The following is a 71,117-nucleotide window of genomic DNA, read 5'->3' on the forward strand; positions in this document are numbered from 1 at the left end:
TTGCTGACAATGGCTGACTGTCATCAAGGCTTCCCTCCACCTCTTCCTCCTCCCCTGCTGCAGATGCCTGATCTTTAATGTGCATCAAAGTTTGCATGAGCAGGTGCATAAGTGGTATGCTCATACTTATGATGGCGTCGTCTGCGCCAGCCGTGTGCATTCCTCAAAACACTGAAGGGCTTTACAGAGGTCTTTCAGCTTTGACCACTGCCCCCCCACAGCTTCATGTCTGCCTTCAAACTGCCTGCCCATGTATCCTACCACAAATGCATTACAGCCTGCCTCTGTTTGCACAGCCTCTCAACCATGAGCATGGTGGAGTTCCACCTTGTTGCAGCGTCTATGATTAGGCGGTGGTTGGGGAGGTGGAGCGATCGCTGCAGCTTCTGCATACAACTGGAGTGTACGGGCACAGTCTTCGCACCTTATTGAGCAGGGCTGTTAACTCCGGATAATTATTTAGGAAGCACTGCACCACCATGTTCAAGGTGTGAGCCGGGCAAGGTATGTGTCTGAGTTTTGCAAGGGCTATGGCTGCCACAAAATTCCATTTGTTATCACTGACTACCTTGCCTGGCTCAAGATGTAGACTGCCCAGCCATGACTCAGATTGTCGCTGCAAGTAGTCAGCCAGTACCTCCGCGGTGTGTCTTTTGTTGCCCAAAGACATCATCTTAAAACAGCCTGCTGCCGCTTACCACTAGCTGTTCGATAGTGGGACACCTTGTGTGCAACACTGGCAGCTGCGGATGGAGTGCTCGTGCGACTGTGCTCTGTGGATGAGCTTTCGCTTCTGAAGGAGGAGAAGGAGGAGGGTCGAACGCCTACAGCCAACTGTTTCCTGTACCGTGGGCTAGGCAGCACTGTTCCACTGCTGCTGTCACCTGTGGAGCCTGCCTCCACCACATTAACCCAGTGCGCAGTGATGGACACATAATGGCCCTGGCCATGCCTACTGGACCATGCATCTGTTGTGAGGTGCACCTTTCCACTAACTGATTGTTTGAGTGCACGGACAATGCGGTCTTTCACATGCAGGTGGAGGGGAGGGATGGCTTTTCGAGAAAAGAAGTGCTGACTGGGTAGGTCATAGCATGGGACAGCGTACGCCATGAGCTCTCAGAACGCTTTGCTTTCAACCAAATGGAAGGTCATCATCTCTAATGATCAGTTTGGCAATGTAGCTGTTCAAAGCCAGTGTATGCGGATAAGAGGATGACTACTTTCTTGTCCTACTCAGAGTGTCTGGTAGGGTGAGCTGGACTTGAGAGCTGCATATGGGGGAACTAGCGGTGGACCTGAAGGTGAGAGGGGGTTGATGATGGTGATGGTGGTGGTGGTTATGGCCTAGATTCAGTCTTTTGTTGCAAAAACATTGTGATTCCCTGACTGCTTTGGCCTTGCGACGACACCTCAACATTTCTTGCTGGTGGTGTGCTTATCGGTGGGTTTTCAGTGGGGGAAGCGATGGATTGTTGCTGGCTACCTTCAGTTGGAGCAGGTGCACATGTGCTACCTGAGGTTTTGCAATCCGTCCACGCTTGCAAGTGCATGGTGGTTAAATGTCTAAGCATGCAACCGGTGTTAAAATTTCAGAGATTTTCACCTCAGCTGAAGGTCCTTCCGCACTTCTTACAGATAACCTTTGCCTCATCAATAGGATTTTGGTCAAAAAAGTGCCACACTGCACTCTTCCTACCATGGTACAAATTTTCAGGGCTTGCACGCTGTGCAAATTTGACCGTCTGGCCAAGCTGTCCTGCAACTCTTTTGTCTTTTTTAACAAGTTTTGGTACAGCTACGGGCCTGCCAGATAACCACTGCTGCAAAGTCGATGCCTGCTGCGGATCTTTCTCCTTTTCTAAGCTATTACCAGCAGCACCCTCTTCCCCAATGGATGCCAATCCGGGTCAACAACTGAGTCATCCATCACTTCCTCTTCAATTTCATCTGCACCTTCCTCTGTGTCACTGTGTAAGGTGGTATAGTTTGCGGGAAGGGGCACCTGAGTTTCATCAGGGTCTGATTCTGGCTCACTAGACTGCAAGGCAAAAGTAATGCTCTGGATCAATGTACCAGCGGAATCATCTAGCAGTGGCTGTGCATCAGTGCACTCCATGTCAGATTCATCTTGGACTGGGGAATTCAGGATTTGACTTGATAACCCTGGCATGGTATGTGAAAAGAGCTCCATGGAGTAATCTGAAGTGTGGGCTGTCGCATCCTTCACTTTTGGTGTGGGTGAAGGACACAAGGAAAGGTGTTGTTCCTGACCAGAAGCCTGCAGTGACGACTCAGTGCTTGCAGTTTTTGAAACTTCAGAAGGGTAGGCAATAGAGTTGGAGGCTGCTTCGGCAATGTAAGCCAAAACCTGTTCCTGATGCTCTGGCTTTAAAAGCGGTTTACCTACTCCCAGAAAAGGGAACCGTAAAGGCCTTCTTGTGCCAGACAATGACGCAGGCTTAACATCTTCTACCTTAGCTGCTATTGTGCTTTTGCCATGACCAGCAGATGCACCACCACCACCATCAGTACCCCCACCCACGTACGCGGCCTCTTCCACCATACTTCCTCATGTTTGGGAAAATGTACCAAAAATACCAGCAGAGATATGGTACTGTATGAGGAGCGTACAGCTGTCTAAAGTGTATGTAAAAATGTAAATCTCCGTATATATTTCCTTAGTCACAGACGCTCACCCAGTATGTATTTGACCGTAATCCAACCAGCAGATATACGGTACTGTATCAGAAGTGTACAGCTGTATACGTTTTGGGGGAAAATGTCAATCTCCATATATTTGTTTCCAGAGTCACACACAGACACTCTGCCAGTATGTATTTGACCGTAATACAACCAGCAGATATACGGTACTGTATGAGAAGTGGACAGCTCTATATGGTGTATGGAAAAATGGAAATGTCCGCATGTCTTTCTGGAGTCTCACACACACATGCTGTCTCTGTATACATGTGACAGTAATCTAAACAGCAGATATACGATACTGTTTGAGAAGTGGACAGCTCTATACGGTGTATGGAAAAATGGAAATGTCTGTATATGTCTTTCCGGAGTCTCACACACACATGCTGTCTCTGTATAGATGTGACACTAATCCAAACAGCAGATATACGATACTGTTTGAGAAGCGGACAGCTCTATACGGTGTACTGAAAAATGGAAATGTCCATAGATGCATTTCCGGAGTCTCACACACACACGCTGTCTCTGTATAGATGTGACCGTAATGCGAACAGCAGATATGCGATACTGCTTGAGAAGCGGACAGCTCAATACGGTGTATGGAAAAATGGAAATGTCTGTATATGTATTTACGGAGTCTCACACACGCGCTGTCTCTGTATAGATGTGACCGTAATGCGAACAGCAGATATACGATACTGTTTGAGAAGCGGACAGCTCAATATGGTGTATGGAAAAATGGAAATGTCTGTATATGTATTTACGGAGTCTCACACACACATGCTGTCTATGTATAGATGTGGCCGTGATGCGAACAGCAGATATACAATACTGTTTGAGAAGCGGACAGCTCTATACAGTGTATGGAAAAAAGGAAATGTCCGTGTATGTCATTCTCTGAGAGACAGGAAGATCGGAAATAAAAATCTATTGAGATATGGGTGCATGTCCTCTTGGGCACCGGCAGGAGCATCAATAACCCACTAGAATGAGAACAGGGTTTGGACCGAGAACAAGTCCCACAGGACTGCATAAAATTCCAGACATCACGAGATAAGGCAGGCCACCTAAAAGACTGACTCACCAAATCTCTGATACCAAAAATACCTGGATGACCAGCCAACGCGAGGCAATAAATTTCAGACATTACTCTCTTCCTCCACTGGTCAGGGACATACAATTTTCCCATAGGGAAACGTTCAGGTTTGTTCTCCTGAAATTCCTCCAGGGCACATCTCAAATCGGGTGAGATGGCGGAAAGAACTACACCCTCATTTAGAACGGTAGTAGGCTCGGTCACAATAAGAGAATCCACAAAGAAACTCCTAGAAAGGACGTCCTCCTTAACTTTCTTAGCACCCAGAAGAAAAGAGACCACAAAATTAAAACACATGAAAAACAAGGCCCACCTAGCCTGTCTAGGATTCAAGCATTTGACTGATTCAAGATAAATCAAATCCTTGTAGTCGGTGAGGACCAAAACTTGATATCTAGCTCCCTCCAACCAATGTCTCTACTCTTCAAATGCCCATTTCATGTCCAACAATTCCCGATTCCCCACGTCATAGTTGCGTTCAGATGGGGAGAATTTTCGAGAAAAGAAGGTACAGGGATTCATTTTAGAAGTCACCGAATCTTTTTGGGACAAAATGGCTCCTTTTTTTTAACTAAAGCCTGAAATCTATTTACACAGTTTTATGCTGTTGTGACTTTTTTACTTTGATATACATTTTTATTTGTTAAAAATAACTAACTAATAGAGTTGAGCGACTTTTGGTTTTTTAGGGTCGCGTTTCATTTCGTGAAACCCGACTTTTCCAAAAGTCGGGTCGCGCAAGATCGTCCGATTATAGGGAAAAGTCGGGGTCGTACCGAAACACGAAACCCAATGTAAGTCAATGGGGAATAAAAGTCGGCAGTGAGAGGAGGACAGGAAACACACCAACAGTGCCCATTTGAATGCCAAAAGTATCAATTCTTCTTACTTAAGCTTGTCAACCTTAATTAACTTCATAATACAAGTTACGCACTGAAAAATGGGGGTTATTTGGCTACAGTTGTGGGGGGAGGGCTGGCTCCAGGTTTTCATGTGCCCTGGGCGAAAGAGCGCCCCTTTAACACATACCACAACTCATCATGCTCCGATACGGCAGAGAAATAGCGGTATAGTACAATGAAAAATACTTCACTTTTTACATCTCATGACGAGGCCCATCTATTTCTCCATACAGAATCATTGGTCCCATATAATGTTTGAAACAGTATATGATGAGCTCCACATAATGCTACAGTATATGTTGGTCCCCATGGATGAAGCTCCACTGTCTTATTGGCCCAAATAATGCTCCAAACATAATGGGCCCCATTTCTAATGCTCTAGTGTATAATGGGCCCTGTAAATGCTGCTCCAGATAACATGTATGGATAGCGTACACATTCAAAATATATGTCTATACATCAGGAGGCAGGCTCAGACGGTGTTAGGCCCAGTATGGATTGCACGTGATTGCACAAAGGTTAGAAAGGGTACCGTATCCCCAGATAACATGTATGGATAGCGTACACATTCAAAATATATGTCTATACATCAGGAGGCAGGCTCAGACGGTGTTAGGCCCAGTATGGATTGCACGTGATTGCACAAAGGTTAGAAAGGGTACCGTATCCCCAGATAACATGTATGGATAGCGCACACATTCAAAATATATGTCTATACATCAGGAGGCAGGCTCAGACGGTGTTAGGCCCAGTATGGATTGCACGTGATTGCACAAAGGTTAGAACGGGTACCGTATCCCCAGATAACATGTATGGATAGTGTACACATTCAAAATATATGTCTATACATCAGGAGGCAGGCTCAGACGGTGTTAGGCCCAGTATGGATTGCACGTGATTGCACAAAGGTGAGAAAGGGTACCGTATCCCCAGATAACATGTATGGATAGCGTACACATTCAAAATATATGTCTATACATCAGGAGGCAGGCTCAAACGGTGTCAGGCACAGTATGGATTTGACGGCCCAGACTACACAGCGGAGGAGCAGGGAGAGGTAAAGATTGCAAATGCTGGGGCCCTGCCCAAGCAAGGGGGGCCCACTCGTGGGCGTCGGTACTGGCACTGGGCCCCTCATAGTACGGCGGTGTGTCTGACGGCGGGTGTGCACCACCACCATCAGAGACACTTGATTGCACTATGAGGGACCCTGTGCCAGTGCCCGCGCCCAAGAGTCGGCCTACCCACCTGTCCAGGGCAATGGCACTCGCACGGTGTCGTGCGCTAGGTGGTGACCCCGGCCATGGGGGGGAGGCAGCACAGTTAGGGAGTTTTAGAAAGTGGCATATGTTGATGTTGGACATTCAGCTGATGCAAAAGGTGAAATAGGTCAAGTCCCAGGAAGAGGTGGACCAAAGCAAGCCATTTTTCTGTCACCCTATGTGTCATCAGGGGAAGGTGGGACAAAATCCTTGGAAACCCATGCGTGGTTCATTTTAATGAAGGTTAGATCATCCACATTTTGGGTTGACAGACGGGTCCTTTTTTCTGTCAGGATTGATCCAGCTGCACTGAATAATAATAATAATAATAATAAATTTTATTTTTATAGCACCGACATATTCCGCAGCACTTTACATTTCAGAGGGGATTTGTACAGACAATAGACATTACAGCATAACAATAATCACATACAGTAGATTATAACAAACAACAAGAGGAGTGAGGGCCCTGCTCGCAAGCTTACAGTCTATGAGGAAAGAGGTAGACACGAAAGGTGGGTGGTAACAGTTGCTCTGATTGTATGGACCAGCCATAATGTTAAGTGTGTAACAGTACAGACACAGAGGGCTAATGGATGCATAAAGCATGTGGGACATGATGCTGGGAACCTGGTTATGGTAAAACACTGAAGACTGTTTCCGATAGCACACTTGCAGCTGGGCAAGCGAGCTCCTGTAAGCCATATTGTGCCAATTCAGGCCAGGTGTCCAGTTTAGCGGCCCAATAGTCAAAGGGGAATGACCTGTGTGGGAGAACATCGATATGGGAGGAAAAGTAGTTTGTAACCATAGTTGACAACTGCTGTCTCCTGTCACTTTCCATCGATGCAGTATTACCAGTTGTGTGAGCGGTACTTGAAAAATCAGTCCACAACATTGTCATGAAACCCCTGTCTCCAACGCCACTTCTGCTGTGTGCACCACGAACACCTCTGACAAGCTGACCCCGGCCCGTACGGCTCGTGTGAGAACCATCACTGCTGCTGTGTGCTGGGAATGCCTCAAGCAACCGATTTACCAGAGTTGCTTGTTTATTAGCCAATATTAGGTCATGGTTCTCCTGTGGCATGATGTTTTGTAATTTGCCTTTATAGCGTGGATCCAGGATCCTGGCCAACCAGTAGTCGTCATCGTTCATCATTTTGGCAATGCGGGGGTCCCTTTTTAGGATCTGCAAGGCATAATCTGACATGTGGGCCAATGTTCCCGGTGTCAATGATGCACTGCGAGTGCTGGTTGGAGGAGCACTTTCTGGCAAATCCACATCCCTCCAGTCACGCACAAACCCTGTACCAGACCTTGCCACGCCAACATTTTCACTTGCCCCACGAGATGCATCCTCCTCCCCTAAGTAATCATCCCCATCATCCTCCTCCTCCTCCTCTTCTTCCTCCACCTCGTCCAGGAGAGGTCCCTGAGCAGACAATGGCTGAATGTCATCAAGGATTCCCTCCTCCTCTTCCTCCTCATCAACATTGGCTGCAGAAGCCTGCTCCTTAAGGTGCGTCAAAGTTTGCATGAGCAGACGCATAAGTGGGATGCTCATGCTTAGGATGGCATCATCTGTGCTTACCAACGTGTGCATTCCTCAAAACACTGAAGGACTTTACAGAGGACTTTCAGCTTCGACCACTGCACACCTGTCAACTCCATGTCTGCTCTCAAAGTGCCTGGCCGTGTATCCTCCCACAAATGCATTATGGGCTGCCTCTGCTCGCACAGCCGCTCTACCATGTGCAGGGTGGAGTTCCACCTTGTTGCATTGTCGATAATGAGGCGGTGGTTGGGAAGGTGGAGCAATCGCTGCAGCTTCTGCATACGAATGGAGTGTACAGGCGACCGGCGGATGTGCGCGCACAGTCTTCGCACCTTCTGGAGCAGGGCTTTTAACTCCGGATAATTTTTGAGGAAGCACTGCACCACCAGGTTCAAGGTGTGAGCCAAGCAAGGTATGAGTTTTGAAAGGGCTATGGCTGCCACAAAATTACGGCCGTTATCACTAACTACCTTGCCTGCCTCAAGATGTACACTGCCCAGCCATGACTCAGTTTGTCGCTTCAAGTACTCGTCCAGCACCTCGGCGGTGTGTCTGTCGCCCAAACACATCATCTGCAACACAGCCTGCTGACGCTTTCCACTAGCTGCTCGATAGGGGGACACCTCGTGTGCAACAGTGGCAGCTGCAGATGGAGTGCTCGTACGACTGCGCTCTGTGGATGAGCTTTCGCTTCTGGAGGAGGAGGAGGGTCGAAAGCCTACAGCCAACTGTTTCCTATACCGTGGGCTAGGCAGCACTGTCCCACCACCGCTGTCCCCTGTGGACCCTGCATCCACCACATTAACCCAGTGCGCAGTGATGGACACGTAACGGCCCTGGCCATGCCGACTGGACCATGCATCAGTTGTGAGGTGCACCTTTCCACTCACTGACTGCTTGAGTGCATGGACAATGCGGTCTTTCACATGATGGTGGAGGGCTGGGATGGCTTTGCGAGAGAAGAAGTGGCGACTGGGTAGGTCATAGCGTGGTACTGCATAGGCCATGAGTTCGCGGAAAGCTGCGCTTTCCACCAACCGAAAGGGCATCATCTCAAACGAGATTAGTTTGGCAATGTGGGTGTTCAAACCCAGTGTACGCGGATGAGAGACTGAGTACTTTCTTGACCTACTCATAGTGTCTGGGAGGGTGAGCTGGACTTGAGAGCTGCATATGGTGGAAGTAGCGGTGGACAGGGCGGACTGAGAGAGGGTTGATGATGGTGATGGAGTTGGTGTTCTTTCTGATGGCCTAGAATCAGTCTTTCGTTGATATAACAGTGGGATTCCCTGACTGCTGTGGCCTTGCAACGACACCTCAACATTTGCTGCTGTGCTAACCGGTGGTCTTACAGTGGGGGAAACAATGTAGCGTTGCTGACTCCCTTCGTTGTGATCAGTTGCACTTGAGGTTTGGTGTTGTGTCCACGCTTGCAAGTGCATGGTGTTTAAATGTCTAAGCATGCAACTGGTATTCAAATTTTTTAGATTTTTCCCTCGGCTAAAGGTCTTTGCGCACTTATTACAGATAACCTTGGCCTGATCATGAGGATTTTGTTCAAAAAAGTGCCACACTGCACTCTTCCTACTTTGGCAGACATTTTGCGGCCTGGCACGCTGTGATCTTTTGACCCTCTGGACAAGCTGTCCAGCAACTCTTTGATTTTTGGAACCTGTCTTTGGAGTGCTCCGGGCCTGCCAGATAACAGCTGTTGCGATGTCGATGTCTGCTGTGGATGCTCCTCATCTGAGCTATTGGAAGCAGCACCCTCTTCCCCCAATGGATGCCAATCTGGGTCAACAACTGGGTCATCCATCACCTCCTCTTCAATGTCATGTGCACCTTCCTCTGTGTCACCGTGTATGGTGGTATAGTGTGCGGGAAGGGGCACCTGAGTCTCATCAGGGTCAGAATCTGGCTCTGTACACTGCGAGGACAATGTAGTGCTCTGAGTGAATGTACCAGCAGAATCATCTATCAGCGGCTGTGCATCAGTGCACTCCATGTCAGATTCATTTTGGCCTGGGTAATTCACCATTTCACTTGATAATCCAGGCATGGTATGTGAAAACAGCTCCATGGAGTAATCAGTTGTATGGCCTGCGTCATCCTTCAATCTTGGTTGGGGTGAAGGACACAAGGAAAGGTGTGGTTCATGAACATGAGCCTCCAATGACGACTCAGTGCTTTTACTTTTTACAACTGAAGAAGAGGAGGCGATAGAGCTGGAGGCTGAGTCAGCAATGTAAGACAAAACTTTTTCCTGATGCTCTGGCTTTAAAAGCGGTTTGCCAACTCCTAGAAAACTAAGCCTTCGAAGCCTTATGGAGCCAGATGATGACGCAGGCTCAACACCTCCTGCATTCGGTCCTATTTTGCTCTTGCCACTACCATCAGATCCACCACCAACACCATCATTACCAGCTGCCAACCCCCGCCCAATTCCACGGCCTCTTCCACCAGCCTTCCTCATTTTTGGTAGAAATGTAGACAAAATCCAACAAACTATATAGTAATGTAAAACAAGGTACAAGGTGTCTATAGGACAGGGGAGATTTTGAATTTCTGCTCACACTAGTGGACACTGGACACTTTTGGATTGTGTGAGGCCCACTGAATATCTGAGCGCTATGTCACAGGCTCGATGGCACAGCTGTGACCAAAGTGACTAGAGGATAAGTGAGATTTTGAATTTCTGCAGACACTTGTGGACACTGGACACTTTTGGATTGTGTGAGGCCCACTGAATATCTGAGCGCTATGTCACAGGCTCGATGGCACAGCTGTGACCAAAGTGACTAGAGGATAAGTGAGATTTTGAATTTCTGCAGACACTTGTGGTCACTGGACACTTTTGGATTGTGTGAGGCCCACTGAATATCTGAGCGCTATGTCACAGGCTCGATGGCACAGCTGTGACCAAAGTGACTAGAGGATAAGTGAGATTTTGAATTTCTGCAGACACTTGTGGACACTGGACACTTTTGAATTGTGTGAGGCCCACTGAATATCTGAGCACTATGTCACAGGCTCGATGGCACAGCTGTGACCAAAGTGACTAGAGGATAAGTGAGATTTTGAATTTCTGCAGACACTTGTGGACACTGGACACTTTTGGATTGTGTGAGGCCCACTGAATATCTGAGCGCTATGTCACAGGCTCGATGGCACAGCTGTGACCAAAGTGACTAGAGGATAAGTGAGATTTTGAATTTCTGCAGACACTTGTGGACACTGGACACTTTTGGATTGTGTGAGGCCCACTGAATATCTGAGCGCTATGTCACAGGCTCGATGGCACAGCTGTGACCAAAGTGACTAGAGGATAAGTGAGATTTTGAATTTCTGCAGACACTTGTGGACACTGGACACTTTTGGATTGTGTGAGGCCCACTGAATATCTGAGCGCTATGTCACAGGCTCGATGGCACAGCTGTGACCAAAGTGACTAGAGGATAAGTGAGATTTTGAATTTCTGCAGACACTTGTGGACACTGGACACTTTTGGATTGTGTGAGGCCCACTGAATATCTGAGCGCTATGTCACAGGCTCGATGGCACAGCTGTGACCAAAGTGACTAGAGGATAAGTGAGATTTTGAATTTCTGCAGACACTTGTGGACACTGGACACTTTTGGATTGTGTGAGGCCCACTGAATATCTGAGCACTATGTCACAGGCTCGATGGCACAGGTGTGACCAAAGTGACTAGAGGATAAGTGAGATTTTGAATTTCTGCTCACACTAGTGGACACTGGACACTTTTGGATTGTGTGAGGCCCACTGAATATCTGAGAGCTATGTCACAGGCTCGATGGCACAGCTGTGACCAAAGTGACTAGAGGATAAGTGAGATTTTGAATTTCTGCAGACACTTGTGGACACTGGACACTTTTGGATTGTGTGAGGCCCACTGAATATCTGAGCGCTATGTCACAGGCTCGAAGGCACATCTGTGACCAAAGTGACTAGAGGATAAGTTAGATTTTGAATTTCTGCTGACACTTGTGGACACTGGACACTTTTGGATTGTGTGAGGCCCACTGAATATCTGAGCACTATGTCACAGGCTCGATGGCACAGCTATGACCAAAGTGACTAGAGGATAAGTGAGATTTTGAATTTCTGCTCACACTAGTGGACACTGGACACTTTTGGATTGTGTGAGGCCCACTGAATATCTGAGCGCTATGTCACAGGCTCGATGGCACAGCTGTGACCAAAGTGACTAGAGGATAAGTAAGATTTTGAATTTCTGCAGACACTTGTGGACTCTGGACACTTTTGGATTGTGTGAGGCCCACTGAATATCTGAGCGCTATGTCACAGGCTCGATGGCACAGCTGTGACCAAAGTGACTAGAGGATAAGTTGTTGATTCTGCCGCACTAGATTGTGGCCCGTCTTAATTGTCTGTGGCCAAATTGGATCTTTGGTAGAGATTTTACGTGCACGGAGAAAAGAATACACAAGACAAGGTGTATCGTGTCAGTATGATTCTTCTCTGTCTTTAATTCAGAGTCCGCAGCTTTTATAACAGAAATTATGCTATCTCATTGTGTTACATCAACAGTGCATTTCCAAGTTACTATTTACTTTGTTCCCATGTCGCTATATATCACTATGTGCGTTTCTGAGTTACTGTTTACTGTTCTCATATGCTACATAATCACCGTGTACATAAGTATTGTTCTTTAGCCCGATCCACCCAGTATTGCGGTTTTACATGAAGCCTAGGTGGGTCATGCACAGAAATAATTCAGCAGAAAATCAGAAGTATCTTAAAGCAACATGGTCCTATTATTCAGCAAAGCGTCTATATAATGGTACAATTTTGATTCTTGTATATATTCATGTGCCATATTTTCTCCCCTTAACAGTCCCTCCTTTGGAGATATGCAAAATCAAAATCCTAATCTCGTCGAACCTATCGATCTGTCCTCCCGGCCTGCCTATCTCAACAATGCTGGAACCTAACTAACTAATCTTCACCGTATATACGAGACGACCCATCTCTAGTAGATGGACCCCCTCCTAACGGACTTTGCACAGGAGGAAGTCAGATCCTGGACTTTCCCTCGTTGGTTTGCTTCAAGCAGGCATATTCCAGAGGTGGTGCTTGCATGTTTTCATTGGGACATCTTTCATACAGGGGATCTTCGAAATCGGCATGCATGGTCATCATTGTGGTTTCCATAGTTTTCATCATCATTTTCTTAAGGCATGGCACTATGCAGCATAGAATTAAAGAAAATATGATCAAAGGACATAAAATAACTTTTGCAAACTTAATGGGTCAATAATTGCCTTTATGGCATCCCCAGTGTATTTTATAAACCATTGTTGATTATTGTATAAATAGTTTATCCGCTTTGCATTCTTATTTACGGGGATGGTGGGTTTAAACACAGCTATTGTCTCGTTCTCGACTTTGAATTTGTCAGGTACTCCCTGTGTTCCCCCCACTGGTATCTATGCTTCTTAGCCAAAATTTACCTTTTGTGTCACCATTTTCCCTCCCAAGTTTAGTACTTGAGCCTAGTACATATAACCCTTGCTCATTCTCTGAGGGGTTCTCAATAGTAAGGTACAGAACTATGCATCCCTCCTTGGGGCAGTGAGTGGCAGTGACAGGGAGTATTGAATCTGGAAGGCCACTCTAACCCTTAAAATGGGCTTTGGACAGGGTCATGCGACTTAATAGGCTTATTCCCCATTTGTCCCTTCGATGTAGGGCCTGGGCTGGTTGATGTCTCTAGTCACTTTCACCAGTGTGCCACCCAACAAGAGACTAATCCTCCCAGTTTGAACCTTCCCCTATTTCAGCAGTAGTGACACAGATGAATTGTGTATTAAACCCGATATGAAACTGTACCATGGGGCCTGGACATTCTTATTGTGGGACAGTAGTCAAGTTGATATGTTACTCTTGGGGTGGAGACATTATACCAGAAAGTCCGTATGCCCTTCTCATGAGTGACAACCCCTTGGTGACTGACTACCCCTTGGGCTAGGAAAAGGATAAGTGCAGACGGATGAAGAGTGGCAGCCGCTACTGGACTCTGGATCCGGCATCTCTTTGCAGTGGGAAGCATGGACCCATGGACTGCTGCGATAGTTGACAGGACTTGGAACAGGCTGTCAACTCTAGGTTCAAGGGTACGTCTGTTGAACCTCTTGGTGATGAGGACTCAGTCACTGGGCAGGATCTGGTGGTCTCCTATGTCCTCAGGATCTGGGATGGATGAAAAGACTCGAAAATGCATTTTAGTCACATGTTTTTAAACTTAGTCTACATATAGGCAATTATACTTGTGCGTGTACAGTCATGGCCAAAAGTATTGACACCCCTGCAATTCTGTCAGATAATACTCAGTTTCTTCCTGAAAATGATTGCAAACACAAATTCTTTGGTATTATTATCTTCATTTAATTTGTCTTAAATGAAAAAACACAAAAAGAATTGTCCTAAAGCCAAATTGGATATAATTCCACACCAAACATAAAAAAGAGGGTGGACAAAAGTATTGGCACTGTGCAAAAAATCATGTGATGCTTCTCTAATTTGTGTAATTAACAGCACCTGTAACTTACCTGTGGCACCTAACAGGTGTTGGCAATAACTAAATCACACTTGCAGCCAGTTGACATGGATTAAAGTTGACTCAACCTCTGTCCTGTGTCCTTGTGTGTACCACATTGGGCATGGAGAAAAGAAAGAAGACCAAAGAACTGTCTGAGGACTTGAGAAACCAAATTGTGAGGAAGCATGAGCAATCTCAAGGCTACAAGTCCATCTCCAAAGACCTGAATGTTCCTGTGTCTACTGTGCGCAGTGTCATCAAGAAGTTTAAAGCCCATGGCACTGTGGCTAACCTCCCTAGATGTGGCCAGAAAAGAAAAATTGACAAGAGATTTCAACGAAAGATTGTGCGGATGTTGGATAAAGAACCTCCACTAACATCCAAACAAGTTCAAGCTGCCCAGCAGTCCGAGGGTACAACGGTGTCAACCCGTACTATCCGTCGGCATCTGAATGAAAAGGGACTGTATGGTAGGAGACCCAGGAAGACTCCACTTCTTACTCCAAGACATAAAAAAGCCAGGCTGGAGTTTGCCAAAACTTACCTGAAAAAGCCTAAAACATTTTGGAAGAATGTTCTTTGGTCAGATGAGACAAAAGTAGAGCTTTTTGGGCAAAAGCATCAACATAGAGTTTACAGGAGAAAAAAGAGGCATGCAAAGAAAAGTACACGGTCCCTACAGTCAAACATGGCGGAGGTTCCCTGATGTTTTGGGGTTGCTTTGCTGCCTCTGGCACTGGACTGCTTGACCGTGTGCATGGCATTATGAAGTCAGAAGACTACCAACAAATTTTGCAGCATAATTTAGGGCCCAGTGTGAGAAAGCTGGGTCTACCTCAGAGGTCATGGGTCTTCCAGCAGGACAATAACCCAAAACACACTTCAAAAAGCACTAGAAAATGGTTTGAGAGAAAGCACTGGAGACTTCTAAGGTGGCCAGCAATGAGTCCAGACCTGAATCCCATAGAACACCTGTGGAGAGATCTAAAAATGGCAGTTTGGAGAAGGCACCCTTCAAATATCAGGGACCTGGAGTAGTTTGCCAAAGAACAATGGTCTAAAATTCCAGCAGAGCATTGTAAGAAACTCATTGATGGTTACCGGAAGCGGTTGGTCGCAGTTATTTTGGCTAAAGGTTGTGCAACCAAGTATTAGGCTGAGGGTGCCAATACTTTTTTCCGGCCAATTTTTGGAGTTTTGTGTGAAATGATCAATGTTTTGCTTTTTGCTTCATTCTCTTTTGTGTTTTTTCATTTAAGACAAATTAAATGAAGATAATAATACCAAAGAATTTGTGTTTGCAATCATTTTCAGGAAGAAACTGAATATTATCTGACAGAATTGCAGGGGTGTCAATACTTTTGGCCATGACTGTATGTGACCCAAGGGAAAGACTAAACTCTTATGCTATGACTTCCCTGTTTCCTGTATAGCATCAAGTATGTAGAGTTTTGTTCGAGGCCTTAAATTTTCCTTGTTCATCCTTAGGCGTATTTCATCCTGTATAACTTCATCTTAGGTCCATTTCTTCTTTTCTTCCTTGGATACTTGTTTCTGGAGTGTCAGAACATCTTTTTCCAGGGTTATCCCTTTTCCTCTGTTTCCGTGTCAACCGGTATTACTGCTGCTTCTTTTGCTGTTACTTCAGCTAGTCTGTTGCCCACTGCTTCCCTTGAAGTGTCTCCAGTGTGTGTGCTTTTACTTTTACCACCGCAACTCTTCCTGGCATCAACAAGGACTCCATTAATTCTTGTATGGCTTTGTGGTGTCAGACTGGCGTTCCGTTAGCCGTGATGAAGCCTCTTTCCCTCCAGATTGATCTTGACAGCTTCATGTTGAGTGGACCTCTCGTATGCTTCTGTCGAGGCCTGCGGTCCTGCCTTTTGGATGTAGGCAGTGGTTTTGCTGGCAGCAAGTTACTTCTGTGGCTACTGCTATACCAGTGTGCGAATGGCCTTCTTGGTCTGCATACCTTGGTCTATCCACAAAGAGCATCAGGTCAGGATCTTCCAGGTGTTCTCTTGCCTCATGACAGCAAGACAATCGCGTTCAGCCATTTTAGAGTCGACTACCTCTTCCACTAATGTGTCAGAGATGTGGTTTTCATCCTCCATCTTCCTCCCCCCTTTGGCAGAGGTAGAAGAGTAGCTGGATTATGGACAGCACATCTGGAGATGGTGACGTTGTCCGGGAGCAGAGTAGGGCATTGCAGACAGGTGCTTTAGGCCAGGATCTTCAACTGGTGACCCATAAAAATATCAGAAGCTTTGTCCAGCACAGGTGGGTTGCAAACACGGTTCTCATGCAGGTTTGGACTTCACGAGTCACTTGGTCAAGTCTTGGAGAGTAGAAGCCAGGAGGGCATTGTCTTCCTCCGTAAAGCTGTGTTAGGACTACATTTACATGGTCAGGCTTCTTCATGACAGACAAAACAGTTCGGTATAGCCTGGCAGTCCTAGAGCTGTGAAAATGTGATTGCAATTTAGCATATAAAACGCATTGATGCCTTCTTTGGTTAACCTTAAAATAGTTATAAAAAGGTTGCATGTGTAGAAGAGCAGTATTGTCTTGGCTGTCTTCAGTCAGGGTCAGAGGTCATCCATATGTATTGTAAAACGAAGTGGCTGTGGGATGTATCCTCTTCCAGGGCTCCTGGACCGTGGTCATGGCTCGGGTGAACATAGAAAGGCTATACTGTGCCCCTTGAGGCATCATAGTCCAAATATATTGCTGGCCCTCATGTGAAAACAAACAGGTACTGGCTTGCAGCATGTAGAAATAAACTGAAGAAAGCATTGGCCAGGTCAATCACCGTGAACCATAGAAAAATAAATAGAATTGATTAAAAACAAAACATAGTGTGTGGGTTTGGTACCATAGATGTGTTCAGTACTATAACTTCATTGACAGCACACAAATCATGTATTATCCATAACTTCATAGAAATAATTGCAAATTATGAAATGGAGGGTGAATATTGCAATTTCCTTGACAGCAGGGCTACTGGCTTCGGCCCCACCTTTACAAACTGGATTTTCAGCCTGCCAATATTGAGTCTGGGATCAGTGCCATTAGTTCAACGCCCACATGATCTACAGATGTGTCTTGTAAAAAAAAAAGAAAAGACTACATACTTCTTCAGCAAGTAGATCAATATCCCTGATTACTCTTCTGATTGCATCAGGACCCACCAGGAATTTGAGAGGAGTATCCTCAACCTCTGTCTGGGTGAGAGATGTTGTTTCTCTACTGTATTTTTGTGGGGGGGGCGAGCTGTAAGAGAATACGTACTTTCATGGGTTGTGGAATCAGTATGCCAATACCCTATTAAAATCTGGAGCTCGATGTTGGTGGGTGTCAAGCTTCTTCCAACTTGGAACTAATTTGCATTTCAAATCTGAGATCCAGAAACTTTTTGTTACATCGGTGGAAGAAATTATCCACAGGTTCTCCTTTTCCCTGCTTGACATCCTGGAGAATGGGGGTCTGGCAAGCTGCTTACTAGGCTATCTGTCTCCTGGTATTTCCAGGAGTCCTTGCATGTAGTAGATTGTGTATAAAAGAATGAGCTTTGAGGCTTAAAAGATGATGATGATAATTATGTCCCCTCACCATATAACGATAAATACTGTAGATTATCAGTCTGAGCTATTTATTTCCTGTCTCCTCCGGTTCTGTTTACTTATATACCTCCATGTCATATTCATCTTTTTCTTCATTATTCTTTTCATAAACTACATTAATTAATAAAACTATAATGGATGCTGGGCAGGATGTAGCATAAGACGTGCCGTCTATATAAATAGTTGGAAAGAAGGTACGGCTCTTTGGGTTGGTCATCTGACAGTCAGAACAAGTCTCACGATATTCTGCATTCTGTGTTTGACAGCTGGCACACGTCCAGTCATCGGGAATGTATATACAGTAGAAGTATAAATGAATGTAATGCAGATATTGCAACTGACATCTTCCTGTGTAAATATTTGTTTTGCACAAAATTCAGCAATCTTGTTATATTCCTCTCCTCATGCCCTTTTTTCCTAACTTCCTCTGCCATCTTATAAAATGCTTCAGGGTCCTGTAACACCTCATAATACCTGAGGCTGGGACGCTGCTCTCCACTCATTAACACATTCTTCTATCCCTTCTTATCTAATGCTCCTCCCCTCGTGATCAGAGGGTTTCTTAACGTACATTTTCTTCCTCACTCCACTATGGGTCATATCTGTCTTATAGATATCGACTGACTACTCCCACCCATTCTATCATCTGAATTCTGAGTATATCTGAAAAACATATGTATGTGTGCGTCTTGAAACAAATTCTCACGGGGTAATGAACAGTTGGATATGTGACTGTAAAAGCTGTATGTACTCCTTATGTCTGAGTAAAGGGGTCTTCAATGAACATAGTGATGTCTAGCTATCTTGAACACAGTAATATAGGGAATTAACCAACAACTAACACCAGAGTATTTCACAAATCTTGTGTATCCAGAAACTGCGTAGTATAAAAATACCTTATAAATTGTTAAAATTTCTGTTTCCTCAAAACTTTCGCTCTAAAACATTGCAAAGAAAACATCTCACAGAGAAATGTAGTGACATTAGTAAAACAATAACTAAAAAGTAACAATAGACCTCGTATCTCACAGAGATATCTGTACAAATCAAGCAATTACCATTCAAGTAATTCTCTTTCTACCTGAACAACTAACCATATAATTATAGTATGCAGAACAAAACTAGTTTATCCAATTCTCTAATTTCACAACATATATATATATATATGTATACACACATAGAATGTATTCAAAAATTTTTAACCACATGCTAGTACGCCTCCTGCCGGCAAATCATACACACTACAAAAGACAAAAGACAATGAATTTAAAACTGGTACTGACATCAAATACTGCGAATCCTTGACACCAAAACAATTCGCAATTTACCTATCCATATGCCAGCCTGATTTGTAGAGGTGAAAAATCTACACCTGGGCAAACCATACTTTTCAGGGAGAGAGCAATCACTCAGTCACATCAACACAGTAATTGAAATTACCCTTCCACCCATATAACTTATGAACCTATGCTGCAGCTAAAACACCATCACCTTAGCCAGATGATGTCCGGTGGGAAACCCGCAAGAAGTCACCAACCACTTAGAGGTTGGAAAATCACTCAGAGTAATTAAGCCCCTACTCCCACTTGCCCACTGGGAGAGACACAGTTCAGACTTCTGCGATCATCGGTCAAGCCGAGAGCAGGACCGGAACAAGAGTGACAGTGAATTTGCTCAGTACGTCTCCCTATCTATATTTTTTTTCCTTTTCAGGCTGGCTGAGATAACAATCACGTATGCAAACAACCAAAACAGCAAAGCAGAGAGGCAAAGCAGATAAGGCAGACAATTAAACTTTTAGATTACCGTAATTATAAATATGCTTGAAGGGTTACTGTGTGTATACTATAAAACAACTTATTACACTCTATATTTTATATCCTCCGGACTGAATACAGATAATGTAGCGTGATTGTTAAACACTTTGGATTCAGGAAATGCAGCTGAAATAGCAGTCTAACCAGTATGGCAGTATATTCAATATGAGAGCTGCGGACAGGCGTGTCTTAACAATGCACTGTTGATGTAACACAATGAGATAGCATAATTTCTGTTATAAAAGCTGCGCACTCTGAATTAAAGACAGAAAAGAATACACAAGACAAGGTGTATCGTGTCAGTATGACTCTTCTCTGTCTTTAATTCAGAGTGCGCAGCTTTTATAACAGAAATTATGCTATCTCATTGTGTTACATCAACAGTGCATTTCCAAGTTACTATTTACTTTGTTCCCATGTCGCTACATATCACTATGTGCGTTTCTGAGTTACTGTTTACTGTTCTCATATGCTACATAATCACCGTGTACATAAGTATTGTTCTTTAGCCCGATCCACCCAGTATTGCGGTTTTACATGAAGCCTAGGTGGGTCATGCACAGAAATAATTCAGCAGAAAATCAGAAGTATCTTAAAGCAACATGGTCCTATTATTCAGCAAAGCGTCTATATAATGGTACAAAGTGAGATTTTGAATTTCTGCAGCCACTTGTGGACACTGGACACTTTTGGATTGTGTGAGGCCCACTGAATATCTGAGCGCTATGTCACAGGCTCGATGGCACAGCTGTGACCAAAGTGACTAAAGGATAAGTGAGATTTTGAATTTCTGCAGACACTGGACACTTTTGGATTGTGTGAGGCCCACTGAATATCTGAGCGCTATGTCACAGGCTCGATGGCACAGCTGTGACCAAAGTGACTAGAGGATAAGGGAGATTTTGAATTTCTGCAGACACTTGTGGACACTGGACACTTTTGGATTGTGTGAGGCCCACTGAATATCACAGCGCTATGTCACAGGCAGAAATTGGCTAGTGTATCACAAACTACAAGGTGTATGTAGAATTGGGCAGAGTAGGAATCTCCCTAGAGTGCAGGTCTGTAAGAACGGAACATGTCCTCGACTTATTCTCACAGAGTGACACAGATAGCTTCACTGTGGCTGTGATAACAGCCGTTACACGGTACTGTGTGAGGAGCATACACCGCTGTATGGTGCTCAGTACCTCAGCAGGACAAAAAAAAAAAATTGGGATTGCTTTTAAAAAAGCAGTTTGCAGCTCAGTACCTCAGCAGGACAAAAAAAAAATTGGGATTGCTTTTAAAAAAGCAGTTTGCAGAGCAGTGGGTAAACAGCAATGCAGCTGTCAGGAAGCTTTAGAAGGCAGCCCAACAACCAACACCACTGATACACCACAATATAGCCTCCCCTTGCACTGCACACACAGTGAATGGTGTGTTGTACAGGCACAATCGCTAGCAGCAGAAGCAGTTTTTTTTTCTTCTTCCCTGCCTAACACTCTCCCTACAGAATCAGCAGCAACCTCTCCCTATGCTAAGATCGGCAGAAGTAAGATGGCGGTCGGCGTGCACGCCCTTTTATACCCCCTGTGACGCCCACCAAAGCAAGCCAATCACTTGCATGCCCTTCTGAAAGATGGTGGTGACCCGTGCCTATGTCATCACGTTGCCCACAGTGTCCGTGGATCCTGATTGGCTGAAAAAGAGCGCAAAACAAACTTTTGAAACGCGACTTTGGCGCGTAAGTCGCCGACCTCGTGGCCGACCTCATCCTAGGGTCGGGTTTCGTTTCATGAAACCCGACTTTGCCAAAAATCGGCGACTTTTGAAATTTTTTGACCCGTTTCGCTCAACTCTACTAACTAATAGAAAAAGTACAGCGAAACACTCAGGAATTTTTATTTCACAAGTCAGATATCAGTTTTATAATCTTCCAATGTGCTTTGTGGATGCATTGTAGATTTCTTTACAGGCAAAATTTTTGCTGCATTTCTTAAATAGTATTCATATAAAGAAAACATGAATTCAAATTCATACGGTTCTCGGAGTTGAACCAAGGATCTCTTGATCTGCAATAAAATGCTCTACCACTGAGCTATACCCCCTATATTTGAAAAACGCAAACTCTCATTTTTTTTTCAATATGCAATCGGAACAATGTTCAAATGCTCTACCACTAAGCTATGCCACCTATATTTGAAAAATGTAAACTCTTCTTTTTTAACATGAAACCTGAAAATTTTTTTAGTTTATATATGGTTGTGTTTTTTTTACTTTCATATGCATTTTTCTTTGTTAAAAATAATTAACTTTAGCAAAAAGTACAGAGGAACTCTCAGGAATTTTTATTTTACCAGTCAAATCTTAGTTTTAGAGTCTACCAAAGTGCTTTAAGAAAGCACAAAAACATGAATTCAACTTCACATGGTTCAAATATGTAGGTAAGAAAGCATGTACAGTATTATTAATCCATTGTAAATGCATCTTCAGGGGGCACTTGGAGTTAAACCAAAGATCTCTTGATTTGCAGTCTAAGGCCGGGGTCACACTGGCGAGGAATACAGCCGAGAGAGAGGCGCTAAAAGCATGGATTAGACACGGACCAATGATTCTCTATGGGGTCCCTCGCACCAGCCGTATATTACTCATCTGTATTCTAGGCTCCGTGCCAATCGCAGCATGCTGTGATTGTCAGCATACTACGGCCGTAATACGCCAATGCAAGTCTATGGGTGCGCAAAAAATATGGATTACACACGGACCACACATGTGACTTGCGAGAAATACTCACCCGGTGTCTTTTAGCAAAGCCAGCAATTCAGTGCGCTATACAGTAAACTCACACTGACAGGTTTAATAAAGAAGGAAAGAATAGATATATACACATAGAATACATATATATATATATATATATATATATGCATTCTATGTGTCTATATCTATTCTTTCATTTCTTTATTAAAACTGTCATAGGGCTCCATTATATGTCCATTTTGCAAGCCTGCGAGAAAATCTCACCATACGGATGCCATACAGATTACATACGGATGCTGACATGCGCAAAATACGCGACCACACCTTGATTACGGATGACATACGGAGCACTATTTAGGGGTCTGTCATCCGTATTACGCATGTAAAATACTGACCGTATTTTGCGCAGGTTAGTGTGACTCCAGCCTGTCTACCACTGAGATATACCCCCTAATATTAAAAGACCTAAACTCTTTTTTTTCTCATAAAACCTGAAATCTATTTGCACAGTTTTAAGCTGTTGAGACTTTTTTACTTTGATATACATTTTTATTTGTTAAAAATAACAAACTAATTTAAAAAGTACAGAGAAACACTCAAGAATTTTTATTTCACAATTAAATTCTCAGTTTTATAGTCTTCCAATGTGCTTTAAGTATCTTTTGTAGATTTCTTTACAGGCAAAATTTTTCAAACTTTTTGCTGCATTTCTTAAATAGTATTCATGTAAAGAAAACATGAATTCAACTTCATACGGTTCTAAATCTAGTATAAATATATAGGTAGCAAAGCATGTATTTTTAATCTGTTGAAAATGTACCTTCAGGGGGCACTCGGAGTCAAACCAAGGACCTCTAGATCTGCAGTCAAATGCTCTACCACTGAGATATACCCCCATGTTTTAAAAAAGCAAACTCTCATTTTTTTTTATTTAACATGCAATCAGTAAAATGTTCAAATGCTCTACCACTAAGCTATGCCACCTATATCTGAAAAATGTAAACTCTTCTTTTTTAACATAAAACCTGAAATTTTTTTTAGTTTATATATGGTTGTGTTATTTTTACTTTGATATGCATTTTTCTTTGTTAACCCCTTCACGACCTTTGACGCCACGTAGGCGTCATGAAAAGTCGTGCCAGAACCACCCATGACGCCTATGTGACGTCATGACTTTAAAGCCCCCCTGCGGGTCGGGTGACCTAGGTCACTGAAAGGTCACCTGACCCGCAGATATAGGGGGCTTCGTTCTTCGCCACAGGGGGCGTGGCTTTGCCGCCACGTGGCTACGATCGCTCTGATTGGCTGTTGAAAGTGAAACAGCCAATCAGAGCGATAGTAATATTTTATCAATGAAAATTGATGAAATATTACAATCCAGCCATGGCCGATGCTGCTGTAGAATCAGACATGGCTGGAGACACCGATTCCACTCCCCCACCGGCGATCGCCCCCCCGCAACTGAATGACAGCGGCGATCTGCCGCCGCTGTCATCATCTGCCCCCCTCCCATTCCCTCTGCTCCCCGCCAGATTCCGATAACCCCCTCACCCCCTCTCACCTCCCCCGGCACCTTCTAAGTCCCCCTGTCGCTCCCGGTGTCCGGTGGGTCCGGTTCATGGGCGCCGCCATCTTAGAAAATGGCGGGCGAATGCGCAGTGCGCCCGCCCGAATCTGCCGGCTGCAGATTCCATTCTTTCATTTTGATCACTCTCACAGTGATCAAAATGAAAGAAAAAGTAAATAAATCCCCCGATTATCACCCCCATAGGTAGGCACAACTAATAAAATAAAGAAAATATTTTTATTTTTATTTTTCCATTAGGGTTAGGGTTAGGGTTGAAAAGAGGGTTAGGGTTGAAAAGAGGGTTAGGGTTGAATTAGGTTTAGGGTTGGAATTAGGGTTAGGGTTGGAATTAGGGTTAGGGTTGGAATTAGGGTTAGATTAGGGTTAGGGTTGGAATTAGGGTTAGGCTTGTGGTTAGGGATGTGTTAGGGTTAGGGCTGTGGTTAGGGGTGTGTTGGGGTTAGGGTTGGAGTTAGAATTGAGGGGTTTCCACTGTTTAGGCATATCAGGGGGTCGCCAAATGGGACATGGTGCAACCATTGATTCCAGCCAATTTTGCGTTCAAAAAGTCAAACAGTGCTCCCTCCCTTCCAAGCCCTGACGTGTGCCCAAACAGTGGTTTACCCCAACATATGAGGTATCAGCGTACTCAGGAAAAATTGCACAACAACTTTTGGGGACTAATTTCTCGTGTTACCCTTGGGAAAATAAAAAATTGGGGGCTAAAAAATTATTTTTGTGGAAAAAATGATTTTTTCATTTTCACGTCTCTGCATTATAAACTACTGTGAAGCACTTGGGGGTTCAAAGTGCTCACAACACATCTTACATACGTTCCTTGGAAGGTCTAGTTTCCAAAATGGGGTCACTTGTGGGGGGTTTCCACTGTTTAGGCACATCAGGGGCTCTGCAAACATAATGATGACCGCAGACTATTCCATCAAAGTCTGCATTTCAAAACGTCACTACTTCCATTCCAAGCCTTGACGTGTGCCCAAACAATGGTTCCCCCCCACATATGGGGTACCAGCGTACTCAGGACAAACTGGACAACAACTTTTGGGGTCCAATTTCTCCTGTTACCCTTGTGAAAATAAAAAATTGCAGGCTAAAAAATCATTTTTTGAGGAAAAAAAAGATTATTTATTTTCACGGTTCTGCGTTATAAACTTCTGTGAAGCACTTGGGGGTTCAAAGTGCTGCTCACCACACATCTAGATAAGTTCCTTGGTGGTCTAGTTTCCAAAATGGGGTCACTTGTGGGGGGTTTCCACTGTTTAGGCACATCAGAGGCTCTGCAAACGTAACATGATGCCCGCAGACCATTTGATCAAGTCGGTATTTCAAAACGTCACTACTTCCCTTCCGAGCCCCGACGTGTGCCCAAACAATGGTCCCTCCCCACATATGGGGTATCAGCGTACTCAGGACAAACTGCACAACAACTTTTGGGGTCCAATTTCTCCTGTTACCCTTGTGAAAATAAAAAATTGCGAGCTAAAAATTCATTTTTTGAGGAAAAAAAAGATTTTTTATTTTCATGGCTCTGCGTTACAATCTTCTGTGAAGCACTTCGGGGTTCAAGGTGCTCACCACACATCTAGATAAGTTCCTTGGGGGGTCTAGTTTCCAAAATGGGGTCACTTGTGGGGGGTTTCCACAGTTTAGGTACATCAAGGGTTCTGCAAATGTAACATGATGCCCGCAGACCATTCCATCAAAGTCTGCATACTAAAACGTCACTACTTCCCTTCCGAGCCCTGACGTGTGCCCATACAGTGGTCATCCCCCACATATGGGGTATCAGCGTACTCAGGACAAACTGGACAACAACTTTTGGGGTCCAATTTCTCCTGTTACCCTTGTGAGAAAAAAAAATTGCGTGCTAAAATTCATTTTTTTGAGGGAAAAAAATGATTTTTTATTTTCACGGCTCTGCATTATAAACTTCTGTGAAGCACTGAGGGTTCAAGGTGCTCATCACACATCTAGATAAGTTCCTTGGGGGGTCTAGTTTCCAAAATGGGGTCACTTGTGGGGGGTTTCTACTGTTTAGGCACACAGGGGCTCAGCAAATGTAACATGACGCCCACAGACCATTCCATCAAAGTCAGCATTTCAAAATGTCACTACTTCCCTGCTGAGCCCCAACGTGTGCCCAAACAGTGGTTCCCCCCACATATGGGGTACCAGTGTACTCAGGACAAACTGGACAACAACTTTTGGGGTCCAATTTATCCTAGTACCCTTGTGAAAATAAAAAATTGCCAACTAAAAAAAAAGATTTTTTATTTTCACTGCTCTGCATTATAAACTTCTGTGAATCACCTGGGGGTTCAAAGTGCTCACTATGCATCTAGATAAGTTCCTTAGGGGATCTAGTTTCCAAAATGGGGTCATTTGTGGGGGAGCTCCAAAGTTTAGGCACACAGGGGCTCTCCAAACACGACATGGTGTCCGCTAACGATTGGAGCTAATTTTCATTTCAAAAAGTCAAATGGAGCTCATTCCCTTCTGCGCCCTGCCGTGCACCCAAACAGTGCCCCCCCCCACATATGGGGTACCAGCATACTCAGGACAATCTGGACAACAACTTTTTTGGTCCAATTTCTCCTGTTACCCTTGTGAAAATAAAAAATAGCGTGCTAAAAAATCATTTTTGAGGGAAAAAAAATGATTTTTTATTTTCACTGCTCTATGTTATAAACTTTTGTGAAGCACTTGGTGGTTCAAAGTGCTCACTACACATCTAGATAAGTTCCTTAAGGGGTCTAGTTTCCAAAATGGTGTCACTTGTGGGGGAGCTCCAATGTTTAGGCACACAGGGGCTCTCCAAACGTGACATGGTGTCCGATAACGATTGGAGCTAATTTTCCATTCAAAAAGTCAAATGGCGCTCCTTCCCTTCCGGGCCTTGCCGTGCACCCAAACAGTGGTTTATGACCACATATGAGGTATCGGTGTACTCAGAAGAAATTGCCCAACAAATTTTAGGATCCATTTTATCCTGTTGCCCACGTGAAAATGAAAAAACTGAGGCTAAAAGATAATTTTTGTGAAAAAAAGTACTTTTTTTTTTTTTACGGATCAATTTGAGAAGCACCTGGGGGTTCAAAGTGATCACTATGCATCTAGATAAGTTCCTTGGGGGGTCTAGTTTCCAAAATGGGGTCACTTGTGGGGGAGCTCCAGTGTTTAGGCACACAGAAACTCTCCAAACGCGACATGGCAAGCGCTAAATATTCCAGCATATTTTCCATTCAAAAAGTCAAATGGCGCTCCTTCCCTTCCGGGCCCTGCCGTGCGCCCAAACAGTGGTTTATGACCACATATGAGGTATCGGTGTACTCAGGGGAAATTGCCCAACAAATTTTAGGATCCATTTTATCCTGTTGCCCATGTGAAAATGAAAAAATTGATGCTGAAAGAAAATTTTTGTTGGAAAAATTAAAATGTCCTTTTTTTCCTTCCATGTTGCTTTAGTTCCTGTGAAACACCTAAAGGCTTAATAATCTTCTTGAATGTAGTTTTGAGTAGCTTGAGGGGTGCAGTTTTTAGAATGGTGTCACTTTTGGGTATTTTCTGCCATATAGACCCCTCAAAGTGACTTCAAATGTGAGGTGGTCCCTAAAAAAATGGTTTTGTAAATTTTGTTGTAAAAATGAGAAATCACTGGTCAACTTTTAATCCTTATAACTTCCTAACAAAAAAATATTTTGCTTCCAAAATTGTGCTGATGTAAAGTAGATATGTGGAAATGTTATTTAGTAACTATTTTGTGTCACATAACTCTCTAGTTTAACAGAATAAAAATTCAAAATTTGAAAATTGCAAAATTTTCAAAATTTTCACCAAATTTCTGATTTTTTCACAAATAAACGCAAAAATTATCGATCTAAATTTACCACTAACATGAAGCCCAATATGTCACGAAAAAACATTCTCAGAATCGCTAGGATCCGTTGAAGCGTTCCTGAGTTATTACCTCATAAAGGGACACTGGTCAGAATTGCAAAAAATGGCCAGGTCATTAAGGTCAAAATAGGCTGGGTCATGAAGGGGTTAAAAATAATTAACTTTAGCAAAAAGTACAGAGGAACTCTAAGGAATTTATATTTTACCAGTCAAATCTTAGTTTTAGAGTCTACCAATGTGCTTTAAGAAAGCACAAAATCATGAATTCAACTTCACATGGTTCAAAAGCTTGCATAAATATGTAGGTAACAAAGCATGTACAGTATTATTAATCCATTGTAAATGCATCTTCAGGGGGCACTTGGAGTTAAACCAAAGATCTCTTGATCTGCAGTCTAACTGTCTACCACTGAAATATACCCCCTAATATTAAAAGACCTACAGTCTTTTTTTTTTTCCTCATAAAACCTGAAATCTATTTGCACAGTTTTATGTTGTTTTGACTTTTTTACTTTCATATACATTTTTATTTGTTAAAACTAACAAACTAATACAAAAAGTACAGAGAAACACTCAGGAATTTTTATTTCACAAATAAATTCTCAGTTTTATAGTCTTCCAATGTGCTTTATGTATCTTTTGTAGATTTCTTTACAGGCAAAATTTTTTGCTGCATGTCTTAAATAGTATTCATATAAAGAAAACATGAATCCAATTTCATGCGGTTCTAAATCTAGTATAAATATATAGGTAGCAAAACATGTATTTTTAATCTGTTGAAAATGTACCTTCAGGGGGCACTCGGAGTTGAACCAAGGGCCTCTTGATCTGCAGTTAAATGCTCTGCCACTGAGCTATACCCCCTATACTTGAAAAACACTAACTCTCATTTTTTTTTTTTTAACATGCAATCAGAAAAATGTTCAAATGCTCTACCACTAAGCTATGCCACCTATATCTGAAAAATGTAAAATCTTCTTTTTTAACATAAAACCTGAAATTTTTTTTAGTTTATATATGGTTGTGTTATTTTTACTTTGATATGCATTTTTCTTTGTTAAAAATAATTAACTTTAGCAAAAAGTACAGAGGAACTCTCAGGAATTTTTATTTTACCAGTCAAATCTTAGTTTTAGTGTCTACCAACATGCTTTAACCCCTTCCTGACATCAGACATACTATCCCGTCCATGGGACCCAGGCCCCTATGCCCATGGACGGGATAGTACATCTACCGCGATCAGCGGCGCCCACGTGGTGAGCGCCGCTGATCGCGGCCAGGTGTCAGCTGATTATCACAGCTGACACCCGGCACAATGTGTCAGGGGTGGTCACGGACTGCCCCGACACGTTAACCCCTTGCACACCGCGATCAAACACGATCGCGGTGTACCGGGGGTTAAAGGGAAGCATTGGCAGGGAGGGGGCTCCCTCCATGCTTCCCTGAGCCCCCCACGGCAGCGCAATGTGCAGCACTGCTGCCGGGGGCTCCTTTCCTGCAGGCCCCCGAATCCAAGATGGCGACTGGGGCCTTCAGGGGCCTGAAGGAAGCTGGCTTCCTCAGTGCCTGCAAAGCGCAGGCATGAGGAAGCCTTGTGCACTGCCTGTGACAGATCGCTGATCTGTCACAGTGATCTGTGATGTGACAGATCAGTGATCTGTCACAGAACAGTGATGTCCCACCTGGGACTATTTAATAAAGTAAAAAAAAATAAAAAAAAGTGTTAAAATAATTTAAAAAAAATCGCCAAATAAATTACAAAAAAAAAAAAAATAACCCCCAAATAAATCAATTTTTTGAAAATAAAAAAAAACAATAAAAGTACACATATTAGGTATCACCGCGTCCGTAACGCCCCGCCCTGTAAAACTGTCCCATTAGTTAACCCCTTTAGCGAACCCCTTAAAAATAAAAATAAAAAACAAAGCAAAAAATAATGATTTATGATCATACCGACAAACAAAAAGTGTAATAACGTGCGATCAAAAAGACGCATATAAATATCCATGGTACCGCTGAAAACGGCATCTTGTCCCGCAAAAAACGAGCCACCACACAGCATCATCAACGAAAAAATAAAAAGTTATAGCTCGCAGAATAAAGCGATGCAAAAATAATTATTTTTTATATAAAATAGTTTTCATTGCATAAAACCGACAAAACATTAAAAAACGACCTCAATGAGGTATCGCTGTAACTGTACTGACCCGTAGAATAAAACCGCTTTATCAATTTTACCGCACGCGGAACGGTGTAAACGCACCCCCCCAAAAGAAATTCATGAAACGCTGGTTTTTGCTCATTCTGCGTTGCAAAAATCGGAATAAAAAGTGATCAAAAAATGTCACGTGCCCGAAAATAGGACCAATAAAAATGTTAACTCATCCCGCAAAAAATAAGACCTCACATGACTCAGTGGGTCAAAATACGGAAAAATTATAGCTCTCAATATGTGGTGATTAGAGTTGAGCGATACCATCCGATACTTCAAAGTATCGGATCGGAATGGATCGGCCGATCTTTAAAAAAAGTATCGGTATCGCCGATTCCGATACCGGAAGTCCCATTCAAGTCTATGGGACTTCCGGTATCGGAATAAGAAAAACCCTGTTTTTGCCTTGTACAGCCTCTCTGGGGTCTGTACGGGCCTTTCGGGGGGCTGTGCCGGCCTGCCAGGGGGTCTGTGCAGGCTCCGGTGGTCTGTGCCGGCCTGCCGGGGGGTTGTGCCGGCCTGCCGGTGGTCTGTGCAGGCTCTGGTGGGCTGTGCCGGCCTGCCGGGGGGCTGTGCTGGCCTGCCGGGGGGCTGTGCAGGCTCCGGGGGGCTGTGCCGGCCTGCCGGTGGTCTGTGCAGGCTCCGGGGGGCTGTGCCGGCCTGCCGGGGGGCTGTGCCGGCCTGCCGGTGGTCTGTGCAGGCTTCGGGGGTCTGTGCAGGCATCGTCCGATGGGACTACAAGTCCCATCGGGCGATGCCTGCTACCATGACAGTGATTGACACATTAGCCAATGATGGGACAGTAGTAGTCCCATTATCCGGCTAATGTGTTGAATGTAAAAAAAAAAAAAAAAATTACATGCTACATACATGCTACATACATACAACATGCATACTACATACATGCTACATTCATACTACATACTACATACATGCTACATTCATACTACATAAATACTACATGCAACATACATACTACATATATACTACATACATACTACATGCATGCTACATACATACTACATGCTACATACATACTACATGCTACATACATACCACATATATACTACATACATACTACATGCATGCTACATACATACCACATACATACTACATACATACTACATACATACTACATGCATGCTACATGCATGCTACATGCTACATACATAACACATATATACTACATGCATGCTACATACATACTACATGCTACATACATACCACATACATACTACATGCATGCTACATACATACTACATGCATGCTACATACATACTACATGCTACATACATACTACATATATACTACATGCATGCTACATACATACTACATGCTACATACATACTACATATATACTACATGCATGCTACATACATACTACATGCTACATACATACTACATATATACTACATGCGTGCTACATACTACATGCTACATACATACTACATATATACTACATGCATGCTACATACATACTACATACATACTACATGCATGCTACATACATACTACATGCTACATACATACCACATACATACTACATATATACTACATGCATGCTACATACATGCTACATGCATGCTACATACATACTACATACATACTACATGCTACATACATACCACATATATACTACATACATACTACATACAATACATTCATACAATACATACATAGACATACAGTACATATAACATAGAGTAACATACTTACCAATACTTGTCACATTGTTCCCCGAAGCCATTGTCTTTTCCGGAATAAATATTAACATAACAAACCACAAAAATACTCACCCACGATCCGAAGCAGTCCACGAGTGTGTCCCACGACGATCTTGGGTAGAGAACTGCAGCATCAGATGATGCTGCCGTTCTCTACGGGCTGCAGGAATCCAATGACGGAAGGTAGGTATCCTTCCACACTGTATTCCTCCGCCACTTAAAAAAAAAAAAGTCCCTAGTCTCACTTTATGCCATTGCTGTGTGGGAATTTCCCACGCAGCAATGGCATAAAGTGAGACTAGGGACTTTTTTTTTTTTTACGTGGCGGAGGAATCCAGTGCGGAAGGATACCTACCTTCCGTCATTGGATTCCTGCAGCCCGTAGAGAACGGCAGCATCATCTGATGCTGCCGTTCTCTACCCAAGATCGTCGTGGGACACACTCGTGGACTGCTTCGGATCGTGGGTGAGTATTTTTGTGGTTTGTTATGTTAATATTTATTCCGGAAAAGACAATGGCTTCGGGGAACAATGTGACAAGTATTGGTAAGCATGTTACTCTATGTTATATGTACTGTATGTCTATGTATGTATTGTATGAATGTATTGTATGTATGTAGTATATATGTGGTATGTATGTAGCATGTAGTATGTATGTAGTATGTATGTAGCATGCATGTAGCATGCAGTATGTATGTAGCATGCATGTAGTATATATGTAGTATGTATGTAGCATGCATGTAGTATATATGTAGTATGTATGTAGCATGTATGTAGTATGTATGTAGCATGTAGCATGTATGTAGTATATATGTGGTATGTATGTAGCATGTAGTATGTATGTAGTATGTATGTAGTATGCATGTAGCATGCAGTATGTATGTAGCATGCATGTAGTATATATGTAGTATGTATGTAGCATGCATGTAGTATATATGTAGTATGTATGTAGCATGTAGTATGTATGTAGCATGTATGTAGTATGTATGTAGCATGCATGTAGCATGCATGTAGTATGTATGTAGTATGTATGTAGTATGTATGTAGCATGCAGTATGTATGTAGCATGCATGTAGTATGTATGTAGCATGCATGTAGTATGTATGTAGTATGTATGTAGCATGTAGCATGTATGTAGTATATATGTGGTATGTATGTAGCATGTAGTATGTATGTAGTATGTATGTAGTATGCATGTAGCATGCAGTATGTATGTAGCATGCATGTAGTATATATGTAGTATGTATGTAGCATGCATGTAGTATATATGTAGTATGTATGTAGCATGTAGTATGTGTGTAGCATGTATGTAGTATGTATGTAGCATGCATGTAGCATGCATGTAGTATGTATGTAGTATGTATGTAGTATGTATGTAGCATGCAGTATGTAGCATGTATGTAGCATGTATGTAGTATGTATGTAGTATATATGTAGTATGTATGTAGCATGTAGTATGTATGTAGCATGTAGTATGTATGTAGCATGTAGTATGTATGTAGCATGCATGTAGTATATATGTAGTATGTATGTAGTATGCATGTAGTATGTATGTAGCATGTAGTATGTATGTAGCATGCATGTAGTATGTATGTAGTATTTTTTTTTTTTTTTTTAACATTTAACACATTAGCCGGATGATGGGACTACTACTGTCCCATCATTGGCTAATGTGTCAATCACTGTCATGGTAGCAGGCATCGCCAGATGGGACTTGTAGTCCCATCGGACGATGCTTGCACAGACCCCCGGACATCAGCACAGCCCCCCGGCAGGCCGGCACAGCCCCCCGGCAGGCCGGTACAGACCCCCACAGGGTGCACAGACCACCGGCAGGCCGGCACAGCCCCCCGGCAGGCCGGTACAGACCCCGGGCAGTCCACACAGCCCCCGGCAGGCCGGCAGAGACCCCTGGAAGGCCCGAAATGACGGCGCATCATGATGCGCACACACCGCGCATCATGATGACGTCAGGCTGTCAATCAACTTTGAACTTCCGATTCCGATGCCGAATTCCGATATTGAAAAAATATCGGAAGTCGGTATCGGAATTCCGATACAGCAAGTATCGGCCGATACCCGATACTTGCGGTATCGGAATGCTCAACACTAGTGGTGATGCAAAAACTATTTTTACAATAAAAAGCGTCTTTTAGCGTGCGACAGCCGACAAACATAAAAACCGCCATAAATAGTAAATCAAACCCCCCGTTATCACCCCCTTAGTTAGGGAAAAATAATAAAATAAAAAAAATGTATTTATTTCCATTTTTCCATTACGGTTAGGGTTAGGGTTAGGACTAGGGCTAGGGTTAGGGCTAGGGTTAGGGCTAGGGCTGAGATTAGGGTTAGGGGTGTGTTGGGGTTCGGGTTGGAGTTAGAATTGGGGGTTTCCACTGTTTGGGCACATCAGGGGCTCTCCAAATGCAACATGGCGTCTGATTTCAATTCCAGCCAATTCTGAGTTGAAAAAGTCAAATGGTGCTCCTTTCCTTCCAAGCTCTGACATGCGCCCAAACAGTGTTTTACCCCCACATGTAGGGTATCAGCCTACTCAGGACAAATTGCAAAACAATTTTTGGGGTCCAATTTCTCCTGTTACCCTTAGGAAAATGAAAAATTGGCGACAAAAATATCATTTTTGTGGAAAAAAATATGATTTTTTAATTGTACGGCTTTATGTTATAAACTTCTGTGAAGCCCTTGGAGGTTCAAAATTCTCACCACACATCTAGATAAGTTCCTTAGGGGGTCTAGTTTCCAAAATGGTGTCATTTGTGGGGGGTTTCCACTGTTTTGGTACATCAGGGGTTTTCCAATCGCGACATGATGTCCGATCTCAATTCCAGTCAAAAACGTCAAATGGCGCTGCTTCCCTTCCGAGCTCTGCCATGCGCCCAAATAGTGGTTTACCCCCACATGTGGGGTATCAGCGTACTCAGGACAAATTGCACAATAACTTTTAGGGTCCTGTTACCCTTGGGAAAATAAAAATTGGGGTGAAAAGATCATTTTAGTGGAAAAAATATGATTTTTTAATTGTACCGCTGTACGTTATAAACTTCTGTAAAGCCCTTGTGGGTTCAAAGTTTTCACCACATATGTAGATAAGTTCCTTGGGGGGTCTAGTTTCCAAAATGGGGTCACTTGTAGGGGGTTTCCACTGTTTAGGTACATCAGGGACTCTCCAAACGTGAAATGGCGTCCGATCTGAATTCCAGACAATTTTGCATTGAAAAAGTCAAACGGCGCTCCTTCCACTCTGAGCTCTGCCATGTGCCGAAACATTCGTTCCCCCCACATATCAGGTATCAGCGTACTCAGGACAAATTGCACAATAACTTTTGCAGTCCAATTTCTCCTGTTACCCTTGGTAAAATAAAAAAAATTGAACCTGAAGTATTTTTTTTGTGAAAAAAAGTTAGATGTTCATTTTTTTTTAAATATTCAAAAAAATTCCTGTGATGCACCAAAAGGGTTAATAAACTTCTTGAATGTGGTTTTGAGCACCGTAAGGGGTGCAGTTTTTAGAATGGTGTCACTTTTGGGTATTTTTTATCATATAGACCCCTCAAAGTGGCTTCAAATGTGATGTGGTCCGTAAAAATAAAATGGTGTTGTAAAAATGAGAAATCGCTGGTCAACTTTTAACAATTATAACTTCCTAACAAAAAAAAATTTTGGTTCCAAAATTGTGCTGATGTACATATTTATGCAAGCTTTTGAACCATGTGAAGTTAAATTCATGATTTTGTGCTTTCTTAAAGCACATTGGTAGACTCTAAAACTAAGATTTGACTGGTAAAATAAAAATTCCTAAGAGTTCCTCTGTACTTTTTGCTGAAGTTAATTATTTTTAACAAAGAAAAATGCATATCAAAGTAAAAATAACACAACCATATATAAACTAAAAAAAATTTCAGGTTTTATGTTAAAAAAGAAGAGTTTACATTTTTCAGATATAGGTGGCATAGCTTAGTGGTAGAGCATTTGAACATTTTTCTGATTGCATGTTAAAAAAAAAAAAATTCAGGTTTTATGTTAAAAAAGAAGAGTTTGCATTTTTCAAATATAGGGGGTATAGCTCAGTGGTAGAGCATTTGACTGCAGATCAAGAGGTCCTTGGTTCAACTCCGAGTGCCCTTTGAAGGTACATTTTCAACAGATTAAAAATACATGCTTTGCTACCTATGTATTTATACTAGATTTAGAAGCCGTATGAAGTTGAATTCATGTTTTCTTTATATGAATACTATTTAAGAAATGCAGCAAAAAGCTTGAGAAATTTTGCCTGTAAAGAAATCTACAAAAGATACGTAAAGCACATTGGAAGACTATAAAACTGAGAATTTATTTGTGAAATAAAAATTCCTGAGTGTTTCTCTGTACTTTTTCTATTAGTTTTTTTTTTAACAAATAAAAATGTATATCAAAGTAAAAAAGTCACAACAACATAAAACTACAAATAGATTTCAGATTTTATGAGAAAAAAAAGACTGTAGGTCTTTTAATAATAGGGGGTATATGCATTTACAATGGATTAATAATACTGTACATGCTTTGTTACCTACATATTTATGCAAGCTTTTGAACCATGTGAATTTGAATTCATGATTTTGTGCTTTCTTAACCCCTTCACCCCCAAGGGTGGTTTGCACTTTCATAACCGGGCCAATTTTTACAATTCTGACCACTGTACCTTTATGAGGTCATAACTCTGGAACCCTTCTATGAATCCCGGTGATTCTGACAATATTTTCTCGTGACATATTGTACTTCATGTTAGTGGTAAAATTTCATTCAAATAACTTGCGTTTATATGTGAGAAAAACGGAAATTTGGCAAAAATTTTGAAAATTTCGCAATTTTCCAACTTTGAATTTTTATGCCCTTAAATCACAGAGATACGGCACACAAAAAACTTGATAACTAACATTTCCCACATGTTTACTTTACATCAGCACAATTTTGGAACCAAAATTTTTTTTTGTTAGGAAGTTATAAGGGTTAAAAGTTGACCAGCGATTTCTCATTTTTACAACACCATTTTATTTTTAGGACCACATCACATTTGAAGCCACTTTGAGGGGTCTATATGATAGAAAATACCCAAAAGTGACACCATTCTAAAAACTGCACCCCTTAAGGTGCTCAAAACCACATTCAAGAAGTTTATTAACCCTTTAGGTGCGCCACAGGAATTTTTTTGAATATTTAAAAAAAAATGAACATTTAACTTTTTTTCACAAAAAAAAATACTTCAGGTTCAATTTTTTTTATTTTACCAAGGGTAACAGGAGAAATTGGACTGCAAAACTTATTGTGCAATTTGTCCTCAGTACGCTGATACCTGATTTGTGGGGGGGAACGACTGTTTCGGCACATGGCAGAGCTCAGAATGGAAGGAGCGCCGTTTGACTTTTTCAATGCAAAATTGGCTGGAATTCAGATTGGACGCCATGTCACGTTTGGAGAGTCCCTGATGTACCTAAACAGTGGAAACCCCCTACAAATGACCCCATTTTGGAAACTAGACCCCCCAAGGAACTTATCTAGATATGTGGTGAGAACTTTGAACCCACAAGGGCTTTACAGAAGTTTATAACGTACAGCGGTACAATTAAAAAATCATATTTTTTCCACAAAAATGATCTTTTGACCCCAATTTTTATTTTCCCAAGGGTAACAGGACCCTAAAAGTTATTGTGCAATTTGTCCTGAGTACGCTGATACCCTACATGTGGGGGTAAACCACTATTTGGGCGCATGGCAGAGCTTGGAAGGGAAGCAGCGCCATTTGACGTTTTTGGTTGGAATTGAGATCGGACACCATGTCGCGATTGGAAAACCCCTGATGTACCTAAACAGTGGAAACCCCCCACAAATGACACCATTTTGGAAACTAGACCCCCTAAGGAACTTATCTAGATGTGTGGTGAGAACTTTGAACCCCCAAGGGCTTCACAGAAGTTTATAACATAAAGCCGTACAATTAAAAAATCATATTTTTTCCACAAAAATGATCTTTTCACCCTCAATTCTTATTTTTCCAAGTGTAACAGGACTCTAAAAGTTATTGTGCAATTTGTCCTGAGTACGCTGGTACCCCACATGTGGGGGTAAACCACTATTTGGGCGCATGGCAGAGCTCGGAAGGGAAGCAGCACCATTTGACGTTTTTGGCTGGAATTGAGATCGGACACCATGTCGCGATTGGAAAACCCCTGATGTACCTTAACAGTTGAAACCCCCCATAAATGACACCATTTTGTAAACTAGACCCCGCAAGGAACTTATCTAGATGTGTGGTGAGCACTTTGAACCCCCCAGTGCTTCACAGAAGTTTATAACGCCCGGGCGTGAAAATAAAAAATTCGTATTTTTTCCACAAACATGATCTTTTAGTCACCATTTTTTTATTTTCCCAAGGGTAACAGGAGAAATTGGACCCCAAAAGTTGTTATCCAATTTGTCCTGAGTATGCTGATACCCCATATGTGGGAGAAAACTACTGTATGGGCACACCTCGGGGATCGGAAGGGAAGTAGAGATGTTTTGGAATGCAGACATTGATGGAATGGTCTGCGGGTGTCATGTTGCCTTTGGAGAGCCCCTAATGTACCTAAACAGTGAAAACCCCCCACAAATGACCCCATTTTGAAAACTAGACCCCTAAGGAACTTATCTAGATGTGAGGTGAGCACTTTGAACCCCCAAGGGCTTCACAGAAGTTTATAATGCAAGGGCATGAAAATAAAAAAATCGTATTTTTTCCACAAACATGATCAATTATTCCCCAATTTTTTTATTTTCCCAAGGGTAACAGGAGAAATTGGACCCCAAAAGTTGTTGTCCAATTTGTCCTGAGTAATCTGACACCCCATATGTGGGAGAAAACTACTGTATGGACACACGTCGGGGCTCGGAAGGGAAGTAGTGACGTTTTGGAATGCAGACATTGATGGAATGGTCTGCGGGTGTCATGTTGCCTTTGGAGAGCCCCTAATGCACCTAAACAGTAGAAACCCCCCACAAATGACCCCATTTTGAAAACTAGACCCCCTAAGGAACTTATCTAGATGTGAGGTGAGCACTTTGAACCCCCAAGGGCTTCACAGAAGTTTATAATGCAAGGGCCTGAAAATAAAAAAATCGTATTTTTTCCACAAACATGATCAATTATTCCCCAATTTTTTTATTTTCCCAAGGGTAACAGGAGAAATTGGACCCCAAAAGTTGTTGTCCAATTTGTCCTGAGTACGCTAACACCCCATATGTGGGAGAAAACTACTGTATGGACACACGTCAGGGCTCGGAAGGGAAGTAGTGACGTTTTGGAATGCAGACATTGATGGAATGGTCTGCGGGTGTCATGTTGCCTTTGGAGAGCCCCTAATGTACCTAAACAGTGGAAACCCCCAAATGACCCCATTTTGAAAACTAGACCCCCTAAGGAACTTATCTAGATGTGAGGTGACCACTTTGAACCCCCAAGGGCTTCACAGAAGTTCATAATGCCAGGGCATGAAAATAAAAAAATCGTATTTTTTCCACAAACATGATCAATTATTCCCCAATTTTTTTATTTTCCCAAGGGTAACAGGAGAAATTGAACACCATAAGTTGTTGTCCAATTTGTCCTGAGTACGCTGACACCCCATATGTGGGAGAAAACTACTGTATGGACACACGTCAGGGCTCGGAAGGGAAGTAGTGACGTTTTGGAATGCAGACATTGATGGAATGGTCTGCGGGTGTCATGTTGCCTTTGGAGAGCCCCTAATGTACATAAACAGTGGAAACCCCCAAATGACCCCATTTTGAAAACTAGACCCCCTAAGGAACTTATCTAGATGTGAGGTGAGCACTTTGAACCCCCAAGGGCTTCACAGAAGTTCATAATGCCAGGGCATGAAAATAAAAAAATCGTATTTTTTCCACAAACATGATCAATTATTCCCCAATTTTTTATTTTCCCAAGGGTAACAGGAGAAATTGAACCCCAAAAGTTGTTGTCCAATTTGTCTTGAGTACGCTGACACCCCATATGTGGGAGAAAACTACTGTATGGACACACGTCAGGGCTCGGAAAGGAAGTAGTGACGTTTTGGAATGCAGACTTTGATGGAATGTTCTGCAGGTGTCATGTTGCCTTTGGAGAGCCCCTAATGTACCTAAACAGTGGAAACACCCACAAATGACCCCATTTTGGAAACGAGAACCCCTAAGGAACTTATCTAGATGTGTGGTGAGCACTTTGAACCCCCAAGGGCTTCACAGAAGTTTATAATGCCCGTGCATGAAAATAAAAAAATCGTATTTTTTCCACAAACATGATCAATTAGTCCCCAATTTTTTCATTTTCCCAAGGGTAACAGGAGAAATTGGACCGCAAAAGTTGTTGTCCAATTTGTCATGAGTACGCTGACACCCCATATGTGGGAGAAGACTACTGTATGGACACACGTCGGGGCTCGGAAGGGAAGCAGTGCCATTTTGGAATGCAGACTTTGATGGAATGGTCTGCGGGTGTCATGTGCATTTGGAGAGCCCCTGATTTACCTAAACTATTGAAACTCCCCACAAGTGACCCCATTTTGGACTCTAGACCCCCCCACGGAACTTATCTAGATGTGTGGTGAGCACTTTGAACCCCCAAGTGCTTCACAGAAGTTTATAACGCTCGGACATGAAAATAAAAAAATCATTTTTTTCCACAAAAATGATATTTTTGCCTCCAATTTTTTATTTTCCTAAGGGTAACAGGAGAAATTGGACCCCAAAAATTGTTTTGCAATTTGTCCTGAGTAGGCTGATACCCTACATGTGGGGGTAAAACACTGTTTTGGCGCATGTCAGAGCTTGGAAAGGAAGGATCAACATATGACTTTTTCAGCTCAGAATTGGCTGGAATTGAGATCAGACGCAATGTTGCATTTGGAGAGCCCCTGATGTGCCCAAACAGTGGAAACCCCCAATTCTAACTCCAACCCTTACCCCAACACACCCCTGACCCTAATCTCAGCCCTAACCCTAGCCATTACCCTAGCCCTTACCCTAGCCCTAACCCTAACCCTTGCCCTAACCCTAACCCTAACCCAAGCCCTAACCCTAGCCCTAACCCTAACCCTAATGGAAAAATGGAAATAAATACTTTTTTTAATTTTATTATTTTTCCCTAACTAAGGGGGTGATAACGGGGGGTTTGATTTACTATTTATGGCGGTTTTTATTTTTGGCAGCTGTCGCACGCTAAAAGACGCTTTTTATTGTAAAAATAGTTTTTGCATCACCACATATTGAGAACTATAATTTTTACGTATTTTGACCCACTGAGTCATGTGAGGTCTTATTTTTTGCGGGACGAGTTGACATTTTTATTGGTACCATTTTCGGGCACATGACATTTTTTGATCGCTTTTTATTCCGATTTTTGGGACGCAGAATGAACAAAAACCAGCGTTTCATGAATTTCTTTTGGGGGAGTGCGTTTACACCGTTCCGCGTGTGGTAAAATTGATAAAGCGGTTTTATTCTTCGGGTCAGTACAGTTACAGCGATACCTCATTTAGGTCGTTTTTTTATGTTTTGTCGGTTTTATGCAATGAAAACTATTTTATATAAAAAATAATTATTTTTGCATCGCTTTATTCTGCGAGCTATAACTTTTTTATTTTTTCGCTGATGATGCTGTGTGGTGGCTCGTTTTTTGCGGGACAAGATGATGTTTTCAGCGGTACCATGGATATTTATATGCGTCAGTTTATATATGGTTGTGTTTTTTTACTTTGATATGCATTTTTCTTTGTTAAAAATAATTAACTTTAGCAAAAAGTACAGAGGAACTCTCAGGAATTTTTATTTTACCAGTCAAATCTTAGTTTTAGAGTCTACCAATGTGCTTTAAGAAAGCACAAAAACATGAATTCAACTTCACATGGTTCAAAAGCTTGCATAAATATGTAGGTAAGAAATCATGTACAGTATTATTAATCCATTGTAAACGCATCTTCAGGGGTCACTTGGAGTTAAACCAAAGATCTCTTGATCTGCAGTCTAACTGTCTACCACTGAGATATACCCCCTAATATTAAAAGACCTAAACTCTTTTTTTTTTTTTTTCATAAAACCTGAAATCTATTTGCACAGTTTTATGTTGTTGTGCCTTTTTTTTACATTGATATACATTTTTATTTGTTAAAAAAAAAACTAATACAAAAAGTACAGAGAAACACTCAGGAATTTTTATTTCACAAATAAATTCTCAGTTTTATAGTCTTCCAATGTGCTTTATGTATCTTTTGTAGATTTCTTTACAGGCAAAATTTCTCAAGCTTTTTGCTGCATTTCTTAAATAGTATTCATATAAAGAAAACATGAATTCAACTTCATACGGTTCTAAATCTAGTATAAATATATAGGTAGCAAAGCATGTATTTTTAATCTGTTGAAAATGTACCTTCAAGGGGCACTCGGAGTTGAACCAAGGACCTCTTGATCTGCAGTCAAATGCTCTACCACTGAGATATACCCCCTATATTTGAAAAATGCAAACTCTCATTTTTTTTTTTTTAACATGCAATCAGAAAAATGTTCAAATGCTCTACCACTAAGCTATGCCACCTATATCTGAAAAATGTAAACTCTTCTTTTTTAACATAAAACCTGAAATTTTTTTTAGTTTATATATGGTTGTGTTATTTTTACTTTGATATGCATTTTTCTTTGTTAAAAATAATTAACTTCAGCAAAAAGTACAGAGGAACTCTTAGGAATTTTTATTTTACCAGTCAAATCTTAGTTTTAGAGTCTACCAATGTGCTTTAAGAAAGCACAAAATCATGAATTTAACTTCACATGGTTCAAAAGCTTGCATAAATATGTAGGTAAGAAAGCATGTACAGTATTATTAATCCATTGTAAATGCATCTTCAGGGGGCACTTGGAGTTAAACCAAAGATCTCTTGATCTGCAGTCTAACTGTCTACCACTGAAATATACCCCCTAATATTAAAAGACGTACGCTCTTTTTTTTTTTCTCATAAAACCTGAAATCTATTTGCACAGTTTTATGTTGTTGTGACTTTTTTACTTTGATATACATTTTTATTTGTTAAAAATAACAAACTAATACAGAAAGCACAGAGAAACACTCAGGAATTTTTATTTCACAAATAAATTCTCAATTTTATAGTCTTCCAATGTGCTTTATGTATCTTTTGTAGATTTCTTTACAGGCAAAATTTCTCAAACTTTTTGCTGCATTTCTTAAATAGTATTCATATAAAGAAAACATGAATTCAACTTCATACGGTTCTAAATCTAGTATAAATATATAGGTAGCAAAGCATGTGTTTTTAATCTGTTGAAAATGCACCTTCAGGGGGCACTCGGAGTTGAACCAAGGATCTCTTGATCTGCAGTCAAATGCTCTACCACTGAGTTATACCCCCAATATTTGAAAACTGCAAGCGCTCAATTTTTTTTTTCAACATGCAATCTGAAAAATGTTCTAATGCTCTACCACTAAGCTATGCCACCTATATTTGAAAAATGTAAACTCTTCTTTTTTAACATGAAACCTGAAATTTTCTTCAGTTTATATATGGTTGTGTTTTTTTACTTTGATATGCATTTTTCTTTGTTAAAAATAATTAATTTTAGCAAAAAGTACAGAGGAACTCTCAGGAATTTTTATTTTACCAGTCAAATCTTAGTTTTAGAGTCTACCAATGTGCTTTAAGAAAGACAAAAACATGAATTCAACTTCACATGGTTCAAAAGCTTGCATAAATATGTAGGTAAGAAATCATGTACAGTATTAATAAATCATTGTAAACGCATCTTCAGGGGGCACTTGGAGTTAAACCAAAGATCTTTTGATCTACAGTCTAACTGTCTACCACTGAGATATACCCCCTAATATTAAAAGACCTAAACTCCTTTTTTTTCTCATAAAACCTGAAATTTATTTGCACAGTTTTATGTTGTTGTGCCTTTTTTTACATTGATATACATTTTTATTTGTTAAAAATAACAAAATAATACAAAAAGTACAGAGAAACACTCAATAATTTTTATTTCACAAGTAAATTCTTAGTTTTATAGTCTTCCAATGTGCTTTATGTATCTTTTGTAGATTTCTTTACAGGCAAAATTTCTCAAACTTTTTGCTGCATTTCTTAAATAGTATTCATATAAAGAAAACATGAATTCAACTTCATACGGTTCTAAATCTCGTATAAATATATAGGTAGCAAAGCATGTATTTTTAATCTGTTGAAAATGTACCTTCAGGGGGCACTCGGAGTTGAACCAAGGACCTCTTTGTCTGCAGTCTTACTGTCTACCACTGAGATATACCCCCTAATATTAACCCCTTCACCCCAAGGGTGGTTTGCACGTTTATAACCGGGCCAATTTTTACAATTCTGACCACTGTACCTTTATGAGGTCATAACTCTGGAACCCTTCTATGAATCCCGGTGATTCTGACAATGTTTTCTCGTGACATATTGTTCTTCATGTTAGTGGTAAAATTTCATTCAAATAACTTGCATTTATATTTGAGAAAAACGGAAATTTGGCAAAAATTTTGAAAATTTCGCAATTTTCCAACTTTGAATTTTTATGCTCTTAAATCACAGAGATACGGCACACAAAAAACTTGATAACTAACATTTCCCACATGTTTACTTTACATCAGCACAATTTTGGAACCAACATTTTTTTTTGTTAGGAAGTTATAAGGGTTAAAAGTTGACCAGTGATTTCTCATTTTTACAACACCATTTTATTTTTAGGACCACATCACATTTGAAGCCACTTTGAGGGGTCTATATGATAGAAAATACCCAAAAGTGACACCATTCTAAAAACTGCACCCCTTAAGGTGCTCAAAACCACATTCAAGAAGTTTATTAACCCTTTAGGTGCGTCACAGGAATTTTTTTGAATATTTAAAAAAAAATGAACATTTAACTTTTTTTCACAAAAAAAAATACTTCAGGTTCAATTTTTTTTATTTTACCAAGGGTAACAGGAGAAATTGGACTGTAAAACTTATTGTGCAATTTGTCCTCAGTACGCTGATACCTGATTTGTGGGGGGGAACGACTGTTTCGGCACATGGCAGAGCTCAGAATGGAAGGAGCGCCGTTTGACTTTTTCAATGCAAAATTGGCTGGAATTCAGATTGGACGCCATGTCACGTTTGGAGAGTCCCTGATGTACCTAAACAGTGGAAACCCCCTACAAATGACCCCATTTTGGAAACTAGACCCCCCAAGGAACTTATCTAGATATGTGGTGAGAACTTTGAACCCACAAGGGCTTTACAGAAGTTTATAACGTACAGCGGTACAATTAAAAAATCATATTTTTTCCACAAAAATGATCTTTTGACCCCAATTTTTATTTTCCCAAGGGTAACAGGACCCTAAAAGTTATTGTGCAATTTGTCCTGAGTACGCTGATACCCTACATGTGGGGGTAAACCACTATTTGGGCGCATGGCAGAGCTCGGAAGGGAAGCAGCGCCATTTGACGTTTTTGGCTGGAAATGAGATCGGACACCATGTCGCGATTGGAAAACCCCTGATGTACCTAAACAGTGGAAACCCCCCACAAATGACACCATTTTGGAAACTAGACCCCCTAAGGAACTTATCTAGATGTGTGGTGAGAACTTTGAACCCCCAAGGGCTTCACAGAAGTTTATAACATAAAGCCGTACAATTAAAAAATCATATTTTTTCCACAAAAATGATCTTTTCACCCTCAATTCTTATTTTTCCAAGGGTAACAGGACTCTAAAAGTTATTGTGCAATTTGTCCTGAGTACGCTGGTACCCCACATGTGGGGGTAAACCACTATTTGGGCGCATGGCAGAGCTCGGAAGGGAAGCAGTGCCATTTGACGTTTTTGGCTGGAATTGAGATCGGACACCATGTCGCGATTGGAAAACCCCTGATGTACCTTAACAGTTGAAACCCCCCATAAATGACACCATTTTGTAAACTAGACCCCCCAAGGAACTTATCTAGATGTGTGGTGAGCACTTTGAACCCCCCCAGTGCTTCACAGAAGTTTATAACGCCCGGGCGTGAAAATAAAAAATTCGTATTTTTTTCACAAACATGATCTTTTAGTCACCATTTTTTTTATTTTCCCAAGGGTAACAGGAGAAATTGGACCCCAAAAGTTGTTATCCAATTTGTCCTGAGTATGCTGATACCCCATATGTGGGAGAAAACTACTGTATGGGCACACCTCGGGGATCGGAAGGGAAGTAGAGACGTTTTGGAATGCAGACATTGATGGAATGGTCTGCGGGTGTCATGTTGCCTTTGGAGAGCCCCTAATGTACCTAAACAGTGAAAACCCCCCACAAATGACCCCATTTTGAAAACTAGACCCCCTAAGGAACTTATCTAGATGTGAGGTGAGCACTTTGAACCCCCAAGGGCTTCACAGAAGTTTATAATGCAAGGGCATGAAAATAAAAAAATCGTATTTTTTCCACAAACATGATCAATTATTCCCCAATTTTTTTATTTTCCCAAGGGTAACAGGAGAAATTGAACCCCAAAAGTTGTTGTCCAATTTGTCCTGAGTAAGCTGACACCCCATAAGTGGGAGAAAACTACTGTATGGACACAAATCGGGGCTCGGAAGGGAAGTAGTGACGTTTTGGAATGCAGACATTGATGGAATGGTCTGCGGGTGTCATGTTGCCTTTGGAGAGCCCCTAATGCACCTAAACAGTAGAAACCCCCCACAAATGACCACATTTTGAAAACTAGACCCCCTAAGGAACTTATCTAGATGTGAGGTGAGCACTTTGAACCCCCAAGGGCTTCACAGAAGTTTATAATGCCCGGGCATGAAAATAAAAAAAATCGTATTTTTTCCACAAACATGATCAATTAGTCCCCAATTTTTCCATTTTCCCAAGGGTAACAGGAGAAATTGAACCCCAAAAGTTGTTGTCCAATTTGTCATGAGTACACTGACACCCCATATGTGGGAGAAGACTACTGTATGGACACACGTCGGGGCTCGGAAGGGAAGCAGTGCCATTTTGGAATGCAGACTTTGATGCAATGGTCTGCGGGTGTCATGTGCATTTGGAGAGCCCCTGATTTACCTAAACTATTGAAACTCCCCACAAGTGACCCCATTTTGGACTCTAGACCCCCCCACGGAACTTATCTGGATGTGTGGTGAGCACTTTGAACCCCCAAGTGCTTCACAGAAGTTTATAACGCTCGGACGTGAAAATAAAAAAATCATTTTTTTCCACAAAAATGATATTTTTGCCTCCAATTTTTTATTTTCCTAAGGGTAACAGGAGAAATTGGACCCCAAAAATTGTTTTGCAATTTGTCCTGAGTAGGCTGATACCCTACATGTGGGGGTAAAACACTGTTTTGGCGCATGTCAGAGCTTGGAAAGGAAGGATCAACATATGACTTTTTCAACTCAGAATTGGCTGGAATTGTGATCAGATGCAATGTTGCATTTGGAGAGCCCCTGATGTGCCCAAACAGTGGAAACCCCCAATTCTAACTCCAACCCTTACCCCAACACACCCCTAACCCTAATCTCAGCTCTAACCCTAGCCCTTACCCTAGCCCTTACCCTAGCCCTAACCCTAACCCTAGCCCTAACCCTAACCCTAACCCAAGCCCTAACCCTAGCCCTAACCCTAACCCTAATGGAAAAATGGAAATAAATACTTTTTTTAATTTTATTATTTTTCCCTAACTAAGGGGGTGATAACGGGGGGTTTGATTTACTATTTATGGCGGTTTTTATTTTTGGCAGCTGTCGCACGCTAAAAGACGCTTTTTATTGTAAAAATAGTTTTTGCATCACCACATATTGAGAACTATAATTTTTCCATATTTTGACCCACTGAGTCATGTGAGGTCTTATTTTTTGCGGGACGAGTTGACATTTTTATTGGTACCATTTTCGGGCACATGACATTTTTTGATCGCTTTTTATTCCGATTTTTGGGACGCAGAATGAACAAAAACCAGCGTTTCATGAATTTCTTTTGGGGGAGTGCGTTTACACCGTTCCGCGTGCGGTAAAATTGATAAAGCGGTTTTATTCTTCGGGTCAGTACAATTACAGCGATACCTCATTTAGGTCGTTTTTTTATGTTTTGTCGGTTTTATGCAATGAAAACTATTTTATATAAAAAATAATTATTTTTGCATCACTTTATTCTGCGAGCTATAACTTTTTTATTTTTTCGCTGATGATGCTGAGTGGTGGCTCGTTTTTTGCGGGACAAGATGATGTTTTCAGCGGTACCATGGATATTTATATGCGTCTTTTTGATCGCGCGTTATTACACTTTTTGTTTGGCGGTCTGATAATAAATCATTATTTTTTGCTTCGTTTTTTATTATTATTTTTTAAGGGGTTCGCTAAAGGGGTTAACTAATGGGACAATTTTATAGGGCGGGTCGTTATGGATGCGGCGATACCTAATATGTGTACTTTTATTGTTTTGGGTTTTTTTTATTTTCAAAAAATGAATTTATTGGGGAATATTTTTTTTTTTTACTAATTTATTTGGCGATTTTTTAAAAATTATTTTTACACTTTTTTTTTATTTTTTTTTCTTTATTACATAGTCCCAGGTGGGACATCACTGTCCTGTGACAGATCGCTGATCTGTCACATCACAGATCACTGTGACAGATCAGCAATCTGTCACAGGCATTGAAGAAGACTTCCTCTTGCCTGCGCTTTGCAGGCACTGAGGAAGCCAGCTTCCTCCAGGCCCCCGAAGGCCCCCGTCGCCATCTTGGATTCGGGGGCCTGGAGGAAAGGAGCCCCCCGCAGCAGCGCTGCACATTGCGCTGCCGTGGGGGGCTCAGGGAAGCACGGAGGGAGCCCCATCCCTGCCGATGCTTCCCTTTAACTCCCGATACACCGCGATCATGTTTGATCGCGGTGTGCAAGGGGTTAACGTGTCGGGGGTGGTCCGTGACCGCCCCTGACACATTGTGCCGGGTGTCAGCTGTGATAATCAGCTGACACCCGGCCGCGATCAGCGGCGCTCACCACGTGGGCGCCGCTGATCGCGGTAGACGTACTATCCCGTCCATGGGCATAGGGGCCCGGGTCCCATGGACGGGATAATACGTCGGATGTCAGGAAGGGGTTAAAAGACCTAAACTCCTTTTTTTTTTTCTCTCATAAAACCTGAAATCTATTTGCAGAGTTTTATGTTGTTGTGCCATTTTTTACATTGATATACATTTTTATTTGTTAAAAATAACAAACTAATACAAAAAGTACACAGAAACGCTCAGTAATTTTTATATCAGAAGTAAATTCTCAGTTTTATCGTCTTCCAATGTGCTTTATGTATCTTTTGTAGATTTCTTTACAGGCAAAATTTCTCAAACTTTTTGCTGCATTTCTTAAATAGTATTCATATAAAGAAAACATGAATTCAACTTCATACGGTTCTAAATCTAGTATAAATATATTGGTAGTAAAGCATGTATTTTTAATCTGTTGAAAATGTACCTTCAGGGGGCACTCGGAGTTGAACCAAGGACCTCTTGATCTGCAGTCAAATGCTATACCCCTTATAGTTTAAAAATGCAAGCGCTCAATTTTTTTTTTCAACATGCAATCTGAAAAATGTTCAAATGCTCTATCACTAAGATATGCCACCTATATTTGAAAAATGTAAACTCTTCTTTTTTAACATGAAACCTGAAATTTTCTTCAGTTTATATATGGTTGTGTTTTTTTACTTTGATATGCATTTTTCTTTGTTAAAAATAATTACCTTTAGCAAAAAGTACAGAGGAACTCTCAGGAATTTTTATTTTACCAGTCAAATCTTAGTTTTAGAGTCTACCAATGTGCTTTAAGAAAGCACAAAAACATGAATTCAACTTCACATGGTTCAAAAGCTTGCATAAATATGTAGGTAAGAAATCATGTACAGTATTATTAATCCATTGTAAACGCATCTTCAGGGGTCACTTGGAGTTAAACCAAAGATCTCTTGATCTGCAGTCTAACTGTCTACCACTGAGATATACCCCCTAATATTAAAAGACCTAAACTCTTTTTTTTTTTTTTTTTCATAAAACCTGAAATCTATTTGCACAGTTTTATGTTGTTGTGCCTTTTTTTTACATTGATATACATTTTTATTTGTTAAAAATAACAAACTAATACAACAAGTACAGAGAAACACAAAGTAATTTTTATTTCACAAGTAAATTCTCAGTTTTATAGTCTTCCAATGTGCTTTATGTATCTTTTGTAGATTTCTTTACAGGCAAAATTTCTCAAACTTTTTGCTGCATTTCTTAAATAGTATTCATATAAAGAAAACATGAACTCAACTTCATACGGTTCTAAATCTAGTATAAATATATAGGTAGCAAAGCATGTATTTTTAATCTGTTGAAAATGTACGTTCAGGGGGCACTCCGAGTTGAACCAAGGACCTCTTGATCTGCAGTCAAATGCTCTACCGCTGAGGTATACCCCCTATATTTGAAAAATGCAGACGCTCATTTTTTTTTCAACATGCAATCTGAAAAATTTTCAAATTCTCTACCACTAAGGGTGGTTTCACATTAGCGCTTTTTAAGCGCACGCACGGCCGGGGGTAGCTCCGCCCCCGAGCCGGCTCTCTGCCCGGCGTGCCCGCCCCTTGCTTGTAGCGCCGCCTCCTAGCGCACAGCGGCGCCTGCGATCGGCGCACCCTATCTTTAGCATAGGGTGCGCAGATCGTTCGCAGGCCGTGCGCTAGTTGCGCTTTCACCTGCACTGCGCACTTTTGACGGTGCGCCGTGCGCGCCAAAATCCGAAAAGTCCGATTTTTTTTTCAACATGCAATCTGAAAAATGTTCAAATTCTCTACCACTAAGCTATGCCACCTATATTTGAAAAATGTAAACTCTTCTTTTTTAACATGAAACCTGAAATTTTCTACAGTTTATATATGGTTGTGTTTTTTTACTTTGATATGCATTTTTCTTTGTCAAAAATAATTAACTTTAGCAAAAAGTACAGAGGAACTCTCAGGAATTTTTATTTTACCAGTCAAATCTTAGTTTTAGAGTCTACCAATGTGCTTTAAGAAAGACAAAAACACATGAATTCAACTTCACATGGTTCAAAAGCTTGCATAAATATGTAGGTAAGAAATCATGTACAGTATTATTATTCCACTAGATTATGGCCCGATGCTATCGCATCCGGAGGATGCGATAGCATCACACCTCTTGCCATGTTAACCCTCAACACACACACTCCACTCACCTTTCACCATCTCCACTCACTCTTTCACTCCACATACGACCCCTTCTCTCACTCCATCTCTCATACTCACGCCGTCATCGCCGCCGCTCCCCGACATCTTCTTCCGCCGGCGCCATCCTGGATCCAGACGTTGTCCACGCCGGCGACATGATCTTGCGGCGACGCCATCTTGAGTATAGTGAAATCCCGCGATAATCAGGATGGCATCGCCGCAAGAACATGTCGCAGGCGTGGACTACGTCGGGATCCAAAATGGCGTCTGCGAAATCTCGCAAGTTTTCGCCAACGCCATTTTGGATCCCGACGTCGTCCTCGCCGGCGACATGTTTTTGCGGTGATGCCATCTTGAGTATCGCAGGATTTCGCTGATCCAAAATAGCGTCGCCGCAGGAACATGTCGCCGGCGTGGATGCGGTCGGGATCCAAAATGGCGTTGGTGAAATCTCACTCTTTCACTCCACATACGACCCTTTCTCTCACTCCGTCTCTCATACTCACACAGTCATCGTCGCTGCTCCACGATCCCCGACATCTTCTTCCGCCGGCGCCATCCTGGATCCCGACGTTGTCCACGCCGGCAACATGTTCTTGCGGCCACGCCATCTTGAGTATTCTAAAATCCTGCGAGTGGACGTTAGTCGAGATAGTGAAAGGTGAGAGGAGTGTGTGTTGAGGAGTGGTGTGTTGAGGGTTAACATGGCAAGAGGTGTGCTGTGATGTCACCAGTTACAACTGGACGGAAGTTGTTACAACCCGGAAGCTGCTTAGCGCATTTATTATAGTAGATGTATCACACCTATGTTTTTATGTGGATAAGATATTTACATAGTGAGCCTCATGAAGGACAGTATTACTGATGTATTTAAAGTGCTATTGAAATAATAGTACTCTATTAATAAATAAAAAAATAATTATTATTACCTAAGTTATGTAGGTATGTGTTAGCTATGTAGTTGAAATCTACGTATGTTTGCCTAAATTTTTTTTGTTTTTGCCTTTTTTTTTAATCTATATATACCTATACCTATGTATATTTTTATGGATTTAAATATGTCTATGACATATATGTGAAAGAGATAATTAGTGTAAGATATATCTATCTGCTTAAAATATTTATATATATTACATATATCAAGCTATGTATAGAAGTCTTAGAAGTCTATTATCTATATCTATTTAGAATGTAACTATTATTTATATATCTATATATCTATCCATTCTAGGACCAACTTAAATAGTTTAAAGTAAGACATTTTTGTAAACGACATTTCTAGTGAAGATTTTTTGGCTATTAGGTAGCAATTGTCCTTGAAGTGGTGTATCCACCACTTTGACCCTAACGTTGCTGCGTTGCTTTACTCGGGAGAATGCAACATACAATTGTCCATGGGCAAATACAGGTTCGGGCAAGAAAATTCCAACTCGATTGAGGGTCTGTCCTTGGGATTTGTTAATGGTCATAGCAAAAGCAGGTTTTAGAGGAAACTGTCGACGTTTTAATTTAAAAGGTAACCCAGTTTCTGAAGGACACAAATCGATGCGTGGAATAAACACAATGTCTCCTTCAGCTGAGCCAGTAATCACTTTAGCCTGTATGATGTTGCGGAGTAAGGCAATGACAATGAGGCGAGTGCCATTGCAGAGACCTTTCTTGGTGTTTAGGTTTCTTAATAGCATCACAATTGTGCCAATTTTAAGTTTTAAGAGATGTGATGGCATTCCTGATGGTGTCAGAGAGTTTAAAAATTCAACTGGGTAGTTTTCACATTCCTCTGCCTCATCAGCATCGACAGAATCATCACTTGTATATACAGTATAATCACCACTAATGCGATCCATTACTTTACAGTTCAGAAAATCGACGTCATCATTTTTTGGACATAGTATAGCATGTGATGCAGCAGTGTTGAGGCTTTGTTTGTCATTAACATCAATGCAAATATGGTCTCCAAAGATCTTGGTTACTATAGAGCCAGTACAAAGGATGTCTGGAGGAATTTCAATATAAGAACAAAAAAGTTGGCACAACCCTGAGAATTGTAGGTGGTGCCCAAGTAGGATCCCAATCCGTGAACTAAATATATATAAACTTGGCACACACCAAAGGTTTCTGATGCAGAAAGGTCTAGGACCTTCATCAATGTACGATATATTGTACTGTGAGATTCTTAGTGACTGGGCTTTGTGAGATAGACCAATCCTGTGAGGAGGCACATGAAGCCGTCCCACTGCGTGGTGATTTGTGGAGTTTGGACGCAGTATCCACCGCGAATCACCTTTCTGCATCAGAAACCTTTGGTGTGTGCCAAGTTTATATATATATATATGGAGGAATTTCAATGACATCCTCTCCAAAGTTTTGTTCATTAGACAGCTCACCATTTCCAAGTTTAAGCAACCAAGTGCTGTATTCAGGATCAGTGGAGCGCATGTTGTTGATTAGCGGTAGTCTGGTAAAATGTTGCCAATGTTCTGTATATTTAATGCAGGAATCTACAATGTCTATTCTTGTTCCATGAGCGATGATGGGAAGACATTGTCTGAAGTCTCCTCCAAGAACAATAACTTTACCTCCAAATGGTGTTTTATTTTTTTCAGCAACATTTGTTGTCATGATGTCATGTAGAAGTCTATCTATCACATTCAATGCATGTTTTTGGACCATAGTGCACTCATCAATAATAAAAAGTTTTGTACTCTGTAAATGTTTTCCTGCATTTGTATCGTTTTTAATCCTGGAAACAGATGTTTCATTGATCGGAATAGGTATGCCATATAGAGAGTGGATTGAGTGGATGCTATCATCGAATAATAATCCAAGTGCTAACGCAGCATCCTTAAAGGTTTCATGCATAACTCCATTGACGGTTTTTATGCTGTCAAAACTGGTAGCAGCTTTTACATGCAGTAACAACAAACGTAAATAATAGCATTCTTGGTCTTTCACACTAACAGTGTACGTTCTTCCAATAACTGTGAGACCCCCTTGTTTTCTTTGTTCCCATGTGCCTTGTTTCCAAACGTAGTGTTCTGGAATTTCGCGGTAGAAATAGTTATGTGCATTGTGGTCGATCTTATTAAGGTTGAAATACGCCATAAGTGTAGAATTGGAATTGAGCTTTTGATGGATGTTGTCTGCAGAGTCATTCTCATGAAAATAGAGTGGTTGAGAATTAGGCAGATGTACGGCTAGGCGAATGATGGCATGAGATTGTTTATGCATAGGAAAAGCAAATATCCGCCACGCAGCCTCAGGTGCACTAACATATCTGGTATCCGTAAATTGGTGTGTTTCATCATGTTGGATGTTATTTTGGGAAATTTCAAGGTTGGCTTTGTCATGTCCTTTGTAAACGTATTTAAATAAATATTTTACACTTTGAATGGAAGCACATATTTCTACATTAATATGGCACTTGTATTTGGTGAGTAAAAATGGGTTATATGGAACTACCTATGAATTGTCAATCATCTTAGAATGGTGTTCATATGTTTTGCCAATGGGTCTGCGGTAAGTGGGATAGCCATCCTTTTCTTTGATGGTATATGGTTGGTTTTGTTTTGGGAAACCTTTGCTACACTTTCCAAGATCCATACAGGGAGAATTAGGATTGTGTTCTCCACAGGGACCATGAATCATGTGTTGAAGAACAATGTTATGGAGCTGAGGGTAGATTGTTTCATCAGGTATTTCAGCCCAGACTATATTGTCTATGTCCGCCTCAGTCCGTAATTTAGACAGGCTCTCAAGAATAATTAAAATATGAGTGTGTGGGAGACCACGCTTCTGAAATTCAATGACATGGACCATTGCAGTGACGTTTCCAAATAATCCACTGCTAATGTCTTTTAAGAGGGATTCCAGTTTAATTTTAAAGACACGTGCAACCAAGTCTGGTCTGTGTTCAACACGCTGCCACGGTTCTAAATGTGTAGTAATCTCATTCCACTTAGGATTACATGTCATGGTGATAAATAGATCTGGTCGACCATACTTTGTAACAATAGCCATAGCATCCTGGTAGCGCTGCTGCATGTTTCTTGGACTGCCTTCAAAAGAAGATGGTAAAATGACGGTTTTCCCAATAGGGATGCCCTTTTGAACCAATTTTTTGAGTAGATGTTCTTGAAGGATGCAGTAATCCTCCACTTTTAAATCTTTTTGGTGGTTGCGGATGTAATGTAGGCGATTAGCTTCGATTTTGACATAAGCATCTACTAAATATTGCTCTGTTAGTTTACCACCATTGAGGAGTGGATTAAAGTAATTTCTGACAGATAACATATAGCAATAGTATTGGAGTTGAGTGATCCTCCTCGGACTTTTGCCTTGTTGTTTGAGTCCATCATGCCATCCTTGGTCTCCATAAGGGAAAAATATTGGATAGAGGAGGGCATCCAAATTGCTATGGAAAATACTAATTTGTTGTGTTTTTGGAGCTAAAGGGTTATGGGGATCAGGTTTTAAATGAATTAATATGTCTCTATTGAAAGGTGGCTCACCATTGTCATTTTGAAACACGACTGCTACTTCACTGACAGTGGGATTATTGTAGCGTCGAGGGTCTTGAGTACGATCTTGTTTAATAGCCATAATGATGTTTGGCATGACAGTTCCGTTTTGTAGAGATTTAATTTTTTCTTGTTCTTTCACATCATGTAACATTTGATAAGCTTCCACAAAAGGATTAATAGTTTGGATTTGAAAGGCAATAATGTTCATCAATGTAGGATGACATTTTTGATTTTCTTTACATCGTAAGCGTTGTTCGTTTGCGGTAGTGGTATCGAGAATGTAAAGTTGGGCAAATGCGCGTTGCTGGTCATCTGAGGGATGTAGTGTTCCAGTTCTATGATAGATCTGGCCATGTATGCGGAAACAGTATGGGCCATATCCAGGAGGTGGTGAAATATTTGCACCCACGGAGGCAAAAGCAAAGGAACTGTTAATACTTTGAATATTATCCATGAAATTTTTGCTAAATTCACTTTGCCGTTTCAGCAAACGTGTAAAGACATCAGGATATTGTAGTATGGGTACATGGACTTTACCCTTCTGACAGCAGAGCGTAAAGTTGTTATCAGAAGGTATCTCTGCTACAAAATGCAAAGCTTCGCAATGCTCACATACATGGGTCATGTCACCACAGCTGTGTTCAGTAATACTATTTTCATCATTAGTGAAAATGTGAGGTTCTAGTAGAAGTGCATGTCCAACCGATGGGGTGCGCCTAGTTTTGAGACCAACGTATATTTGTCTTGGTTGCACTTTCTGCGGGCTAACTGCAGCTTGTATGTGAAGAAACTGTGCGTTGGTATTGACTAATGGTGGTATTGATAGGGCAGAAACAGATTGCTGATTAGTTATGTCAGTGAACGGCATATAGGATGAAGTGTGGTAGTAACTTGTTCCACATGCTGATGTGGAAGCATCCTGTTGTGAGTCTACTAATAATGATGAGGAAGAAGCCGTCTATTGTTGACGGTGATGGCGTGCAGAGGCTTCTTCAGCCAATGTAATAGATTTAGAGTTAGGGGATTCGTGTGTGAGACGACGGCGTTTATAAGCCTTAATCTTGTCAAGTCGATGCTGTTTTTCCTCAGGAGTCTCATTAGCACGGCGTTGTTTTTGTCGTAGTGCTAAAGCTACTTTCCTTTCACTGGCATTGGCATACTGGGCATCGGTATTGAATGGTGGTATTGATAGGGCAAAAACAGATTGCTGATTAGTTATGTCAGTGAACGGCATATGGGATGAAGTGTAGCAGTAAATTGTTCCACATGCTGATGTGGAAGCATCCTGTTGTGAGTCTAATAATAATGATGAGGAAGAGGCCGTCTGTTGTCGGCGGTGACGGCGTGCAGAGGCTTCTTCAGCCAATCTTATGGATTTAGAGTTAGGGGATTCATGTATGAGGCGACGGCGTTTATAAGCCTTAATCTTCTCAAGGTGATGGTGTTTTTCCTCAGGAGTCTCATTAGCACAGCGTTGTTTTTGTCGTAGTGCTAAAGCTGCTTTCCTTTCACTGGCATTGGCATACTTTTTGTTATGACTCATGTTGGCACAGGTAAAGGAGTTTATTTGGCAGTTATCTGGCAGTGAAGAAGGCGTCCTGGAGTATTGTAGAGTAAACAGATACTAATTGACCCTGTAATTGCCCAGCAGTAGTTATGAAGTGGTAGTGGCAAATTGGCCCTGTAATTAGACACCGGCAGAGGAGCAAGGCAGCAGTAGTTATGGAGGTAGAGGCAAATTGGCCCTGTAATTAGACACCGGCAGAGGAGCAATGCAGCAGTAGTTATGGCGGTAGAGGCAAATTGGTCCTGTAATTAGACACCGGCAGAGGAGCAAGGCAGCAGTAGTTATGGCGGTAGAGGCAAATTAGTCCTGAAATTAGACACCGGCAGAGGAGCAAGGCAGCAGTAGTTATGGCGGTAGAGGCAAATTGGCCTTGTAATTAGACACCGGCAGTAAACAGGCAGAGGACCAAAGCAGCAGTAGTTATGGCGGTAGAGGCAAATTGGCCCTGTAATTAGACACCGGCAGAGGAGCAAGGCAGCAGTAGTTATGGCGGTATAGGCAAATTGGCCCTGTAATTAGACACCGGCAGAGGAGCAAGGCAGCAGTAGTTATGGCGGTATAGGCAAATTGGCCCTGTAATTAGACACCGGCAGAGGACAAAGGCAGTAGTTATGGCGGTATAGGCAAATTGGCCCTGTAATTAGACACCGGCAGAGGACCAAAGCAGCAGTAGTTATGGTGGTAGAGGCAAATTGGCCCTGTAATTAGACACTAGCAGAGGACAAAGGCAGCAGTAGTTATGGCAGTATAGGCAAATTGGCCCTGTAATTAGACACCGGCAGAGGACAAAGGCAGTAGTTATGGCGGTAGAGGCAAATTGGCCCTGTAATTAGACACCGGGAGAGGAGCAATGCAGCAGTAGTTATGGCAGTACAGGCAAATTGGCCCAGTAATTAGACACCGGCAGTAAACAGGCAGAGGACCAAGGCAGCAGTAGTTATGGTGGTACAGGCAATGCCAAGCATCCGCACAGCAAGTCGGCGTGAGGTAAATGACGCAATTTCAGGAATGCAAGATGGTGTCGGCGAAATATCGCGAGATTTCGCCGACGTCGTTAACACCTCTTGCCATGTTAACCCTCAACACACCACACCGCCTCAACACACACTCCTCTCACCTTTCACCATCTCCACTCACATCCACTCACTATGTCACTCCACATACGACCCTTTCTCTCTCACTCCATCTCTCATACTCAGACCATCATCGTCGCTGCCCCGACATCTTCCTCCGCCGCCGCGATCCTGGATCCAGACGTTCTCCAGGCCGCCGACATGTTCTTGCGGCGACGCCATCTTGCATTTCGTGAAATCCCGCGATATTCAAGATGGCGCTGGCGTGGACGACATCGGGATCCAAAATGGCATCGGCGTAATCTCGCAAGATTTCGCCGACGCCATCTTTTTGGATCCCGAGTCGTCCACGCCAGCGACATGTTCTTGCGGCGACGCCATCTTGAATAGCGCGGGATTTCACGAAATCCAAGATGGCGTCGCCGCAAGAACATGTCGGCGGCCTGGAGAACGTCTGGATCCAGGATCGCGGCGGCGGAGGAAGATGTCGGGGCAGCGACGATGATGGTGTGAGTATGAGAAACGGAGTGAGAGAAAGGAACGTATGTGGAGTGAAAGAGAGAGTGGACGTGAGTGGAGGTGAAAGGTGAGAGGAGTGTGTGTTGAGGTGGTGTGGTGTGTTGAGGGTTAACATGTGCGTGTGTGTGGTGACGTCACCGGTTACAACTGGACGGAAGTTGTTACAACCGGAAGCTGCTTAGGGCATTTATTATTATAGATTGTAAACGCATCTTCAGGGGGCACTTGGAGTTAAACCAAAGATCTCTTGATCTGCAGTCTAACTGTCTACCACTGAGATATACCCCCTAATATTAAAAGACCTAAACTCTTTTTTTTTTCTTAAAACCTGAAATATATTTGCACAGTTTTATGTTGTTGTGACTTTTTTTTACATTGATATACATTTTTATTTGTTAAAAATAACAAACTAATACAACAAGTACAGAGAAACACTCAGTAATTTTTATATCACAAGTAAATTCTCAGTTTTATAGTCTTCCAATGTGCTTTATGTATCTTTTGTAGATTTCTTTACAGGCAAAATTTCTCAAACTTTTTGCTGCATTTCTTAAATAGTATTCACATAAAGAAAACATGAATTCAACTTCATACGGTTCTAAATCTAGTATAAATATATAGGTAGCAAAGCATGTATAACCAAGGACCTCTTGATCTGCAGTCAAATGCTCTACCACTGAGCTATACCCCCTGTATTTAAAAAATGCAAACGCTCAATTTTTTTTTTCAACATGCAATCTGAAAAATGTTCAAATGCTCTACCACTAAGCTATGCCACCTATATTTGAAAAATGTAAACTCTTCTTTTTTAACATGAAACCTGAAATTTTCATCAGTTTATATATGGTTGTGTTTTTTTACTTTGATATGCATTTTTCTTTGTTAAAAATAATTAACTTTAGCAAAAAGTAAAGAGGAAATCTCAGGAATTTTTATTTTACCAGTCAAATCTTAGTTTTAGAGTCTACCAATGTGCTTTAAGAAAGCACAAAAACATGGATTCAACTTCACATGGTTCAAAAGCTTGCATAAATATGTACGTAAGAAATCATGTACAGTATTATTAATCCATTGTAAACGCATCTTCAGGGGGCACTTGGAGTTAAACCAAAGATCTCTTGATCTGCAGTCTAACTGTCTACCACTGAGATATACCCCCTAATATTAAAAGACCTAAACTCTTTTTTTTTTCTCCCATAAAACCTGAAATCAATTTGCACAGTTTTATGTTGTTGTGCCTTTTTTACATTGATATACATTTTTATTTGTTAAAAATAACAAACTACTACAAAAAGTACAGAGAAACACTCAGTAATTTTTATATCACAAGTAAATTCTCAGTTTTATAGTCTTCCAATGTGCTTCATGTATCTTTTGTAGATTTCTTTACAGGAAAAATTTCATAAACTTTTTGCTGCATTTCTTAAATAGTATTCATATAAAGAAAACATGAATTCAACTTCATACGGTTCTAAATCTAGTATAAATATATAAGTAGCAAAGCATGTATTTTTAATCTGTTGAAAATGTACCTTCAGGGGGCACTCGGAGTTGAAACAAGGACCTCTTGATATGCAGTCAAATGCTCTACCACTGAGCTATACCCCTTATATTTGCAAAATGCAAACGCTCAATTTTTTTTTTTCAACATGCAATCTGAAAAATGTTCAAATGCTCTACCGCTAAGCTATGCCACCTATATTTGAAAAATGTAAACTCTTCTTTTTTAACATGAAACCTGAAATTTTCTTCAGTTTATATATGGTTGTGTTTTTTTACTTTGATATGCATTTTTCTTTGTTAAAAATAATTAACTTTAGCAAAAAGTAAAGAGGAACTCTCAGGAATTTTTATTTTACCAGTCAAATCTTAGTTTTAGAGTCTACCAATGTGCTTTAAGAAAGCACAAAAACATGGATTCAACTTCACATGGTTCAAAAGCTTGCATAAATATGTAGGTAAGAAATCATGTACAGTATTATTAATCAATTGTAAACGCATCTTCAGGGGGCACTTGGAGTTAAACCAAAGATCTCTTGATCTGCAGTCTAACTGTCTACCACTGAGATATACCCCCTAATATTAAAAGACCTAAACTCTTTTTTTTTCTCCCATAAAACCTGAAATCAATTTGCACAGTTTTATGTTGTTGTGCCTTTTTTACATTGATATACATTTTTATTTGTTAAAAATAACAAACTAATACAAAAAGTACAGAGAAACATGCAGTAATTTTTATATCACATGTAAATTCTCAGTTTTATAGTCTTCCAATGTGCTTCATGTATCTTTTGTAGATTTCTTTACAGGCAAAATTTCTCAAACTGCAGTCAAATGCTTTACCACTGAGCTATACCCCCTTTATTTTTAAAAATGCAAACGCTCAATTTTTTTTTTTCAACATGCAATCTGAAAAATGTTCAAATGCTCTACCACTAAGCTATGCCACCTATATTTGAAAAATGTAAACTCTTCTTTTTTAACATGAAACCTGAAATTTTCTTCAGTTTCTAAATGGTTGTGTTTTTTTACTTTGATATGCATTTTTCTTTGTTAAAAATAATTAACTTTAGCAAAAAGTACAGAGGAACTCTCAGGAATTTTTATTTTACCAGTCAAATCTTAGTTTTAGAGTCTACCAATGTGCTTTAAGAAAGCACAAAAACATGGATTCAACTTCACATGGTTCAAAAGCTTGTATAAATATGTAGGTAAGAAATCATGTACAGTATTATTAATCCATTGTAAACGCATCTTCAGGGGGCACTTGGAGTTAAACCAAAAATCTCTTGATCTGCAGTCTAACTGTCTACCACTGAGATATACCCCCTAATATTAAAAGACCTAAACTCTTTTTTTTTTTCTCCCATAAAACCTGAAATCTATTTGCACAGTTTTATGTTGTTGTGCCTTTTTTTTACATTGATATACATTTTTATTAGTGTTGAGCATTCCGATACCGCAAGTATCGGGTATCGGCAGATATTAGCTGTATCGGAATTCCGATACTTAGTTCCAATACTTTTTTCATATCGAATCCCAGAATCGGAAGTTCCCATAATGCTAGGAGCCCGCTCGATTTGATTCAGCCAATGGGGATCCTCAGAAGTGTGGGCACATCCTGTTAGGCATGTAGGCATGTTAACTACTGGCATGGCTGTGATTGGCTGCTGAAATGATGTCATGATGCACTATAAAAACCGCTGCAGCAGCCATTTCTGGTCACTCTGCTGTGAATTCAGTTAGGGACAGGCTGTTGTTGAAGACTGTGAGGGACAGTTAGAAATAGCGATTCTCAAAACACATATAGTGCTTAACCCAGGCTACCTAAACCACCACTGTAGCTTGCTTTTCCCTAGCAGCACTGTTTTCACAGCTGTCTGCAAGGGCTGTGTGAGTGCAGACCCACGCTGTGTAGTGTGTCCTGCAGGCACGTCTGCTTGTAGGCCGCCCATACTCTCTGCCTCATACACATTTTTCTTTTATTGCTGCTTTTTTTTTTCTCCTCTATAGTGTGCTTCCATACGTATCCATATACGTTGGTTGCAAACACTAAAGGAGTGGACAGCGGAGCCTTTCAGCAGCCTTTCAGTGCTATAGCCCATTTCTCTGCACTGTTTTTGGCTATCTGATAGGTCTCTCTGTGTGTGAGTGCAGCTCACGTTGCAGTGTGTTCTACAGCCACCGCTAGCTGTAGTCCGCTCAGCGTGCGTCACTGCCTCATACATAGTCCTTTTTTTGCAGCTAATTTAGCCAGACTTTTGCTCCTATATTAGTGTGCTTCCAACCGCATCCATTGTCATTGGTTGGTTGCAAACAATATATAGGATTAGATAGAGGAGCCTTTTTGCTGGCTTGTGTCCTTCAGGGCCAGCCAGACTAGTATCACCCTATTTTTTGGAGCCTCATCAATTGCATTGTAGGTTAGCTTCCTGCATTGTAATCGCTCCAAAAAGTTTGTGATACTATAGCTTTCAAACTTTGGTCACATCCTTTTCTTTTCCCCCCCAAAAAAAAGGAAATAAAGTTCACCAAACACTCCACTTTACAGTTGTCTAGGCCACATTAGATCATATTAAAGTGTAGTACACACACTCTTAGCCAAATTAGTGTTTCTTATACTGGTTAGCAGGTGTTCAGGAATAAGAACACTAAGCCACCCCTTTTTTACTTTTCTGCCTATCTTTATCAGTCTACCAAGATGAAGAAGGCAGGGAGTAAGGCACGTAGTCGTGGCTGTGGAGTTTCAGCAGGGAGAGGACGGGGGGATTCAGCAGGGAGAGGACGTGGGGATTCGGTGTCTGCTGTGGCCACCAGTGACCCGGCATCCCCCACTTTTACCAGGCAACAGTCCTTCATGCGCAGCTTTGTAGGACCTCGACGTACCCCACTGCTGCGTGACGAACAAATTGAAGCCGTTGTCGGATGGATGGCAGCTAACGCATCCACTTCAATGACTTCCGCATCCTCCCAAGGCCAGAGCACTGAAGAGCAACCATCTGTCTCTTCACCACCTGCCAAATTGCCCAGGCAGTCCGAGAGCCCTGGACAGGAGCCATCTCAATCTTTACTTCTGTTCTCAGAATCTGTTGGCTTGGAAAGAGGTGGCCAGCCAAGCAGCATTCTAGAGCGTGAAGAAGAGGGAGTATGCAGTGATGCGCAACTGCTTTGTCCCTCTGAATCTGAAGAGGCAGGTGGGCCAGTGCCTATTGTCAGCACACCTCAGTGCTCATCTGATGATGATGAGACTCAGTTGCCAATTTCTGGTGCGTACGGTGCTGGCGAGACAACCCAGGACCAGCCGGTGCTTGAAGAGGGGAGTGGAGAGGATGAGGTCCTTGACCCATCATGGCGTCAGCCACAGGAAGGTGGTGGGAGCAGCTCTGAGGAAGAGATTCCCCGAACGGCCAAAAGAGGAGGGAGAGGGCGGGGGCAGACTTGGTTGCCTGTAGCCTCCACTTTGGCACCCGTGAGGAGCAATCCTCTTCCAAAACACAAAACGGGCACTCCCAGGACTTGCAGTGCGTGGTCTTTTTTTGACACAGTTGCAGATGACATTTGCTTTGTCAAATGCAAGCTGTGTCATCAGAAAGTGAAACGAGGGAAAAATGTGACCAACCTCAATACCACAAATATGTGGAAACATGTGCGTACCAAGCACGAGGTGGAGTTACACAGACACACTGAAGATGTAGGCCAACCTTCAGCAGCACCTACCACCTCTTCAGCTCGTGTTGGGGCCTCTTCCTCCAGCTCACACACAGCTGGTTCGGCTTCCTCACTGGAACGCCATGGAAGAACCACTGCCACTGTTGTCCAGAGACCCAGTGAAATTCCACCCACTGAACCACGTTCGCAGTCATCAGCACACTCCCAGGCCACTCACCAGCAATCGGTAGCACAGGCATGGGAGAAAAAGCGGCCATACTCGGCAAACCATCCCCGAGCACTGGCTTTGAATGCCGGCATTGCCAAACTACTGGCCCTTGAGATGCTGTCATTCAGGCTGGTGGAGACTGACACCTTCCGGAACTTTATGTCATTGGCAGTTCCACAATACAATGTGCCCAGCCGCTTTTATTTCAGCAGGCAAGCCGTCCCTGCCCTGCAAAAGCATGTGGAGGGAAAAATTAAAAATGCGCTACTAAATGCCATCAGTAGCAAGGTCCACCTGACCACCGATGCGTGGACCAGTAGCCATGGACAGGGACGATACATTTCCCTCACTGCCCATTGGGTCAATGTTGTGGAGCCGGGTACAGATCTGGAGAGTGGCTCTGTACGTATTCTGCCAACTCCAAGGATTGCTGGAATGCAGTCTGTACATATTGAGTCCTCCTCCTACTCTAGTTCCTCGGAATCAGCACTGCGTGAGCCTGTTAGGCCAGATATGAGCACAGGTGTGGCCAAACGTCAACAGGCCGTCCTTAAATTAATTTCTTTGGGGAATCGGAGCCACACAGCACAGGAGCTCTGGAATGCCATCAAGCAGGAGAGCGATGTGTGGTTTGTGCCAGCGAATCTCCAGCCAGGTTTGGTAGTGAGTGACAATGGCCGAAATCTAGTGGCAGCTCTGGGCCTAGGCAACCTCACTCACATACCATGTCTGGCACACGTGCTCAATTTGGTCGTGCAGAGCTTTCTGAGGGACTATCCGGATCTTGATGCACTGCTGCACAAGGTTTGCCTAGAGTGTGCTCACTTGCGGCATTCCAGCATGGCAAGATCGCGCATTGCATCTCTGCAACGACGATTCTGCCTGCCAGAACATCGCATCATATGTGACCTCCCCACCAGGTGGAATTCAACGTTACATATGTTGGAGCGGTTGTGTGAGCAGCAGGCAGCAGTAATGGAGTACCAGCTGCATCAGGCGCAAACAAGTCGCACTGTGCGCCGGACACACTTCACCACCACTGAGTGGGCCACTATGAGGGACATCTGCCAAGTTTGCGTGCCTTCGATGACTCCACGCGGATGGCCAGTGCAGATGATGCACTAATCAGCATGACTGTTCCCTCATCTGTCTGCTTCAAAAAACCTTACAAGCACTAAGTGAGGAGGTTTTTGAAGAGGTCAAGGATGAGCAGTCAGAAATGCCATCTGCTTCTGGCAAATCTGCGCAACGTGCTTCCACACAACGGCCCAGGCAGGGGACACTTAGTGAGGAGGATGACGAGGAGTCAATGGAGGAGGAGGAACACATCTCTCCAGAGGAGGGAGGTACACAAGGCTCTAGTAGTCAGTGTGTACAGCGAGGGTGGGGTGATGCTGAGCAGGCAGAGATGCTGCCTCAAGCTGGGGACAGCGTTTCCGGTCCAGTTGGCAGTCTGCAGCACATGGTTGATTTCATGCTGCAGTGCTTGGTAAATGACCGCCGCATCGCCAACATTCTCCACACGGCTGATTATTGGGTGTACACCCTCCTAGATCCTCGCTACCGGGACAACTTACAAAGCCTCATACCACAGTTGAACCGGGAGCGAAAAATGCGGGAGTACCAAGAAACACTTGTGCAGGCCATCATGTTCTCCATTCCCCCCGCAAGTGTTGCTGGTAGTGCTTTTCAAAGCAGCCATGTGGGTAGAGGCAGTGGAGGAAGCTCTGCACAAAGAGGTAGCAGAGGCAGTGCCGCAGGACAAGGCAAGGCCAGTATGGCCCAAATGTGGAAAAGTTTTGTGGGACCGCCACAAATGGCTACACCATCACAGACGGCTCCAGTCAGCAGGAGGCAACGTTTCCGTCAGATGGTGACAGACTACTTGTCGTGCCCTGTTAGTGTTCTCCCAGACGGCTCTTCCCCATTCAAGTATTGGGTCTCTAAGCTGGATACATGGCCAGAGCTTAGCCAGTATGCATTGGATGTGCTGGCTTGCCCTGCTGCCAGTGTATTATCGGAACGTGTCTTTAGTGCTGCAGGTGGTGTGGTAACAGACCGTCGCACGCGACTATCCGCCGATAATGTTGACTGGCTTACTTTTGTGAAAATGAACAAGGCCTGGATCTCACCTGAATTTGCCAGTCCTCTTCCAGAATAAATAATTGGCTGGCAACAGGATCCAGGTCTCCTGTTGTGTTCATGTTTCTATGACCTGAACTTTATTTCCTGGGCTACAGCAACGCCCGTTGTTGCTCAGAAGTGCTGTCCACACAGACAAAACACTCGCTCATGTGTAAGTGGGGTTCGGTAACGTCAGCTGATCCCCTGCTGTGTGTATGGCAAAGTGTCCTGTTCCCTCCACAGTCAAACAACCTCAGATTTACACCAGGCTCCAAGTAGGCCTCGGCCTACTACCTGATTTTCCCTGGGCTCCGACACCGCCAGTTGGTGCTCAGAAGTGCTGTGCGCACAGACAAAACACTCGCTCATGTGTAAGTGGGGTTCGGTAACATCAGCTGATCCCCTGCTGTGTGTACGGCAAACTCTCCTGCTGCCTACAACTTCTGACTACCTCTGATTTAATATGTTCTCTGATTTGCCCTCTGTCTCCACTCTGTTTTGAGTATTTCCTCCGGCCTACAACACCGCCTGTTTCTGCTCTCAAGTGCCGTCTGCACAATCCACACTTGTTCCTGTGTTACCTGGGTCCTGTAACATCTGCTCATCTCCAGAGGTGAGCATGGCAATGTCTCCTGCTTTGTCTACATTCCCACTACTTGTAGTGGAAATTTGGACAGAGCAGGAGACATTGCCTGACTCACCTCTAGGGAGAAGCTGGTGTTACAGAACCCCAGTAACACAGGAACAAGTGTGGGTTGTGCAGACGGCATTTCAGAGCAGCAACTGGCGTGGTTGGAAGCCAGAGGAAATACTCGAAACAGAGTGAAGACAGAGGCCTAATTGGAGTACGTTGACAGTTAGTAGTAGTCTAGAAACAATCGCAAACTGCCACCAAGTAGGCCTCGGCCTACTACTTGATTTTCCCTGGGCTCCGACACCGCCAGTTGGGCTCAGAAGTGCTGTCCGCACAGACAAAACACTCGTTCATGTGAAAGTGGGGTTCGGTAACGTCAGCTGATCCCCTGCTGTGTGTACGGCAAACTGCTGCTGCCTCCAAATTCAAAATACCACAGCTTTACACCTGGCTCCTAGTAGGCCTCGGCCTGCACCCTGATTGTCCCTGGGCTCCAACAACGCCAGTTGGTGCTCGGAAGTGCTGTCCACACAGAAAAACACACTTGTTCATGTGAAAGTGGGGTTCGGTAACGTCAGCTGATCCCCTGCTGTGTGGAGGGCAAACTGCTGCTGCCTCCAAATTGTAACTACTTCAGATTTAAACATTCTCTGATTTGGCCTCTGTCTCCACTCTGTCTCTAGTATTTCCCCTGACCTCCAACACCGCCAATTCCTGCTCACAGTTGCCATCCACGCATTCCACATGTGTTCCTGTGTTACTGGGGTTCTGTAACGTCAGCAGATCCCCCAATATGTGTCCGCCACTGTCTCCTGCGCTGTCCACCTTCCCACTGCAAGCGGTGGGAATGTGGACAGAGCAGGAGACAGTGGCAGACACACATCAGGGGATCTGCTGACATTACAGAGCCCCAGTAACCCAGGAACACGTGTGGATTGGGCAGACGGCTGCTGTACGCATAAACTGGCGGTGTTGGTGGTCACGTGAAATCCTGGAAACAGAGTGGAGACAGCTGCCTAATTGGAGCACGTTGACAGTCTGTTGTAGCCTACAAACAATCAAAAACTGCCACCAAGTAGGCCTCGGCCTGCACCCTGGTTCTCCCTGGGCTCCAACAACGCTAGTTGGTGCTCGGAAGTGCTGTCCACACAGAAAAAAACACATGTTCATGTGAAAGTGGGGGTCGGTAATGTCGGCTGATCCCCTGCTGTGTGGAGGGCAAAGTGTCCTGCTCCCTTCAAAGTCAAAATACCTCAGCTTTACACCTGGCTCCTAGTAGGCTTCGGCCTGCACCATGATTGTCCCTGGGTTCCAACAACGCTAGTTGGTGCTCGGAAGTGCTGTCCACACAGAAAAACACACTCGTTCATGTGAAAGTGGGGGTCAGTAACGTCAGCTAATCCCCTGCTGTGTGGAGGGCAAAGTATCCTGCTCCCTCCAAAGTCAAACAACGTCTTATCTTAAACTGCCTCCAAGTAGGCCTCAGCCTACAAAATGACTATCCCTGGGCTCCAACATCGTCAGTTGTTGCTCGGAAGTGATGTCCACACAGAAAAACACACTCGTTCATGTGAAAGTGGGGTTCGGTAACGTCAGCTGATCCCCTGCTGTGTGGAGGGCAAACTGCTGCTGCCTCCAAATTGTAACTACTTCAGATTTAAACATTCTCTGATTTGGCCTCTGTCTCCACTCTGTCTCTAGTATTTCCCCTGACCTCCAACACCGCCAGTTCCTGCTCACAGTTGCCGTCCACGCATTCCACACGTGTTCCTGTGTTACTGGGGTTCTGTAACGTCAGCAGATCCCCAATATGTGTCCGCCACTGTCTCCTGCGCTGTCCACCTTCCCACTGCAAGCGGTGGGAATGTGGACAGAGCAGGAGACAGTGGCAGACACACATCAGGGGATCTGCTGACATTACAGAACCCCAGTAACCCAGGAACACGTGTGGATTGGGCAGACGGCTGCTGTACGCATAAACTGGCGGTGTTGGTGGTCACGTGAAATCCTGGAAACAGAGTGGAGACAGGTGCCTAATTGGTAGTGCTTTTTAGCACAGGTACCTTCTGCCTAGTAACCGTGGTCCAGCACCATCAGCTGTTCCTCGGTAGTGCCATTGGCTCTTGTAACTTTTGCTACCCATCTGGGTTCCAGCACCGTCAGCTGGTTCTCGGCAGTGTCTTTGGCACGGGTACTCCCTGTTGCCCAGCCTGTTTTCAGCACGCCTGCTGTTTCCGGGTAGTGTCAAGGTCACTATCCCACCAATCCATTGTCCTGTCGTCTTGCGGCCGGGTTAGCCGACTCTACGGTGCCTGCAGTTTAGGTGACTCCTATGTGGGCTGCGGGAACTGGCACTGAAGGCTGGATCCGTAGTGCCAATGGGACATGGACCCCCTGTAGGACTGTGGGTTTCGGTAACTGCGGCCGGCTTGCGGCCTGGCTACTTTGCTTTGAATGGGTACCTTCTGCTACCCACCCGGGTTCCAGCACTGTCTGCTGGTTCTCGCCAGAGCCTTTGGCCTAGGTGCCTCCATCTCGGTATCCGAGGTCCAGCGCCGTCAGCTGGTCCTTGGTAGTGCTTTTTAGCACAGGTACCTTCTGCTTAGTAACCGTGGTCCAGCACCGTCAGTTGGTCCTCGGTAGTGCCATTGGCTCTTGTTCCTTCTGCTACCCATCCGGGTGCCAGCACTGTCTGCTGGTTCTCGCCACAGCCTTTGGCCTAGGTGCCTCCATCTCAGTATCCGAGGTCCAGCACCGTCAGCTGGTCCTTGGTAGTGCTTTTTAGCACAGGTACCTTCTGCTTAGTAACCGTGGTCCAGCACCGTCAGTTGGTACTCGGTAGTGCCATTGGCTCTTGTTCCTTCTGCTACCCATCCGGGTGCCAGCACTGTCTGCTGGTTCTCGCCACAGCCTTTGGCCTAGGTGCCTCCATCTCGGTATCCGAGGTCCAGCACCGTCAGCTGGTCCTTGGTAGTGCTTTTTAGCACAGGTACCTTCTGCTTAGTAACCGTGGTCCAGCACCGTCAGTTGGTTCTCGGTAGTGCCATTGGCTCTTGTTCCTTCTGCTACCCATCCGGGTGCCAGCACTGTCTGCTGGTTCTCGCCACAGCCTTTGGCCTAGGTGCCTCCTTCTCGGTATCCGAGGTCCAGCACCATCAGCTGGTCCTTGGTAGTGCTTTTTAGCACAGGTACCTTCTGCTTAGTAACCGTGGTCCAGCACCGTCAGTTGGTCCTCGGTAGTGCCATTGGCTCTTGTTCCTTCTGCTACCCATCCGGGTGCCAGCACTGTCTGCTGGTTCTCGCCACAGCCTTTGGCCTAGGTGCCTCCATCTCGGTATCCGAGGTCCAGCACCGTCAGCTGGTCCTTGGTAGTGCTTTTTAGCACAGGTACCTTCTGCTTAGTAACCGTGGTCCAGCACCGTCAGTTGGTCCTCGGTAGTGCCATTGGCTCTTGTTCCTTCTGCTACCCATCCGGGTGCCAGCACTGTCTGCTGGTTCTCGCCACAGCCTTTGGCCTAGGTGCCTCCTTCTTGGTATCCGAGGTCCAGCACCATCAGCTGGTCCTTGGTAGTGCTTTTTAGCACAGGTACCTTCTGCTTAGTAACCGTGGTCCAGAACCGTCAGTTGGTCCTCGGTAGTGCCATTGGCTCTTGTTCCTTCTGCTACCCATCCGGGTGCCAGCACTGTCTGCTGGTTCTCGCCAGTTTCTCAGCCTTCTTGTACCTTCTGCTACATTTCCAAGATCAAGCTTTTTGAAATTCTCTTTGGTAATCCTTATTGATCTCCATGACGACGACCCTGATAATGACGACCCTGAAGACCACACCAAAGAAGACCAGAAATATGACCCTAAATAATAAGACCAAGAGGACAAAGAACATGAAGACAACCACCAAGATACAGAACAAAAGACAGAAGAACAAGAAGCAGAAGAAGCAAAAGCAGAAGAACAGAAAGCAGAAGAACATTAAGCATAAGACTAAAAATCAGCATAGAAGAAATCAAAATTATAAGCAGAAGAAGACTAAGCAGTAAATGGGGGTGAGTCCGTTCCTCCTCGTGGTGCCCCTGGAAAATGCCTGCTGCTGCAGGCCAAACTGAACGCGGACAAATCCTGTTGTAAATCTTTTGTGACAGGCAGAACGTAAGGTGTAATCTTATAACTTTTATAGATAAGTACTACAGGAATGTCTGTCACCATAAGAAAATGAAGACAAAGAAGTATAGGAAGAAGATGAAGAAATAGCATATTAAAATTAATAATAGCTGAATAAGAAGAATATGAAGAA

At 42.7% G+C, this 71,117-nt stretch overlaps 6 non-coding genes across 6 annotated transcripts; 1 reads left to right on the forward strand and 5 right to left on the reverse strand.

Moving 5' to 3' along the window:
- Positions 1-23,107: 23,107 nt before the first annotated feature.
- Positions 23,108-23,179, reverse strand: TRNAC-GCA (transfer RNA cysteine (anticodon GCA)). Its single transcript has one exon. It is a non-coding gene; the product is annotated as a tRNA-Cys (tRNA).
- Positions 23,180-28,557: 5,378 nt separating this feature from the next.
- TRNAC-GCA (transfer RNA cysteine (anticodon GCA)) lies at positions 28,558-28,629 on the reverse strand. The gene has a single exon. It is a non-coding gene; the product is annotated as a tRNA-Cys (tRNA).
- A 7,146-nt stretch (positions 28,630-35,775) lies between these two features.
- On the forward strand, positions 35,776-35,847 carry TRNAC-GCA (transfer RNA cysteine (anticodon GCA)). Its single transcript has one exon. It is a non-coding gene; the product is annotated as a tRNA-Cys (tRNA).
- A 6,317-nt stretch (positions 35,848-42,164) lies between these two features.
- TRNAC-GCA (transfer RNA cysteine (anticodon GCA)) lies at positions 42,165-42,236 on the reverse strand. Its single transcript has one exon. It is a non-coding gene; the product is annotated as a tRNA-Cys (tRNA).
- Positions 42,237-43,082: 846 nt separating this feature from the next.
- TRNAC-GCA (transfer RNA cysteine (anticodon GCA)) lies at positions 43,083-43,154 on the reverse strand. The gene has a single exon. It is a non-coding gene; the product is annotated as a tRNA-Cys (tRNA).
- Positions 43,155-60,229: 17,075 nt separating this feature from the next.
- On the reverse strand, positions 60,230-60,301 carry TRNAC-GCA (transfer RNA cysteine (anticodon GCA)). The gene has a single exon. It is a non-coding gene; the product is annotated as a tRNA-Cys (tRNA).
- Between the last annotated feature and the right edge of the window lie 10,816 nt (positions 60,302-71,117).

Source organism: Dendrobates tinctorius, unplaced genomic scaffold (assembly GCF_039654945.1).
Source record: "Dendrobates tinctorius isolate UK_male_01 unplaced genomic scaffold, ASM3965494v1 ptg000008l, whole genome shotgun sequence".
Taxonomy (NCBI): Eukaryota; Metazoa; Chordata; class Amphibia; order Anura; family Dendrobatidae; genus Dendrobates; species Dendrobates tinctorius.